Source organism: Dendrobates tinctorius, unplaced genomic scaffold (assembly GCF_039654945.1).
Source record: "Dendrobates tinctorius isolate UK_male_01 unplaced genomic scaffold, ASM3965494v1 ptg000356l, whole genome shotgun sequence".
NCBI lineage: Eukaryota > Metazoa > Chordata > Amphibia > Anura > Dendrobatidae > Dendrobates > Dendrobates tinctorius.
The window spans coordinates 488,026-560,114 of record NW_027362022.1 but is presented as its reverse complement, the minus strand read 5'-3'; the positions used below and the strand labels follow the sequence as shown (position 1 = coordinate 560,114).

The 72,089-nt window shown below is 43.9% G+C and overlaps 1 protein-coding gene across 2 annotated transcripts; it reads left to right on the top strand.

Annotated features, from left to right (window-relative positions):
* Window positions 1-29,863: 29,863 nt before the first annotated feature.
* LOC141075453 (N-acetyllactosaminide beta-1,3-N-acetylglucosaminyltransferase 2-like) lies at window positions 29,864-59,064 on the top strand. Of its 2 annotated transcripts, none has more exons than XM_073562516.1 (3): window positions 29,864-30,252; window positions 56,166-56,748; window positions 58,029-59,064. In XM_073562516.1, the coding sequence occupies exons 2-3, from the start codon at window positions 56,169-56,171 to the stop codon at window positions 58,481-58,483; spliced, it is 1,035 nt and encodes a 344-aa protein (XP_073418617.1). In that variant the 5' UTR covers window positions 29,864-30,252; window positions 56,166-56,168; the 3' UTR covers window positions 58,484-59,064. The 2 variants fall into 2 exon arrangements, with proteins under 2 accessions (XP_073418617.1, XP_073418616.1); XM_073562515.1 differs by lacking the exon at window positions 29,864-30,252 and adding an exon at window positions 31,924-32,025.
* Window positions 59,065-72,089: the final 13,025 nt, after the last annotated feature.

Below are 72,089 nucleotides of genomic sequence, written 5' to 3'. Positions count from 1 at the left end.
ATAAACAGGGAGGAAATGGTTGAGGAGGTAAAAGAGGCTGGGCCCTAGGAGGTAGCGACCATGCTATTTTAGAATTTTGGATAACTAGAGGTGGAAGACCTGTGAAGACTCAGACGTCAAGGTTAGATTTCAGAAAGGCAGATTTTAAGGGATTCAGAAAGAGAATTGGAGGGATCCAATGGCTGGATATCCTTAAAGACAAAAATGTCCAGGAAGGATGGGAAATCTTGAAAAATGAAATTCTCAAAGCACAGTTGTTAACAATTCCGAAAAGAGGGAAGAATAGGAAGCATTTAAGGAAACCAGGATGGATGAACACAGAACTTAAGCACATGCTAAAAAGGAAGAAAAAAATGTTTATAAAATGGAAAGAGGGAGGCATATCTAAAGAAGAATATAATGCTGTCTGCAGAACCTGCAGGGCACAAATCAGATTCGCTAAAGCTGAAAATGAACTGAGGCTTGCAAGAGATGTCAAAAGCAATAATAAAGGATTTTGGGGATATGTCAAAAGTAAAAGAAAAGTCAAAGATGCTATAGGATTTTTACAGGATGCAAATGATGAAATGGTAAGACAGGATGTTGAGAAGGCTGAACTTTTAAATTCCTATTTTGCATCTGTTTTCTCTCAGAAAGGAAATGCAACATCAACTGTTATTCACTGTCCTATTAAGGGAATAGAAGAATCCAGGATATCTATAAACAGAAAGACAGTGAGGAAACACTTAGCTAACCTAAATGAATTCAAGTCTCCAGGTCCAGATGAATTACACCCCAGAGTACTGAAGGAGATAGCAGAAGAAATTTTTGAACCCCTCTCCATAATCTTTGAAAATTCTTGGAGAACAGGAGAAGTGCCAGAAGACTGGAGAAGAGCAAATGTTGTTCCTATCTTCAAAAAGGGGAAGAAGGTGGACCCAGGCAACTATAGGCCGGTGAGTCTGACTTCTATACCAGGAAAGATCTTTGAACAAATTATTAAACAACATGTATGTCAATACCTGGATAAGAATGAAGTGATTAAACAGAGTCAGCATGGGTTTCTAACTAATAAGTCATGTCAGACTAACTTAATTTCCTTCTATGACGGTATCACTGATTGGGTGGATCAAGGAAATGCTGTAGATATAGTATATCTTGACTTCAGCAAAGCATTTGACAAAGTCTCTCATACAATCCTTATTGAAAAAATGACTAAGTATGGAATGGACAAGGCAACTGTTAGGTGGATTCATAACTGGCTTAGTGATCGGACCCAAAGAGTGGTCGTAAATGGCTGCACATCCAGTTGGAAGAATGTCTCAAGTGGGGTACCACAGGGCTCTGTCCTGGGCCCTGTATTGTTCAACATCTTTATCAACGATTTAGATGAAGGAATTGAGGGTAAACTGATTAAATTTGCTGATGACACAAAGCTAGGAGGGATAGCTAATACTAGAGAAGAGAGAGAGAGGATTCAAAAAGATTTAAATAAACTGGAGAAGTGGGCAGCAACTAACAGAATGGTTTTTAACAGGGAGAAATGCAAAGTACTACATCTGGGCAATAAAAATGAAAAAAGCATATATAGAATGGGAGGAATAGGGCTAAGTGACAGCACATGTGAAAAAGACTTGGGTATACTAATAGATCACAGACTGAATATGAGTCAACAGTGTGATGCAGCAGCAAAAAAGGCAAATGCAATTCTAGGATGTATTAACAGAAGCATACAGTCTAGATCACGTGAAGTCATTATTTCCCTCTACTCCTCTTTGGTCAGACCTCATCTGGAATATTGTGTCCAGTTTTGGGCACCACATTTTAAAAAAGACATCAACAAACTGGAGCAAGTTCAGAAAAGAGCGACCAGAATGGTGACCGGTCTGCAAACCCTGTCTTATGAGGAAAGGTTGCAGGATTTGGGAATGTTTAGTTTGCAAAAGAGAAGACTGAGAGGAGACTTAATAGCTGTCTACAAATATCTAAAGGGCTGTCACATTGTAGAAGGATCAACTTTATTCTCATTTGCACAAGGAAAGACTAGAAGCAATGGGATGAAACTGAATGGGAAGAGACACAGATTAGATATTAGAAAAAACTTTTTGACAGTTAGAGTGATCAATGAGTGGAACAGGCTGCCACGAGAAGTGGTGAGTTCTCCTTCAATGGAAGTCTTCAAACAGAGGCTGGACAGACATCTGACTGGGATGATTTAGCGAATCCTGCTTTGAGCAGGGGGTTGGACCAGATGGCCCAGGAGGTCCCTTCCAACTCTACGATTCTATGATTCTATAGGAGAGGTCCCTGAGCAGACAATGGCTGAATGTCATCAAGGATTCCCTCCTCCTCTTCCTCCTCATCAACATTGGCTGCAGACGCCTGCTCCTTAAGGTGCGTCAAAGTTTGCATGAGCAGACGCATAAGTGGGATGCTCATGCTTAGGATGGCGTCGTCTGCGCTTACCAGCCGTGTGCATTCCTCAAAACACTGAAGGACTTTACAAAGGTCTTTCAGCTTCGACCACTGCACGCCTGTCAACTCCATGTCTGCTCTCAAAGTGCCTGGCCGTGTATCCTCCCACAAATGCATTATGGCCTGCCTCTGCTCACACAGCCGCTCCACCATGTGCAGGGTGGAGTTCCACCTTGTTGCAATGTCGATAATGAGGCGGTGGTTGGGAAGGTGGAGCAATCGCTGCAGCTTCACGGAGTGTACAGGCGACCGGCGGATGTGCGCGCACAGTCTTCGCACCTTCTGGAGCAGGGCTGTTAACTCCGGATAATTTTTGAGGAAGCACTGCACCACCAGGTTCAAGGTGTGAGCCAAGCAAGGTATGTGGCTGAGTTTTGAAAGGGCTATGGCTGCCACAAAATTACGGTCGTTATCACTAACTACCTTGCCTGCCTCAAGATGTACACTGCCCAGCCATGACTCAGTTTGTCGCTTCAAGTACTCGGCCAGCACCTCGGCGGTGTGTCTGTCGCTCAAACACATCATCTGCAACACAGCCTGCTGACGCTTTCCACTAGCTGCTCGATAGGGGGACACATCGTGTGCTACAGTGGCAGCTGCAGATGGAGTGCTCGTACAACTGCGCTCTGTGGACGAGCTTTCGCTTCTGGAGGAGGAGGAGGAGGAGGAGGAGGGTCGAACGCCTACAGCCAACTGTTTCCTATACCGTGGGCTAGGCAGCACTGTCCCACCACCGCTGTCCCCTGTGGACCCTGCATCCACCACATTAACCCAGTGCGCAGTGATGGACACGTAACGGCCCTGGCCATGCCGACTGGACCATGCATCAGTTGTGAGGTGCACCTTTCCGCTCACTGACTGCTTGAGTGCATGGACAATGCGGTCTTTCACATGATGGTGGAGGGCTGGGATGGCTTTGCGAGAGAAGAAATGGCGACTGGGTAGGTCATAGCGTGGTACTGCATAGGCCATGAGTTCGCGGAAAGCTGTGCTTTCCACCAACCGAAAGGGCATCATCTCAAACGAGATTAGTTCGGCAATGTGGGCGTTCAAACCCAGTGTACGCGGATGAGAGACTGAGTACTTTCTTGACCTACTCATAGTGTCTGGGAGGGTGAGCTGGACTTGAGAGCTGCATATGGTGGAAGTAGCGGTGGACATGGCGGACTGAGAGAGGGTTGATGATGGTGATGGAGTTGGTGTTCTTTCTGATGGCCTAGAATCAGTCTTTCGTTGATATAACAGTGGGATTCCCTGACTGCTGTGGTCTTGCAACGACACCTCAACATTTGCTGCTGTGCTAACCGGTGGGCTTACAGTGGGGGAAACAATGTAGCGTTGCTGACTACCTTCGTTGTGATCAGTTGCACATGTGGCACTTGAGGTTTGGTGTTGTGTCCACGCTTGCAAGTGCATGCTGGTTAAATGTCTAAGCATGCAACTGGTATTCAAATTTTTCAGATTTTTCCCTCGGCTAAAGGTCTTTGCGCACTTCTTACAGATAACCTTGGCCTGATCATGAGGATTTTGTTCAAAAAAGTGCCACACTGCACTCTTCCTACTTTGGCAGACATTTTGCGGCCTAGCACGCTGTGATCTTTTGACCCTCTGGACAAGCTGTCCAGCAACTCTTTTGATGTTTGGAACCTGTCTTTGGAGTGCTCCGGGCCTGCCAGATAACAGCTGTTGCGATGTCGATGTCTGCTGTGGATGCTCCTCATCTGAGCTATTGGAAGCAGCACCCTCTTCCCCCAATGGATGCCAATCTGGGTCAACAACTGGGTCATCCATCACCTCCTCTTCTATGTCATGTGCACCTTTCTCTGTGTCACCGTGTATGGTGGTATAGTGTGCGGGAAGGGGCACCTGAGTCTCATCAGGGTCAAAATCTGGCTCTGTACACTGCGAGGACAATGTAGTGCTCTGAGTGAATGTACCAGCAGAATCATCCATCAGCGGCTGTGCATCAGTGCACTCCATGTCAGATTCATCTTGGCCTGGGTAATTCACCATTTCACTTGATAATCCAGGCATGGTATGTGAAAACAGCTCCATGGAGTAATCAGTAGTATGGCCTGCGTCATACTTCAATCTTGGTTGGGGTGAAGGACACAAGGAAAGGTGTGGTTCATGAACATGAGCCTCCAATGACGACTCAGTGCTTTTACTTTTTACAACTGAAGAAGAGGAGGCGATAGAGCTGGAGGCTGAGTCAGCAATGTAAGACAAAACTTTTTCCTGATGCTCTGCCTTTAAAAACGGTTTGCCAACTCCTAGAAAACTAAGCGTTCGAGGCCTTATGTAGCCAGACGATTGCGCAGGGTCAGCACCTCCTGCATTCGGTCCTATTTTGCTCTTGCCACTACCATCAGATCCACCACCAACACCATCATTACCAGCTGCCAACCCCCGCCCAATTCCACGGCCTCTTCCACCAGCCTTCCTCATTTTTGGTAGAAATGTAGACAAAATCCAACAAACTATAAAGTAATGTAAAACAAGGTACAAGGTGTCTATAGGACAGGGGAGATTTAGAATTTCTGCACACACTTGTGGACAGTGGACACTTTTGGATTGTGTGAGGCCCACTGATATCTGAGCGCTATGTGACAGGCTCGATGGCACAGCTGCCTGTGACCAAAGTGACGAGAGGATAATGGAGATTTTGAATCTCTGCGCACACTTTTGGACACTGGACACTTGTGGATTGTGTGAGGCCCACTGATATCTGAGCGCTATGTGACAGGCTCGATGGCACAGCTGCCTGTGACCAAAGTGACGAGAGGATAATGGAGATTTTGAATCTCTGCGCACACTTTTGGACACTGGACACTTGTGGATTGTGTGAGGCCCACTGATATCTGAGCGCTATGTGACACGCTCGATGGCACAGCTGCCTGTGACCAAAGTGACGAGAGGATAATGGAGATTTTGAATCTCTGCGCACACTTTTGGACACTGGACACTTGTGGATTGTGTGAGGCCAACTGATATCTGAGCGCTATGTGACACGCTCGATGGCACAGCTGCCTGTGACCAAAGTGACGAGAGGATAATGGAGATTTTGAATCTCTGCGCACACTTTTGGACACTGGACACTTGTGGATTGTGTGAGGCCCACTGATATCTGAGCGCTATGTGACACGCTCGATGGCACAGCTGCCTGTGACCAAAGTGACGAGAGGATAATGGAGATTTTGAATCTCTGCGCACACTTTTGGACACTGGACACTTGTGGATTGTGTGAGGCCCACTGATATCTGAGCGCTATGTGACACGCTCGATGGCACAGCTGCCTGTGACCAAAGTGACGAGAGGATAATGGAGATTTTGAATCTCTGCGCACACTTTTGGACACTGGACACTTGTGGATTGTGTGAGGCCCACTGATATCTGAGCGCTATGTGACACGCTCGAAGGCACAGCTGCCTGTGACCAAAGTGACGAGAGGATAATGGAGATTTTGAATCTCTGCGCACACTTTTGGACACTGGACACTTGTGGATTGTGTGAGGCCCACTGATATCTGAGCGCTATGTGACACGCTCGATGGCACAGCTGCCTGTGACCAAAGTGACGAGAGGATAATGGAGATTTTGAATCTCTGCGCACACTTTTGGACACTGGACACTTGTGGATTGTGTGAGGCCCACTGATATCTGAGCGCTATGTGACACGCTCGATGGCACAGCTGCCTGTGACCAAAGTGACGAGAGGATAATGGAGATTTTGAATCTCTGCGCACACTTTTGGACACTGGACACTTGTGGATTGTGTGAGGCCCACTGATATCTGAGCGCTATGTGACACGCTCGATGGCACAGCTGCCTGTGACCAAAGTGACGAGAGGATAATGGAGATTTTGAATCTCTGCGCACACTTTTGGACACTGGACACTTGTGGATTGTGTGAGGCCCACTGATATCTGAGCGCTATGTGACACGCTCGATGGCACAGCTGCCTGTGACCAAAGTGACGAGAGGATAATGGAGATTTTGAATCTCTGCGCACACTTTTGGACACTGGACACTTGTGGATTGTGTGAGGCCCACTGATATCTGAGCGCTATGTGACACGCTCGATGGCACAGCTGCCTGTGACCAAAGTGACGAGAGGATAATGGAGATTTTGAATCTCTGCGCACACTTTTGGACACTGGACACTTGTGGATTGTGTGAGGCCCACTGATATCTGAGCGCTATGTGACACGCTCGATGGCACAGCTGTGACAAAAGTGACTAGAGGATAAGGGAGATTGGATTGCTTTTAAAAAAAGCAGTTTGCGGAGCAGTGGGTAAACAGCAATGCCAGCGTGTCAGGAAGCCTTAAAAGGCAGCCCAACAACCAACACCACTGATACCCCACAATATAGCCTCCCCTTGCACTGCACACACAGTGACTTGTGTGTTGTGCAGGCCAAATCGCTAGCAGCAGAAGCAGTTTTTTTGTCTTCTTCCCTGCCTAACGCTCTCCCTACAGAATCAGCAGCAACCTCTCCCTATACTAAGATCGGCAGAAGTAAGATGGCGGTCGGCGTGCACGCCCTTTTATACCCCCTGTGACGCCCACCAAAGCAAGCCAATCACTTGCATGCCCTTCTGAAAGATGGTGGTGACCCGTGCCTAGGTCATCACGTTGCCCACAGTGTCCGTGGATCCTGATTGGCTGAAAAAGAGCGCAAAACAAACTTTTGAAACGCGACTTTGGCGCGTAAGTCGCCGACCTCGTGGCCGACCTCATCCTAGGGTCGGGTTTCGTTTCATGAAACCCGACTTTGCCAAAAGTCGGCGACTTTTGAATTTTTTCGACCCGTTTCGCTCAACTCTAATCATTAGACATCAAAAAATGGCAAAACTGTTCAAACAACAATTTTCAGGGATATTCAAGAATTTTTATAATTAGTCCATGAGGGAATCTTGGCAGGGGGTGTAGTATGCCATGGTATTGGAAGAGTGCAAGGGGCGGTTACAGTGGGGGCTTTGCATGCCTCCATCAGGTGTCCCACCTCTATCTTTCCAACCCCCTATCTCATTTGTCGCCACCCTCTTGGGTCTGGCAAGTTGCAATTTACCTTTTCTCCTCAGATCTTGCCATCTCCTCAACAGGTCACTTGTAGAGATCCCATCTATCTCCTGGAATGGAACTCCACTAGCTATCAGGTCACAAAACATCTCCGTTCTGCTCTTTCTAATTTGGGTATCCTCCTCTTTTCTCCTTTCTTGATCTACTCTCTTTACTGTACTATTTTTTGATACTTTTGCTCTCTCTAGAGCAGATAGCTGGGAGATTAGATTGCATGCTGTGTAGACAGTAGTGGAATTTCCCATAAGTGCACTGAACATAGTGAACAATGGGGCTTTGTATGACGCTGGGGCACCTTCTATGAACTTATTCTTCATCAACACTGTCAATATTGCAGCATCTGGTCCCTTCCAATCCTCAACAACAGCAAAGTGATCATTCAGATCAGGCACAGGATTGCGAGTTATGCCTCCTATACCTGCAATTTCTCTCAATCTCTGAACTCCATCTGCAAGAGTCTCCCATCGTGTCTGTGGTATTAATTCCATGGCAGAGTCATACACTTGTGCCACAGAATCCCTCACCAAATGCAACAAAGAGAAAGTCTCTGTAGTGTCCCTTGCACGTCTCATTTTTAGACGTACCATAGGATCAGTACAAATACTACAAAGTCCTATTGCCTCAAGACGGTTCAAGATTATAGTATCGGCTCCCTGATCCCATAATCTGAGAATCCATGCTAACAGAGGTTCTCCTGCTTGCTGCCTGTACCTCGTAGCTAATTCTGTTAATTCTCCAGCTGTATAATTCCTAGTTTCCTCGGTCATTGAAGCTTCCGCTCCTGTAGCTGCGTTTCCTGCATCCATCCTATCTCCACTACGCTGTGTGACTTCTCTCCTAGTTTTAGTATTCACAATCGGTCTGGCTTGCTTTTCTTCCCCATTTGTCTTGCTGTCACAGTCATCCCATTCTAGCAAATCTGACCATTTCTCACGTGCAATCATGGTGCTAATCTGTGCAGTACAAATATCTGGCACTGGCCGCTGTCTCCTCCTGCGCCTATTCTTATTCACATTTTTCATTACATAAGCTTCAAAATTCCTTTGCATATTGTCATGCTGTTTCATTTGGTGTCTCAAGGCTGATTGCAAGCTAATCATAGAATCATAGAATCGTAGAGTTGGAAGGGACCTCCTGGGCCATCTGGTCCAACCCCCTGCTCAAAGCAGGATTCGCTAAATCATCCCAGTCAGATGTCTGTCCAGCCTCTGTTTGAAGACTTCCATTGAAGGAGAACTCACCACTTCTCGTGGCAGCCTGTTCCACTCATTGATCACTCTAACTGTCAAAAAGTTTTTTCTAATATCTAATCTGTGTCTCCTCCCATTCAGTTTCATCCCATTGCTTCTAGTCTTTCCTTGTGCAAATGAGAATAAAGATGATCCTTCTACAATGTGACAGCCCTTTAGATATTTGTAGACAGCTATTAAGTCTCCTCTCAGTCTTCTCTTTTGCAAACTAAACATTCCCAAATCCTGCAACCTTTCCTCATAAGACAGGGTTTGCAGACCGGTCACCATTCTGGTCGCTGTTTTCTGAACTTGCTCCAGTTTGTTGATGTCTTTTTTAAAATGTGGCGCCCAAAACTGGACACAATATTCCAGATGAGGTCTGACCAAAGAGGAGTAGAGGGAAATAATGACTTCACGTGATCTAGACTGTATGCTTCTGTTAATACATCCTAGAATTGCATTTGCCTTTTTTGCTGCTGCATCACACTGTTGACTCATATTCAGTCTGTGATCTATTAGTATACCCAAGTCTTTTTCACATGTGCTGTCACTTAGCCCTATACCTCCCATTCTATATATGCTTTTTTCATTTTTATTGCCCAGATGTAGTACTTTGCATTTCTCCCTGTTAAAAACCATTCTGTTAGTTGCTGCCCACTTCTCCAGTTTATTTAAATCTTTTTGAATCCTCTCTCTCTCTTCTCTAGTATTAGCTATCCCTCCTAGCTTTGTGTCATCAGCAAATTTAATCAGTTTACCCTCAATTCCTTCATCTAAATCGTTGATAAAGATGTTGAACAATACAGGGCCCAGGACAGAGCCCTGTGGTACCCCACTTGAGACATTCTTCCAACTGGATGTGCAGCCATTTACGACCACTCTTTGGGTCCGATCACTAAGCCAGTTATGAATCCACCTAACAGTTGCCTTGTCCATTCCATACTTAGTCATTTTTTCAATAAGGATTGTATGAGAGACTTTGTCAAATGCTTTGCTGAAGTCAAGATATACTATATCTACAGCATTTCCTTGATCCACCCAATCAGTAATACCGTCATAGAAGGAAATTAAGTTAGTCTGACATGACTTATTAGCTACAAACCCATGCTGACTCTGTTTAATCACTTCATTCTTATCCAGGTACTGACATACATGTTGTTTAATAATTTGTTCAAAGATCTTTCCTGGTATAGAAGTCAGACTCACCGGCCTATAGTTGCCTGGGTCCACCTTCTTCCCCTTTTTGAAGATAGGAACAACATTTGCTCTTCTCCAGTCTTCTGGCACTTCTCCTGTTCTCCAAGAATTTTCAAAGATTATGGAGAGGGGTTCAAAAATTTCTTCTGCTATCTCCTTCAGTACTCTGGGGTGTAATTCATCTGGACCTGGAGACTTGAATTCATTTAGGTTAGCTAAGTGTTTCCTCACTGTCTTTCTGTTTATAGATATTCTGGATTCTTCTATTCCCTTAATAGGACAGTGAATAACAGTTGATGTTACATTTCCTTTCTGAGAGAAAACAGATGCAAAATAGGAATTTAAAAGTTCAGCCTTCTCTACATCCTGTCTTACCATTTCATCATTTTCATCCTGTAAAAATCCTATAGCATCTTTGACTTTTCTTTTACATTTGACATATCCCCAAAATCCTTTATTATTGCTTTTGACATCTCTTGCAAGCCTCAATTCATTTTCAGCTTCAGCTAATCTGATTTGTGCCCTGCAGGTTCTGCAGACAGCATTATATTCTTCTTTAGATATGCCTCCCTCTTTCCATTTTATAAACATTTTTTTCTTCCTTTTTAGCATGTGCTTAAGTTCTGTGTTCATCCATCCTGGTTTCCTTAAATGCTTCCTATTCTTCCCTCTTTTTGGAATTGTTAACAACTGTGCTTTGAGAATTTCATTTTTCAAGATTTCCCATCCTTCCTGGACATTTTTGTCTTTAAGGATATCCAGCCATTGGATCCCTCCAATTCTCTTTCTGAATCCCTTAAAATCTGCCTTTCTGAAATCTAACCTTGACGTCTGAGTCTTCACAGGTCTTCCGCCTCTAGTTATCCAAAATTCTAAAATAGCATGGTCGCTACCTCCTAGGGTCCCAGCCACTTTTACCTCCTCAACCATTTCCTCCCTGTTTATAAGGATTAGATCCAAGGTAGCAGTTCCCCTTGTTTTCTCCCCTACCTTTTGGAAGATAAAGTTGTCAGCAAGAGAGGATAAGAATTTCCTTGACCTGTTAGTTTTGCCTGAGAGAGATTCCCAACAAATGTCTGGATAGTTGAAATCTCCCATGACAACTATGTCATATTTTTGGAGAACTTGGCCATTTGATGCATAAAGAGTTCATCCATATCTTCAGCTTGCACAGGCGGCCTGTAGTAAATGCCTACAATGGTGTCCTTTCCATTGTTCTTTCCTTGTATTCTTACCCAAACAGTTTCCACAGAACTCCCAGTCTCTGAAGCTTCAATCTCTGTGCAGATATACGCGTTTCTAACATACAATGCGACACCCCCTCCTCGTTTATCAAGTCTGTTTCTTGCAAATAAGTTGTAGCCTTCTAGTCTTGTATTCCAATCATGTGTATTGTCCCACCAAGTTTCAGTGATTCCAATGACATCATATTTCTTTTCCTGTGTTAGTAGTTCATAGAATCACAGAATCATAGAATCATAGAATCGTAGAGTTGGAAGGGACCTCCTGGGCCATCTGGTCCAACCCCCTGCTCAAAGCAGGATTCGCTAAATCATCCCAGTCAGATGTCTGTCCAGCCTCTGTTTGAAGACTTCCATTGAAGGAGAACTCACCACTTCTCGTGGCAGCCTGTTCCACTCATTGATCACTCTAACTGTCAAAAAGTTTTTTCTAATATCTAATCTGTGTCTATTCCCATTCAGTTTCATCCCATTGCTTCTAGTCTTTCCTTGTGCAAATGAGAATAAAGTTGATCCTTCTACAATGTGACAGCCCTTTAGATATTTGTAGACAGCTATTAAGTCTCCTCTCAGTCTTCTCTTTTGCAAACTAAACATTCCCAAATCCTGCAACCTTTCCTCATAAGACAGGGTTTGCAGACCGGTCACCATTCTGGTCGCTCTTTTCTGAACTTGCTCCAGTTTGTTGATGTCTTTTTTAAAATGTGGTGCCCAAAACTGGACACAATATTCCAGATGAGGTCTGACCAAAGAGGAGTAGAGGGAAATAATGACTTCACGTGATCTAGACTGTATGCTTCTGTTAATACATCCTAGAATTGCATTTGCCTTTTTTGCTGCTGCATCACACTGTTGACTCATATTCAGTCTGTGATCTATTAGTATACCCAAGTCTTTTTCACATGTGCTGTCACTTAGCCCTATTCCTCCCATTCTATATATGCTTTTTTCATTTTTATTGCCCAGATGTAGTACTTTGCATTTCTCCCTGTTAAAAACCATTCTGTTAGTTGCTGCCCACTTCTCCAGTTTATTTAAATCTTTTTGAATCCTCTCTCTCTCTTCTCTAGTATTAGCTATCCCTCCTAGCTTTGTGTCATCAGCAAATTTAATCAGTTTACCCTCAATTCCTTCATCTAAATCGTTGATAAAGATGTTGAACAATACAGGGCCCAGGACAGAGCCCTGTGGTACCCCACTTGAGACATTCTTCCAACTGGATGTGCAGCCATTTACGACCACTCTTTGGGTCCGATCACTAAGCCAGTTATGAATCCACCTAACAGTTGCCTTGTCCATTTCATACTTAGTCATTTTTTCAATAAGGATTGTATGAGAGACTTTGTCAAATGCTTTGCTGAAGTTAAGATATACTATATCTACAGCATTTCCATGATCCACCCAATCAGTGATACCGTCATAGAAGGAAATTAAGTTAGTCTGACATGACTTATTAGTTAGAAACCCATGCTGACTCTGTTTAATCACTTCATTCTTATCCAGGTATTGACATACATGTTGTTTAATAATTTGTTCAAAGATCTTTCCTGGTATAGAAGTCAGACTCACCGGCCTATAGTTGCCTGGGTCCACCTTCTTCCCCTTTTTGAAGATAGGAACAACATTTGCTCTTCTCCAGTCTTCTGGCACTTCTCCTGTTCTCCAAGAATTTTCAAAGATTATGGAGAGGGGTTCAAAAATTTCTTCTGCTATCTCCTTCAGTACTCTGGGGTGTAATTCATCTGGACCTGGAGACTTGAATTCATTTAGGGTAGCTAAGTGTTTCCTCACTATCTTTCTGTTTATAGATATCCTGGATTCTTCTATTCCCTTAATAGGACAGTGAATAACAGTTGATGTTGCATTTCCTTTCTGAGAGAAAACAGATGCAAAATAGGAATTTAAAAGTTCAGCCTTCTCAACATCCTGTCTTACCATTTCATCATTTTCATCCTGTAAAAATCCTATAATATCTTTGACTTTTCTTTTACTTTTGACATATCCCCAAAATCCTTTATTATTGCTTTTGACATCTCTTGCAAGCCTCAGTTCATTTTCAGCTTTAGCTAATCTGATTTGTGCCCTGCAGGTTCTGCAGACAGCATTATATTCTTCTTTAGATATGCCTCCCTCTTTCCATTTTATAAACATCCTTTGCTCTATAATTTGCTCTATAAACAATCCTTTATAACAATCCTTTGCTCTATAGCTGTATGCAGCTCTAAACGCAAACTGTCTATCTCCTCCTGTAATCTTTGGGACACTTGCACAAAAATCCATCCAACGGCTGCTGCAGCTTTCTGCTCTTTTGCATCATACCTTGAGAGATCAAATTTTGCAGCCACTTCCTGGGGATTTGATAACCGCTGTCCCTCCATATACTTGTTACATTCCTGTGCCATTGGGGTCCACTTTTCTGGTAACACCCATTCTGGCAAAGATCTGACACTACTCTCAACTGCTTTCCTACTCTTAACAAACTTATTCAATTTTGCAAACATTTTTATTCAAAACAATCCCGCTTCTGACACCAATTTGTATTGTAAGGGTTCCAATGGATTGTGATGAATAAGGAAATGCTCACACAAGAATTGAATTTACTAAATTGATTTACTATATAAAGTGATAAGATCAAATAATAAACAATATAAAACTATAAATACAAATGCATTGATCAGAAACAAGCATTATTCATACGTTACATTATTCAGATAGTCTCATGTCCTCGTGTCCTCTCTGGTCTGTCCCATCTCTTTCTCTGTGTCTCTCTCTCCCTCTCTGCTAATCAGTACCCTCCTTTTATATGTAAAAACTTCTCTCAAGCCTTTGATGTCCCAAAGTAAATGTGAGACTTAAACAGTATCTATCCTTGGATGCCAGTGAGACGACCCCCTGAGGCCAAATAGATGAGAGTTCACCAGTTGACAATCCATGGGGAAAGTTAACACACCCAATCTAATTATGGCAACGAAGGTCCTTTGTTGGTAGATAAGTGTAAGCCAGTTATTTGTTCTGCTTGGACAATTTGACCATCTGGTTGAAACAAGTTTCAAAGACCTTCTAGGAAGGTTCAAAGAGCTGAATATAGTATAACTGATTGAAACTATATCAATAGTTGGTATTAATTAATTGGAGTGTTGAAACCATTAAAAATAAATCATAGTATACAGGTGGCCAATAAGAGTTTTAAATAACTAGGTACGGAAGCTCACATGAATCACGAATACCCATTTGTCAAGATTGTTCACTAGAAGACAATCCCCTCTGGAAGCTCTTTGTGTACGCAATAAAATAAAAAATGCCTTCTCACCACTTGCACCGGTGACACTCCTCCATTCTGAGCGCTGTGTCCCCCAGCATTCTCATGACATTGTTTACATGACACAAACGCTGCAGACAATCAGAGGACGTTGATGATCTGCAGCCTTCGTATTATGGTTTGATGATAACAGGCTGCTCTTGTGCCATAAACAATGTCCTGACAACCACTTTATGGTGAACCTGTCACATCCCAATCGCTATTAACCCTACAAATATTGGGTTAATTTGAGCTTTATTGGTCCCAGCTTTCAGTCACATAGAGAGCGGCCAGTGTGGCTTCAGTCACCATTCAGTACATAGCCCCCAGCACTGATTACCGGCTCAGCAGTGCATCAGTACAGAGCCGGCTGTCAGTCAGTGATGGTGCACGGTTAGAGCTGCTGATCACTATGTACTGAGCTGGCTGTCAGTCAGTGCCAGAGCATGGTTACAGCTGCTGCTCACTATGTACTGTACCAGCTGTCAGTCAGTGCCGGAGCATGGTTACAGCTGCTGCTCACTATGCACTGTGCCGGCTGTCAGTCAGTGCCAGAGCATGGTTACAGCTGCTGCTCACTATGTACTGTGCCAGCTGTCAGTCAGTGCCGGAGCATGGTTACAGCTGCTGCTCATTATGTACAGAACTGGCTGTCAGTCAGTGCCAGAGCATGGTTACAGCTGCTGCTCATTATGTACTGTGCCAGCTGTCAGTCAGCGCCGGAGCATGGTTACAGCTGCTGCTCATTATGTACAGAACTGGCTGTAAGTCAGTGCTGGAGCATGGTTACAGCTGCTGCTCATTATGTACTGTGCCAGCTGTCAGTCAGTGCCGGAGCATGGTTACAGCTGCTGCTCACTATGTACTGTGCCAGCTGTAAGTCAGTTCCGGAGCATGGTTACAGCTGCTGCTCACTATGTACTGTGCCAGCTGTCAGTCAGTGCCGGAGCATGGTTACAGCTGCTGCTCACTATGTACTGTGCCGGCTGTCAGTCAGTGCCAGAGCATGGTTACAGCTGCTGCGCACTATGTACTGTGCCAGCTGTCAGTAAGTGCCAGAGCATGGTTACAGCTGCTGCTCATTATGTACTGTGCCAGCTGTCAGTCAGTGCCAGAGCATGGTTACAGCTGCTGCTCATTATGTACTGTGCCAGCTGTCAGTCAGTGACGGAGCATGGTTAAAGCTGCTGCTCATTATGTACTGTGCCAGCTGTCAGTCAGTGCCGGAGCATGGTTACAGCTGCTGCTCATTATGTACTGTGCCAGCTGTCAGTCACGGCCGGAGCATGGTTACAGCTGCTGCTCATTATGTACTGTGCCAGCTGTCAGTCAGTGCCGGAGCATGGTTACAGCTGCTGCTCATTATCTTCATATATTTTACATTACAAATGGGAACTGTTAATGTGTGAATGGTAAGGATGTGGTGAAGGAGTAGAGTTTTTCCAAGAGTGGGCGATGGGACTATGGAAGGTTTGAGAGGTGGAGACAGAACTGTGGTGGAGGTGGATTTGAGGTGGAGCCTGGGCTGAGCCTCAAGGGGGCCTGAAAATTTTGCCAGTGTGGGCCCTGAAATTACTGGTGGCAGCACTGGAGGTGTAAGGGGGTGGTGCTGTTATGGACAGTAAGAAACATGCTGCAACTTTTAGAGACAGCACCCTCTTGTCTGGTGTGATGGAATGATCTGCTCCCCATGTAAAGGACTGTGTTAATGAACTGCCTGAGGCAGAGGAGGGGAGGAGTTGAGCCTGTTTGCTGGAAGCTGCTGCATAGAGCTGCTTTGCATGGAGCTGTGTAAAAAGGTCACACAGCCTGAGACTTAGTGGACTTGTGAAATTGAACAGACTCTTCGGGTGTAGCAAAGGTGGCTGTCCTGTGCTATTTTGAGAAGCCACGAAGAGACTGAGAAAGGGATTTGACAGTTTCCAGGAGCACCTCCAGGACCCCGAAGCAAGGAGAAGACCATGTTTCACGGATCTGCCAGGCAGTCGAGCGCACCACCGTTCAAGACTGTTGGGGGACCCCGGGACTGGACCTAAGTCCGAAAACATTACCGTGAGTTTGTTCTCGTTTGTGCACATGTTAGGGCCTAGTGTAGGCTTCAATAGACAGAACACGACAGCCATGTGGCCTGTTTAGTGGAGGCCAGGGAGGTTATACGTAGAGTTGCATCATTATGTGTTCATTGTTTGGATTTGCCTGTGTGAAATATATTGATCCTGTAATAGTTGGAGCACTGTGCTATTTGACGGCCCAGATAAAAAATACAAGCTCTTGTAAATTATCTTTTGCCACTGCATACCCGTTTGCACCTTCCTAATCCACTTCATTCCTTGCCTTCCAATAAATTCACCCTTTGTTGTTTGCAACTTATCTTGTGTACTGTAATCTCCCTGCACCGTGGTGGTTCCCCGGCCATCTCTTCAGAGGCGGAGCCAACTGCAGTTTATATTAAAACGTGAAAGTCAGACAGCCTCCTCCCCGTCCTGGCTCCCGAGTGCCGCAGCTCTTCTCTATCGTCTTCTCACACAGTGACTCACACTGACAAATAGAATTGCCAGATCCATGTTATCTGACTGCAGGGTGGCTGCCGCCATCTGTCTCCCTGCCGTCTGAGGCCAAATACTCATCTGGCCTCATTATAGGTGTCCATAGTGCGGTGACAGTGTAGACCCCATAGTGTGGTGATAGTGTAGACCCCATAATGTGGTGACAGTGTAGACCCCGTAGTGTGGTGACAGTGTAGACCCCATAGTGTAGTGATAGTGTAGACTCCATAGTGCGGTGATAGTGTAGACTCCATAGTGTAGTGATAGTGTAGACCCCATAATGTGGTGACAGTGTAGACCCCGTAGTGTAGTGATAGTGGAACCCCAGTGTGGTGACAGTGTAGACCCCATAGTGTAGTGATAGAGTAGACCCCATAGGGTGGTGACAGTGTAGACCCCATAGTGTAGTGATAGTGTAGACCCCATAATGTGGTGACAGTGTAGACCCCGTAGTGTAGTGATAGTGGAACCCCAGTGTGGTGACAGTGTAGACCCCATAGTGTAGTGATAGAATAGACCCCATAGGGTGGTGACAGTGTAGACCCCATAGTGTGGTGATAGTGTAGACTCCATAGTGTAGTGATAGTGTAGACCCCCATAGTGTGGTGATAGTGTAGACCCCATAGTGCAGTGATAGTGGAGACCCCATAGTGTGGTGATAGTGGAGACACCAGAGTCTGGTGATAGTGGAGACCCTATAGTGTAGTGTGGGTGGAGACCCCATAGTGTGGTGATAGTGGAGACCCCATAGTGTGGTGATAGTGGAGACCCCATAGTGTGGTGATAGTGGAGACCCCATAGTGTGGTAATAGTAGAGACCCCATAGGGTGGTGATAGTGGAGATCCCATAGTGCGGTGATAGTATAGACCCCACATGTGCAGGTTGGGCGGGGGGCTGTGATGGGGATACGGCTGTGGGATCTTTCCTCTCCTGCTGGAGGATCCTAATGCTTACACAGAAGCAGGGCAGGTGTGATCCCATCAGGAGGAGTCTTTAGCTCCCAGGCTGAGCACTTCCCACCATGTGACATCAGATTCTCTCTCCGGCCCCCAGGGATTTCCTGCATGTAAATCCAGACCAGATCATGCGACTCCTCAGAGATCATCGGCAGTGGAGAGAACAGGTACGACCTCCATCATCCTAATATAATCCGGGGGAATGAATCCATGTAATGGGGGGCATTGTACTGAGGAAAGGAGTGACGGCAGCAGTCTCAGGGTCTGGGGATTCTCTGCTCGTTAGACACTAGAACTTTTTGTATTTCCATCTTTTTATGTTACATTTTGTTTTCTTGCCTCATCTATGAGACGTCGTTCACACTCTGCGTCTTTTCTGACTCGTTCATTATTTCTATTGGTGGAATTATCTGTATTTCTAGTTCTAGAAGATTTTCCTTACAAACTCTTCGGAGGATATTTTGGAGCTCGGCTGTTGTGATCTCGCAGTGGGGACCTTCATCTACGTTCTATGCTTTGGGGTTTTAGCTTTTACTTTCCCCAGGTGTCGGACATTTCCTTTCTCCCACCTCGTACAGACGGTGACCTGAGGTGAGGTGGCCGGAGAACAAGGGCGGCCGGGGAGCAGGTGATGGAAATCCCGACCTGTACAATCCTCCACAATTCACAGATAAGACAATGTCCGATCCTTTTCTATTACACTTATAACATGACTTTATTAGGACTTTCACAATGTAATTTCTTTCATTAACGCCTCTGATTGGGGACGAGCGGAAGAATCATCATAGAAGAATAACACTGCAGCGAAAGCCAAAGATAAACAAGAAGAAAAACCAATATATTAAAGAGAGAAGCGCAGAGACCCCGAGATGGCAGCACAGGTCTGTTCTTACTGACCGGACACTGACTGCAGACCGACAAGAAACCCCCAAAATGGGAACAGTGACCCCGAATAATGAGCAAAGTGTGAGAACGACAGCGAGCACAGCGACAGAATAAAGCTGCACAAAACAACAACCCGTCACCACCCGAACTGTGACATATCTGCAAGCACAAGAGCGACGGAGCATGACCCAGAACGCGAATATCACTGCAGCACAATAACAAGGATTATAGCAGTTATATTCTTGTACATAGGAGCAGTATTATAGCAGTTATATTCTTGTACATAGGAGCAGTATTATAGTAGTTATATTCTTGTACATAGGGGCAGTATTATAGTAGTTATATTCTTGTACATAGGAGCAGTATTATAGTAGTTATATTCTTGAACATAGGAGCAGTATTATAGTAGTTATATTCTTGTACATAGGGGGCAGTATTATAGTAGTTATATTCTTGTTCATGGTGCAGTATTATAGTAGTTATATTCTTGTACATAGGGGGCAGTATTATAGCAGTTATATTCTTGTACATAGGAGCAGTATTATAGTAGTTATATTCTTGTACATAGGGGCAGTATTATAGTAGTTATATTCTTGTACATAGGGGGCAGTATTATAGTAGTTATATTCTTGTACATAGGGGCAGTATTATAGTAGTTATATTCTTGTACATAGGGGGCAGTATTATAGCAGTTATATTCTTGTACATAGGAGCAGTATTATAGTAGTTATATTCTTGTACATAGGAGCAGTATTATAGTAGTTATATTCTTGTACATAGGAGCAGTATTGTAGTAGTTATATTCTTGTACACAGGGGGCAGTATTATAGTAGTTATATTCTTGTACATAGGAGCAGTATTGTAGTAGTTATATTCTTGTACACAGGGGGCAGTATTATAGTAGTTATATTCTTGTACATAGGAGCAGTATTATAGTAGTTATAGTCTTGTACATAGGAGCAGTATTATAGTAGTTATATTCTTGTACATAGGGGCAGTATTATAGTAGTTATATTCTTGTTCATGGTGCAGTATTATAGTAGTTATATTCTTGTACATAGGAGCAGTATTATAGTAGTTATATTCTTGTACATAGGAGCAGTATTATAGTAGTTATATTCTTGTACATAGGAGGCAGTATTATAGTAGTTATATTCTTGTACATAGGAGCAGTATTATAGTAGTTATATTCTTGTACATAGGAGCAGTATTATAGCAGTTATATTCTTGTACATAGGGGCAGTATTATAGTAGTTATATTCTTGTACATAGGGGCAGTATTATAGTAGTTATATTCTTGTACATAGGAGCAGTATTATAGTAGTTATATTCTTGTACATAGGAACAGTATTATAGCAGTTATATTCTTGTACATAGGAGCAGTATTATAGTAGTTATATTCTTGTACATAGGGGCAGTATTATAGTAGTTATATTCTTGTACATAGGAGCAGTATTATAGTAGTTATATTCTTGTACATAGGAACAGTATTATAGCAGTTATATTCTTGTACATAGGAGCAGTATTATAGTAGTTATATTCTTGTACATAGGGGCAGTATTATAGTAGTTATATTCTTGTACATAGGAGCAGTATTATAGTAGTTATATTCTTGAACATAGGAGCAGTATTATAGTAGTTATATTCTTGTTCATGGTGCAGTATTATAGTAGTTATATTCTTGTACATAGGGGGCAGTATTATAGCAGTTATATTCTTGTACATAGGAGCAGTATTATAGTAGTTATATTCTTGTATATAGGAGCAGTATTATAGCAGTTATATTCTTGTACATAGCGGCAGTATTATAGTAGTTATATTCTTGTACATAGGGGCAGTATTATAGTAGTTATATTCTTGTACATAGGGACAGTATTATAGTAGTTATATTCTTGTACATAGGAGCAGTATTATAGCAGTTATATTCTTGTACATAGGAGGCAGTATTATAGTAGTTATATTCTTGTACATAGGAGCAGTATTATAGTAGTTATATTCTTGTACATAGGAGCAGTATTATAGCAGTTATATTCTTGTACATAGGGGCAGTATTATAGTAGTTATATTCTTGTACATAGGGGCAGTATTATAGTAGTTATAGTCTTGTACATAGGGGCAGTATTATAGTAGTTATAGTCTTGTACATAGGAGCAGTATTATAGTAGTTATATTCTTGTACATAGGAGGCAGTATTATAGTAGTTATATTCTTGTACATAGGAGCAGTATTATAGTAGTTATATTCTTGTACATAGGAGCAGTATTATAGCAGTTATATTCTTGTACATAGGGGCAGTATTATAGTAGTTATATTCTTGTACATAGGGGCAGTATTATAGTAGTTATATTCTTGTACATAGGGGACAGTATTATAGTAGTTATATTCTTGTACATAGGAACAGTATTATAGCAGTTATATTCTTGTACATAGGGGCAGTATTATAGTAGTTATATTCTTGTACATAGGGGCAGTATTATAGTAGTTATATTCTTGTACATAGGGGACAGTATTATAGTAGTTATATTCTTGTACATAGGATCAGTATTATAGTAGTTATATTCTTGAACATAGGAGCAGTATTATAGTAGTTATATTCTTGTTCATGGTGCAGTATTATAGTAGTTATATTCTTGTACATAGGGGGCAGTATTATAGCAGTTATATTCTTGTACATAGGAGCAGTATTATAGTAGTTATATTCTTGTACATAGGGGCAGTATTATAGTAGTTATATTCTTGTACATAGGAGCAGTATTATAGTAGTTATATTCTTGTACACAGGGGGCAGTATTATAGTAGTTATATTCTTGTACATAGGAGCAGTATTATAGTAGTCATATTCTTGTACATAGGAGGCAGTATTATAGTAGTTATATTCTTGTACATAGGAGGCAGTATTATAGTAGTTATATTCTTGTACACAGGGGGCAGTATTATAGTAGTTATATTCTTGTACATAGGAGCAGTATTATAGTAGTCATATTCTTGTACATAGGAGGCAGTATTATAGTAGTTATATTCTTGTACATAGGAGGCAGTATTATAGTAGTTATATTCTTGTACATAGGAGCAGTATTATAGTAGTTATATTCTTGTACATAGGGGCAGTATTATAGTAGTTATATTCTTGTACATAGGGGACAGTATTATAGTAGTTATATTCTTGTACATAGGAGCAGTATTATAGTAGTTATATTCTTGTACATAGGGGCAGTATTATAGTAGTTATATTCTTGTACATAGGGGCAGTATTATAGTAGTTATATTCTTGTACATAGGGGACAGTATTATAGTAGTTATATTCTTGTACATAGGAGCAGTATTATAGTAGTTATATTCTTGTACATAGGGGCAGTATTATAGTAGTTATATTCTTGTACACAGGGGGCAGTATTATAGTAGTTATATTCTTGTACATAGGAGCAGTATTATAGTAGTTATATTCTTGTACATAGGAACAGTATTATAGCAGTTATATTCTTGTACATAGGAGCAGTATTATAGTAGTTATATTCTTGTACATAGGGGCAGTATTATAGTAGTTATATTCTTGTACATAGGGGACAGTATTATAGTAGTTATATTCTTGTACATAGGAGCAGTATTATAGCAGTTATATTCCTGTACATAGGGGACAGTATTATAGTAGTTATATTCTTGTACATAGGAGCAGTATTATAGTAGTTATATTCTTGTACATAGGGGCAGTATTATAGTAGTTATATTCCTGTACATAGGGGACAGTATTATAGTAGTTATATTCTTGTACATAGGAGCAGTATTATAGTAGTTATTCTTGTACATAAGGACAGTATTATAGTAGTTGTATTCTTGTACATAGGGGCAGTATTATAGTAGTTATATTCTTGTATATAGGAGCAGTATTATAGTAGTTATATTCTTGTACATAGGAGCAGTATTATAGTAGTCATATTCTTGTACATAGGGGCCGTAATATAGCAGTTATATTCTTGTACATAGGGGCAGTATTATAGTAGTTATATTCTTGTATATAGGAGCAGTATTATAGCAGTTATATTCTTGTACATAGGAGCAGTATTATAGCAGTTATATTCTTGTACATAGGGGCAGTATTATAGTAGTTATATTCTTGTACATGGGGCAATATTATAGTAGTTATATTCTTGTACATAGGGGGCAGTATTATAGTAGTTATATTCTTGTACATAGGGGGCAGTATTATAGTAGTTATATTCTTGTACATAGGGGGCAGTATTATAGTAGTTATATTCTTGTACATAGGGGGCAGTATTATAGTAGTTATATTCTTGTACATAGGGGGCAGTATTATAGTAGTCATATTCTTGTATATAGGGGCAGTATTATAGTAGTTATATTCTTGTATATAGGGGCAGTATTATAGTAGTTATATTCTTGTACATAGGGGGCAGTATTATAGTAGTTATATTCTTGTACATAGGAGCAGTATTATAGTAGTTATATTCTTGTACATAGGATCAGTACTATAGTAGTTATATTCTTGTACATAGGGGCAGTATTATAGTAGTCATATTCTTGTATATAGGGGCAGTATTATAGTAGTTATATTCTTGTACATAGGGGGCAGTATTATAGTAGTTATATTCTTGTACATAGTGGCAGTATTATAGTAGTTATATTCTTGTACATAGGAGCAGTATTATAGTAGTTATATTCTTGTACATAGTGGCAGTATTATAGTAGTTATATTCTTGTACATAGGAGCAGTATTATAGTAGTCATATTCTTGTACATAGGGGCAGTATTATAGTAGTTATATTCTTGTACATAGGAGCAATATTATAGTAGTTATATTCTTGTACATAGGAGCAGTATTATAGTAGTTATATTCTTGTACATAGGGGCAGTATTATAGTAGTTATATTCTTGTGTAGAGGGGCAAGATTATAGTAGTTATAATCTTGTACATAGGGGGCAGTATTATAGTAGTTATACTCTTGTACATAGGGGCAGTGTTACAGTAGTTATATTCTTGTACATTGGGGCAGTATTATAGTAGTCAGATTCTTGTACATAGGAGCAGTATTATAGTAGTCATATTCTTGTACATAGGAGCAGTATTATAGTAGTTATATTCTTGTATATAGGAGCAGTATTATTGTAGTTATATTCTTGTACATAGGGAACAGTATTATAGTAGTTATATTCTTGTACATAGGGGCAGTATTATAGTAGTTATATTCTTGAACATAGGCGGCAGTATTATAGTAGTTATATTCTTGTACATAGGAGCAGTATTATAGTAGTTATATTCTTGTACATAGGAGCAGTATTATAGTAGTTATATTCTTGTACATAGGAGCAGTATTATAGTAGTCATATTCTTGTACATAGCGGCAGTATTATAGTAGTTATATTCTTGTACATAGGGGCAGTATTATAGTAGTTATATTCTTGTACATAGGAGCAGTATTATAGTAGTTATATTCTTGTACATAGGAGCAGTATTATAGTACTTATATTCTTGTACATAGGGGGCAGTATTATATTAGTTATATTCTTGTACATAGGAGCAGTATTATAGTAGTTATTTTCTTGTACATAGGAGCAGTATTATAGTAGTTATATTCTTGTACATAGGGGGCAGTATTATAGTAGTTATATTCTTGTACATAGGAGCAGTATTATAGTAGTTATATTATTGTACATAGGAGCAGTATTATAGTAGTTATATTCTTATACATAGGGGCAGTATTATAGTAGATATATTCTTGCACATAGGGACAGTATTATAGTAGTTACATTCTTGTACATAGAGGCAGTATTATAGTAGTTATATTCTTGTATATAGGAGCAGTATTATAGTAGTTGTATTCTTGTACATAGGGGGCAGTATTATAATAGTTATATTCTTGTACATAGGGGGCAATATTATAGTAGTTATATTCTTGTACATAGGAGCAGTATTATAGTAGTTATATTCTTGTACATAAGGGGCAGTATTATAGTAGTTGTATTCTTGTACATAGGAGCAGTATTATAGTAGTTATATTCTTGTACATAAGGGGCAGTATTATAGTAGTTGTATTCTTGTACATAGGGGGCAGTATTATAGTAGTTGTATTCTTGTACATAGGAGCAGTATTATAGTAGTTATATTCTTGTACATAGGGGGCAGTATTATAGTAGTTATATTCTTGTACATAGGAGCAGTATTATAGTAGTTATATTATTGTACATAGGAGCAGTATTATAGTAGTTATATTCTTATACATAGGGGCAGTATTATAGTAGTTATATTCTTATACATAGGGGCAGTATTATAGAAGATATATTGTTGCTCATAGGGACAGTATTATAGTAGTTATATTCTTGTACATAGAGGCAGTATTATAGTAGTTATATTCTTGTATATAGGAGCAGTATTATAGTAGTTGTATTCTTGTACATAGGGGGCAGTATTATAGTAGTTATATTCTTGTACATAGGGGGCAATATTATAGTAGTTATATTCTTGTACATAGGAGCAGTATTATAGTAGTTATATTCTTGTACATAAGGGGCAGTATTATAGTAGTTGTATTCTTGTACATAGGAGCAGTATTATAGTAGTTATATTCTTGTACATAAGGGGCAGTATTATAGTAGTTATATTCTTGTACATAAGGGGCAGTATTATAGTAGTTGTATTCTTGTACATAGGGGGCAGTATTATAGTAGTTGTATTCTTGTACATAGGAGCAGTATTATAGTAGTTATATTCTTGTACATAGGGGGCAGTATTAGAGTAGTTATATTCTTGTACATAGGGGGCTGTATTATAGTAGTTATATTCTTGTACATAGGAGCAGTATTATAGTAGTTATATTCTTGTACATAGGGGCAGTAATATAGTAGTTATATTCTTGTACATAGGAGCAGTATTATAGTAGTTATAGTCTTGGACATAGGAGCAGTATTATAGTAGTTATATTCTTATACATAGGGGCAATTTTTATTATAAAACCCAAACATAAATACAATTATAATAAAACAAAAATCATCCAGTATTACAAAACACAAACCACTTAGGTAATATATACACAGCACTAATAATCAGATCATATTCATCAATAAATTAAAGTGTCCACACCTGGGGATGGAAAAAGAAAGTTAGAGGGAAAAAAAACAAAAAAAAAACAAAAAAAAAAAACATTATCATATTTTCTAACTGAATTTTACGTTTCTCCATAACGTTATGTTTCTTGGACTCCTTCCAACTTCTAGTGATTTTATCCACCGGAGTTCTGACATAACCTGATTGGCGGCAGCGGTGTGATCGAACGGCTCATTGTGCAATGACACCCGGGTTCTCATGTGCCAGTGATAGTATTTGATGACACTGATTATAATGTACATTGTCTCTCTGTTGATGTTACTAACAGTGGAGGGGACACCATAGATTATGTCAGGATACTTTAGAGTCCGCAGTCTGGGGATTTTTAGATTATCTGACACTTCCTCCCAGATCTTCCTCCCTCCCCAGCAATCACATATAAAGTGCTCCATAGTTTCCTCCTGCTGACAACCAAGGGGACAATTCCGATCAGAGACACACAGATGTTTCAGGTTCCCTCTGACAAAGAGCCGACTATGCAGTGAAAGCCAAGTGACATCAAACAGTTTAGGAGGAAGCCGTTTCCCGTTTAGGAACCTAAGGCTTTCCTGCAGGGTGGTGGTGACACAATCTCTCAGGGCTAGTGGAGAGTAGAAGAAAGTCCTACATACACGAGCATACAGGTCTCTTCTCGTACTGCTCTCCATGTAAGACCTCTCCAGTCCCCACCTCCTAACACACTTCAGACCATAGTCCAGATACTGGGGGAGGTGGTCACCTGTCCATCTCCTCCTCTTGAGACTGCCGCCTCGCACCCAAGATTCTGCAAAAGGCAATATCCAGTACCTGATACTATTTACCCACAGGGAGCTACTGTTTGAGTCCATGTTCCCAAAATTCACCTTTAGAAACAAGGAGTCAAAGAAAACCCTTGGATTCAACATATCCAGCCCACCCTCTCTCCGCCGTAGGTATGTTATTCCCCTCTTTATCAGGTTCATCCTATTCCCCCACAAGAGCTGGAAGAACAGGCTGAAGAGCCTCGCTGAGAAAGATTCTGGTAAAGGGAAAATGACAGAGACATACAAGAAAACGGGGACCAGGTAAGTCTTCAACATTGTGACCCTTTCTCTGTAGGTCAGCCTCCAGTTCTTCCATCGCTGAACCTTTGCATTTCCGGTTTCCAATTTCTCCTCCCAATTTAGCGTGGCATTATCATCCCTCCCAAATTTAACCCCTAGGATCTTAATATGGGTGGAGGCTTTGGAAAACTGCGGCAGATCAAAGCTGGGCTCAGTATCTAATGTCCACAGAGCTTGACTCTTTTCAAGGTTGACCAGAGACCCGGAGGCCTCTGAGTAGCTTCTGATGGACGCAGATAACATCTGCACCTCACGAGGATTGGAGATCACCAGCGTCACATCGTCCGCATAGGCAACAACATTCAGAGGCGGGCAGTGGGGGACCGGCACCCCCTGAAAATCGCACTCCTGCAGTGACCTCAGAAACGGGTCTAGGGCAAAAACATACAGGAGCGGACTCATTGGGCAACCCTGTCTCACCCCCGCCCCAACTCCAAAAGTGTCACCCTGCCAACCATTAATCAGAGGAAAGCTCACCGCCTCTCTGTACAACGTCTTCACCCAATTCACAAATTGTCCCGGAATACCGTACTTTGACAAAGTGGCCCACAGATAGTCATGATCAACCCTGTCAAAGGCTTTAGCCTGGTCCAGACTAACAACATATCTCCCACACCGCAGAGCTTTACATCTCTCAAACATCTCTCGTATCGAGATGACTGCTCCAGAGATGTTCCGCCCTTTTACCGTGCCAAACTGAGAGCCTGCCAACAGTGCCGGGGACAAACAGACTAATCTAGAAAATAGGATCTTTGCTAGAATCTTCCTGTCCACATTCAAGAGGGCAATCGGCCTCCAGTTCTTGATGTCACTCGGCTCTTTACCTTTAGACAGCAGAATTAACGAGGACACTCTCATGGATGGAGGCATCAGGTGATTTTCTAGACAATTTCTATACACATCCACGAGAATTGGAGCCAGGAGGTCTCTGAATTTCTTATAAAATTCTGCTGTTATACCATCTGGACCTGGTGCCTTCTTCAGATATAACTTATCAATAGCCTCCTTAACTTCTTCCACCGTTAATTCTGCTGTCAAAGGAGAAAAGTCCAGATCATTAGTATCAGGCGCTGGAGTTGCCTCCAAGAATTGAGCCATCTTATCTTTATCCAAAACTTTCCTCTGAAACAAGTCAGCATAGTAAGATCTCACCACCTCCAGGATACCCTCCCGTGAATCCTGCAATACACCCTGGGAGTCAATGAGACCCGTGACCATTTTTTTGGCCACCCTCTCCCTGCAATTCTCAAAGGGATCAGGGGCCCCTAAGGACCCATAATCCCGTTCAAGAACCAGGGAGGTATACCTGCTATACTGATACTGCTTTATCTCAGATTTCAGCCGGTCGATCTTCACTTTGTCATCCCCGCCCGCCGAATACAGTGACTCCAATTCTTTGCGCAGCTTTAGGTACTGGCTGTACTTATTCCTCCCTTTATTAACTGACAGTCTCTTTAAGAGGGATCTGATATCCTCCTTGACGTCCTCCCACCAGTCGGTCATGTTGTCATAGAAGTCAACCCTGTCTAGATGAAGCTGGATAAGGGAGTGAACATGGCTCTGAACATAGGCATCATCCAGGAGACTGGAATTAAGCTTCCACAACCCTCTACCAATGTCCGGACGGTTAGAGGAACCCAAAGAGAAGCACAAGGCGAGGTGATCAGAGTAAGGGACGACCTTCTCACTCAGGGCGCCGACAGCCTCAGTAGGACTGACAAAAGCAAAATCTATCCTACTGCTCCTGTTGGAACATGAATACGTGAATTTTGGCTGTCGCCCACCCTGTGTGAAAAGTCGGTCAGTCCTGCCTGCATTATAACGTTATGTAGGACCTTACCGTCCCTGGTCACTGCCCTGCCCGAGGAGCTGTCACCTGATGTCATTATGGCATTAAAGTCCCCCGCCATCACCACTGGAAGAGAAGTGAAGAGGTAAGGCTTGACGTCATTAAACAGCTGGATCCTGTCCGTCACTGTCTGTGGCCCATAGATGTTAATAAGCCGGAGTCGCCTCCCATGGACAGTGACTTCCAGGACCAGACATCTTCCCATGACCACCTCCGTCATCCTATGCACAGTCACATCATTGGTGTTAAACAGGACAGCGACCCCGGCGCAAGGCTCCACAGCCAGTGACCAGAAAGAAGGACCGGACCGCCATTCCCTCTCAGCCTCTCTCATAAGCCCCAGAGATGTCAGTCGTGTCTCCTGCAGGAAGATGACATCTGTGTCCAGATATTTGAGATGTTCATACACCGTGTGTCTAGTTCTCCTCAGCTTAATGCTATTCACATTGCTCGAGGTCACTGTCAATGAGAACCCCGCCATCACAACACAATATAGAAAGAGCAGAGTAATAGCCATCATCATGAGTCAGAGATGTTCTGTCCACCACTGGTGTCCATGTCAGACTCTACCTGAGGGTCTACAGATAAGGGCTTCCGCTTTGGTGGGGGATGGTCCTCTATGTCCCTGTCACACTCAGCATCAACTTTCCTCAACTCTTCCTCATAATCGTCACCATTGGAGTCAGATAAAACTCCATACTTGTTGGACACGACCATCACTCCTGCAGAATTCTGAACCTTCTTACTAGCAGTCTGACCAGTGTCATATTCTGCCTCAGGTTTACGGGAGGATGTGTTCTTTTTCTTCCTTTTATTATTATTAATGCTCCAGTCATCAGATACAGACAGTGATACTGAAGGGGGGGTATCTGAGGCTGCTGGGCCTGATGGACGACCTCCATGTTCCCCTCTGCACTCTGCTTCTCTGGTGCTGCCTGAGTGGACTCCTGGTGGGCATCTGAGCTGGTCAGCATCTCTCCTGACATTAAACACTCCTCCTCATGTGTCCCTGCCACCACATCCTCATCCTCCTGAGCCTCTGCCCCTGCCATCACTAACTCATCAGGGAAGACTCTGCAGATGTTGTGCCAGGCGTCTGGACAGTCCCTGTGAGGGTGGCCCATCCTACCACAGAGGTTGCACCTGACGTCCCGGCAGTCTGCAGCGACATGGCCGATTGCCCCACACAGACTGCACTTCACCACAGTACAGGCGTTAGCCAGATGACCTTTCCCACCACATTTGAAGCACTTTCTGGGTTGCCCGGGATAATAACACCTTCCCTTCTCCCTCCCAATGAAGAAGGAGTTGGGTAAGTGGGCAGTGATGTTATCACATTGCCGAAATTTTACCAAGACCCGCCACCCCATTGTCCAGATACCATCCTCATCTCTGACCTTGGTGAGTCCAGAGACGAGGTCACAGTGTCTCCGGAGCCACACCTCGATGTCCTGTGGAGGAACGGCCTCATTCCAGAAGGTGATATTCACTGTGACAGTGTCCGGCCTGGAGATAGGAACCAACACAAACTTATTCCAGCCCTCAGCATCTCTGAACTTGGGGTAATTGGCCCAGAATCTGTCCAGGTCAGACATGAGCTTGAAGCTGACCTCGTAGCCCTGCCTGTCCTGAAGATTAGACACCGCCAGTATCTCATTTGCCACAAACCCCATCTCGCCGCAGAGCAGCTCTCTCACCACATACCTGCGTTGTGGCAGATCCTCCTTGGCACCTATGTATTTAAACCGCACCACATTAATGCGCTTGAATGTCTGGCCGGTATACCTGGCGCTGGAAGTGAAGGATGGGGCGCCGCGGCTCCAGGCATTCCTGGGGGGCACCTGCCGGGTCACACTGGGCTGACTGACAGGGAGAGGGCCTGCAGCAGGGGGGGCTGTCACACCTTGTGGACTAGATGGCAAAGGGGGATAATCACACATATCCTGCACATTATCATAAGCAGCATCATTATCAGACAGTGCGACGTCCAATACAGAGTGTGAAACCCCTCCAACCCCCGACCCCATGGGCACAGCATCCCCAGCCACAGTCTGTGCTTCAGCCTCAGCCTCATCAGCACAAACAGTCTCACATACACTGTCCTGCTCCTGTGTGGGGCATTCTGGGACCTGTGGTGCCTCCTCTGCAGTCTGAAGTGTATGCTCCTGTTCACACTGAGCTGCCTCGGCCTCATCAACACAAACAGTCTCACATACACTGTCCTGCTCCTGTGTGGGGCACTCTGGGACCTGTGGTGCCTCTGCTGCAGTCTGAAGTGTATGCTCCTGTTCACACTGAGCTGCCTGCTGCTGCAGCTGTTTTCCCTCCTGGAAGCAGAAGCGGGCAGCCTGTAACACTGGCCGTGTCCGCTGCTGGGGGGTCCCGTCGTGAACATCAGGGGTCCTGGCCTCTACAGCACAGTCCTGCTTATAGGAGGCGAACCGCTCGCGGTTCCTGTAGGTCTCTGCCAGGGGCCCCATGCTCTCCAGCACAGATTCAGTGTCCTGCACAACACTCGCCAGCTGTACACCCAGTGTGTTCAGTCTCAGGTCATAGGCCTCATTACTGGCAGGATTAGCGGTCTTTAGACTATAGATGAAGTCTACCTCAATTTGCAGCGCTTTTTTTTGCTGCTGTAACTCACCCAGTTTTCGGACACGTCCCGGTATCTCATCCGCTAGCTGCAGCTCGGGTGCACGCACCGGCCCCACAGGTTTAGTCTTGACCACGGGTACAGGGGTTTTGAAGACAGTCTTGTGCGGGTCCACCACGGATGGTTTTGTGGCCCCTTGGCTGGATGCAGGCTCCGCAGCAGGTTTATCGCTGCCACCTGACTGTGACCGTGTGCGTCCTGACCGCGCCATACTGCCATGCTGCTGTAGGTTCTCCTGCATTGTCTGCCTTTCCAAAGACGTCCGTCTCTGCCTGGAAGCAGCAGAGATGATCTGCACAGCTGGGGCCGATCTCACCTGTGCACCTGGCAGGAGCTGCTTACTGACTGGGGAGCTACAAGACTTCATGTTCTGCTGGTTTCCATCACTCACCAACACTTTACCTTCTTGCTTCTTTGCTGGAACTGGAGAAGGTTTTCCTCCCAAAACTTTACTCACAACTGTTTCCTCCTTCATAGAACTGCTGCAGCTTTGACTCGCTGCATTCACTGGTCTCTGGACACTGGAAGAAATTTTTGAACCCCTCTCTATAATCTTTGAAAATTCTTGGAGAACAGGAGAAATGCCAGAAGACTGGAGAAGAGCAAATGTTGTTCCTATCTTCAAAAAGGGGAAGAAGGTGGACCCAGGCAACTATAGGCCGGTGAGTCTGACTTCTATACCAGGAAAGATCTTTGAACAAATTATTAAACAACATGTATGTCAGTACCTGGATAAGAATGAAGTGATCAAACAGAGTCAGCATGGGTTTGTAACTAATAAGTCATGTCAGACTAACTTAATTTCCTTCTATGACGGAATCACTGATTGGGTGGATCAAGGAAATGCTGTAGATATAGTATATCTTGACTTCAGCAAAGCATTTGACAAAGTCTCTCATACAATCCTTATTGAAAAAATGATTAAGTATGGAATGGACAAGGCAACTGTTAGGTGGATTCATAACTGGCTTAGTGATCGGACCCAAAGAGTGGTCGTAAATGGCTGCACATCCAGTTGGAAGAATGTCTCAAGTGGGGTACCACAGGGCTCTGTCCTGGGCCCTGTATTGTTCAACATCTTTATCAACGATTTAGATGAAGGAATTGAGGGTAAACTGATTAAATTTGCTGATGACACAAAGCTAGGAGGGATAGCTAATACTAGAGAAGAGAGAGAGAGGATTCAAAAAGATTTAAATAAACTGGAGAAGTGGGCAGCAACAAACAGAATGGTTTTTAACAGGGAGAAATGCAAAGTACTACATCTGGGCAATAAAAATGGAAAAAGCATATATAGAATGGGAGGAATAGGGCTAAGTGACAGCACATGTGAAAAAGACTTGGGTATACTAATAGATCACAGACTGAATATGAGTCAACAGTGTGATGCAGCAGCAAAAAAGGCAAATGCAATTCTAGGATGTATTAACAGAAGCATACAGTCTAGATCACGTGAAGTCATTATTTCCCTCTACTCCTCTTTGGTCAGACCTCATCTGGAATATTGTGTCCAGTTTTGGGCACCACATTTTAAAAAAGACATCAACAAACTGGAGCAAGTTCAGAAAAGAGCGACCAGAATGGTGACCGGTCTGCAAACCCTGTCTTATGAGGAAAGGTTGCAGGATTTGGGAATGTTTAGTTTGCAAAAGAGAAGACTGAGAGGAGACTTAATAGCTGTCTACAAATATCTAAAGGGCTGTCACATTGTAGAAGGATCAACTTTATTCTCATTTGCACAAGGAAAGACTAGAAGCAATGGGATGAAACTGAATGGGAGGAGACACAGATTAGATATTAGAAAAAACTTTTTGACAGTTAGAGTGATCAATGAGTGGAACAGGCTGCCACGAGAAGTGGTGAGTTCTCCTTCAATGGAAGTCTTCAAACAGAGGCTGGATAGACATCTGACTGGGATGATTTAGCGAATCCTGCTTTGAGCAGGGGGTTGGACCAGATGGCCCAGGAGGTCCCTTCCAACTCTACGATTCTATGATTCTATGATTCTATGACTCACAGTGGCTTTGGGATTAACATTCCCATTGGTAGAAGCCTGGGAGGCTAGTCCCAGTGTAGGACGGGAAGCCTGGGCCTTGCCTGGGGAGCTTCCCCGCCCAGGGTGGCCCCTCCCTGGGCTTGCTCCAGACATCAGGAGAACCACTGACACACAACCTCACAGCTAGGAGGCAGTATTATAGTAGTTATATTCTTGAACATAGGAGCAGTATTATAGTAGTTATATTCTTGTATATAGGGGCAGTATCATAGTAGTTATATTCTTGTATATAGGGGACAGTATTATAGTAGTTGTATTCTTGTACATAGGGGCAGTATTATAGTAGTTATATTCTTGTACATAGGAGCAGTATTATAGTAGTTATATTCTTGTACATAGGGGGCAGTATTATAGTAGTTACATTCTTGTACATAGGGGGCAGTATTATAGTAGTTATATTCTTGTACATAGGAGCAGTATTATAGTAGTTATATTCTTGTACATAGGGGGCAGTATTATAGTAGTTATATTCTTGTACATAGTGGCAGTATTATAGTAGTTACATTCTTGTACATAGGGGGCAGTATTATAGTAGTTATATTCTTGTACATAGGGGGCAGTATTATAGTAGTTACATTCTTGTACATAGGGGGCAGTATTATAGTAGTTATATTCTTGTACATAGGGGGCAGTATTATAGTAGTTACATTCTTGTATATAGGGGGCAGTATTATAGTAGTTATATTCTTGTACATAGTGGCAGTATTATAGTAGTTACATTCTTGTACATAGGGGGCAGTATTATAGTAGTTATATTCTTGTACATAGGGGGCAGTATTATAGTAGTTACATTCTTGTACATAGGGGGCAGTATTATAGTAGTTATATTCTTGTACATAGGGGGCAGTATTATAGTAGTTACATTCTTGTATATAGGGGGCAGTATTATAGTAGTTATATTCTTGTACATAGGAGCAGTATTATAGTAGTTATATTCTTGTACATAGGGGGCAGTATTATAGTAGTTATATTCTTGTACATAGTGGCAGTATTATAGTAGTTACATTCTTGTACATAGGGGGCAGTATTATAGTAGTTATATTCTTGTACATAGGGGGCAGTATTATAGTAGTTACATTCTTGTACATAGGGGGCAGTATTATAGTAGTTATATTCTTGTACATAGGGGGCAGTATTATAGTAGTTACATTCTTGTACATAGGGGGCAGTATTATAGTAGTTATATTCTTGTACATAGGAGCAGTATTATAGTAGTTATATTCTTGTACATAGGGGGCAGTATTATAGTAGTTATATTCTTGTACATAGTGGCAGTATTATAGTAGTTACATTCTTGTACATAGGGGGCAGTATTATAGTAGTTATATTCTTGTACATAGGGGGCAGTATTATAGTAGTTACATTCTTGTACATAGGGGGCAGTATTATAGTAGTTATATTCTTGTACATAGGGGCAGTATTATAGTAGTTATATTCTTATACATAGGGGCAGTATTATAGTAGTTATATTCTTGTACATAGGTGCAGTATTATAGTAGTTATATTCTTGTATATAGGGGGCAGTATTATAATAGTTATATTCTTATACATAGGGGCAGTATTATAGTAGTTATATTCTTGTACATAGGTGCAGTATTATAGTAGTTATATTCTTGTACATAGGTGCAGTATTATAGTAGTTATATTCTTATACATAGGGGGCAGTATTATAGTAGTTATATTCTTGTATATAGGGGGCAGTATTATAGTAGTTATATTCTTGTACATAGGGAGCAGTATTATAGTAGTTATATTCTTGTACATAGGTGCAGTATTATAGTAGTTATATTCTTATACATAGGGGCAGTATTATAGTAGTTATATTCTTGTATATAGGGGGCAGTATTATAGTAGTTATATTCTTGTACATAGGGAGCAGTATTATAGTAGTTATATTCTTGTACTTAGGAGCAGTATTATAGTAGTTATATTCTTGTACATAGGAGCAGTATTATAGTAGTTATATTCTTGTAAATAGGAGCAGTATTATAGTAGATATGTTCTTGTACATAGGGGCAGTATTATAGTAGTTATATTCTTGTACATAGGAGCAGTATTATAGTAGATATGTTCTTGTATATAGGAGCAGTATTATAGTAGTTATATTCTTGTAAATAGGAGCAGTATTATAGTAGTTATATTCTTGTACATAGGGGCAGTATTAGGCTGTGTGCACACGCTGCGGATTCCGCTGCGGACACGCAGCGGTTTTGGCCGCTGCGGACACTCAGCAGTTTTAGCTGCGGTGTACAGTACCATTCATTTGAATGGCAAAAAAAAAACGCTGTGCCGACGCTGCGGAAAAAACCGCGCGGATTTGCTGCGGTTTTGAATCCGCAGAAAGAATTGCATGTCAATTCTTTCTGCGGAAACCGCTGCGGGTTCCTATCTCCACCATTGTGGAGATAGTGAATCCGCAGGACCAAACCGCAGGCAAAACCGCAGATAATCCGCAGGTCTTTGGACCTGCGGATTATCTGCGGTTTTTGCAAAATCCGTGCGGATTAATCCGCAGCGGAATCCGCAGCGTGTGCACGTACCCTAATAGTAGTTATATTCTTGTATATAGGGGCAGTATTATAGTAGTTATATTCTTGTACATAGGGGCAGTATTATAGTAGTTATATTCTTGAACATAGGAGCAGTATTATAGTAGTTATATTCTTGTACATAGGGGCAGTATTATAGTAGTTATATTCTTGTATATAGGGGCAGTATTATAGTAGTTATATTCTTGTACATAGGGGCAGTATTATAGTAGTTATATTCTTGAACATAGGAGCAGTATTATAGTAGTTATATTCTTGTATATAGGGGCAGTATTATAGTAGTTATATTCTTGTATATAGGGGACAGTATTATAGTAGTTGTATTCTTGTACATAGGGGCAGTATTATAGTAGTTATATTCTTGTACATAGGGAGCAGTATTATAGTAGTTATATTCTTGTACATAGTGGCAGTATTATAGTAGTTATATTCTTGTACATAGGAGCAGTATTATAGTAGTTATATTCTTGTACATAGGGGCAGTATTATAGTAGTTATATTCTTGTATATAGGGGCAGTATTATAGTAGTTATATTCTTGTACATAGGTGCAGTATTATAGTAGTTATATTCTTATACATAGGGGCAGTATTATAGTAGTTATATTCTTGTACATAGGTGCAGTATTATAGTAGTTATATTCTTGTATATAGGGGGCAGTATTATAGTAGTTATATTCTTGTACATAGGAGCAGTATTATAGTAGTTATATTCTTATACATAGGGGCAGTATTATAGTAGTTATATTCTTGTACATAGGTGCAGTATTATAGTAGTTATATTCTTGTATATAGGGGGCAGTATTATAATAGTTATATTCTTATACATAGGGGCAGTATTATAGTAGTTATATTCTTGTACATAGGTGCAGTATTATAGTAGTTATATTCTTGTACATAGGTGCAGTATTATAGTAGTTATATTCTTATACATAGGGGGCAGTATTATAGTAGTTATATTCTTGTATATAGGGGGCAGTATTATAGTAGTTATATTCTTGTACATAGGAGCAGTATTATAGTAGTTATATTCTTGTATATAGGTGCAGTATTATAGTAGTTATATTCTTAAACATAGGGGGCAGTATTATAGTAGTTATATACTTGTATATAGGGGGCAGTATTATAGTAGTTATATTCTTGTACATAGGGAGCAGTATTATAGTAGTTATATTCTTGTACTTAGGAGCAGTATTATAGTAGTTATATTCTTGTACATAGGGGCAGTATTATAGTAGTTATATTCTTGCATATAGGAGCAGTATTATAGTAGTTATATTCTTGTACATAGGAGCAGTATTATAGTAGTTATATTCTTGTACATAGGGAGCAGTATTATAGTAGTTATAATCTTGTACATAGGAGCAGTATTATAGTAGTTATATTCTTGTACATAGGAGCAGTATTATAGTAGTTATATTCTTGTACATAGGAGCAGTATTATAGTGGTTATATTCTTGTATATAGGAGCAGTATTATAGTAGTTATATTCTTGTACATAGGGGCAGTATTATAGTAGTTATATTCTTGCATATAGGAGCAGTATTATAGTAGTTATATTCTTGTACATAGGAGCAGTATTATAGTAGTTATATTCTTGTAAATAGGAGCAGTATTATAGTAGATATGTTCTTGTACATAGGGGCAGTATTATAGTAGTTATATTCTTGTACATAGGAGCAGTATTATAGTAGATATGTTCTTGTATGTAGGAGCAGTATTATAGTAGTCATATTCTTGTACATAGGAGCAGTATTATAGTAGTTATAGTCTTGTAAATAGGAGCAGTATTATAGTAGTTATATTCTTGTACATAGGGGCAGTATTATAGTAGTTATATTCTTGTATATAGGGGCAGTATTATAGTAGTTATATTCTTGTACATAGGGGCAGTATTATAGTAGTTATATTCTTGTACATAGGAGCAGTATTATAGTAGTTATATTCTTGTACATAGGGGCAGTATTATAGTAGTTATATTCTTGTATATAGGGGCAGTATTATAGTAGTTATATTCTTGTACATAGGGGCAGTATTATAGTAGTTATATTCTTGTACATAGGAGGCAGTATTATAGTAGTTATATTCTTGTACATAGGAGGCAGTATTATAGTAGTTATATTCTTGCACATAGGGGGCAGTATTATAGTAGTTATATTCTTGTACATAGGAGGCAGTATTATAGTAGTTATATTCTTGTACATAGGAGCAGTATTATAGTAGTTATATTCTTGTACATAGGGGGCAGTATTATAGTAGTTATATTCTTGTACATAGTGGTAGTATTATAGTAGTTATATTCTTGTACATAGGAGCAGTATTATAGTAGTTATACTCTTGTACATAGGGGCAATTTTTATTGTATAAAACCCACAAATACAATTAAAATAAACAGAATTCTTCCTTAATACAAAACATAAATTCTCATGAATGCATCAGACAATAATTATAGAACTAAATTAATACATTAGGAATAAAGGTAACTTAGAGTTCACTCCTGTTGAAGGAAGAATATGAAATAAACACTTTTAGTAACATGATCATGTTATTATCCCACAGACACATTCCTCCACAGTTTCTCATTACTATGACTTTTCTTTATCTCTATCGCTCTTATCCATCTGAGCTCGGACAGTATCTTTGTGGCTGCGGTGACGGGATGGAAGGGCTCGCTGTGGAGGGACACTCGGGTTCTCAAGTGCCAGTGGTAATACTTAATGGTGGTAATGATCAGGTACATTGTCCCATAGTCGATGGTACCGTCAGTGGATGGGACTCCATAGATAATGTCAGGGTAATTCAGGGACAGCAGTCTGGGGATTTTCAGCTTGGTCGATACTTCCGTCCATATTTCCCTACCTCCCCAGCAATCACAAATGAAATGCTCCATGGTTTCCTCCTGCTGACAACCAAGGGGACAGTTCCGATCCGAAACACTTAAATATTTTAAGTTCCCCCTCACAAAGAGCTTCACATGTAGCGACAGCCAAGCAATGTCAAAAAACTTTGCTGGAAGTCGCCTTCCGTTGAGGAATCGGAGACTGTCCTGAAGGGTACTAGTGGCACAATCTCTTAGGGCCAGTGGAGAGTGGAAGAAAGTCCTACATATAAGAGCACACAGATCTTTCCTCGTATTACTCTCAACGTAAGACTTCTCCAGTCCCCACTTCCTGACACACTTCAGACCATATTCCAGATACTGGGGGAGGTGGTCACCTGTCCATCTCCTCCTCTTGAGACTGCCGCCTCGCACCCAAGATTCCGCAAAAGGCAATATCCAATACCTGATACTATTCGCCCACAGGGAGCTACTGTTTGAATCCATGCTCCCAAAATATACTTTCAGAAACAAGGAGTCAAAAAAAACCCTTGGATTTAACGTATCCAGCCCGCCCTCACTCTGCTGTAGGTACGTCATTCCCCTCTTTATCAGGTTCATCCTGTTCCCCCACAAGAGCTGGAAGAACAGGCTGAGGATTCATAGAATCATAGAATCATAGAATCGTAGAGTTGGAAGGGACCTCCTGGGCCATCTGGTCCAACCCCCTGCTCAAAGCAGGATTCGCTAAATCATCCCAGTCAGATGTCTGTCCAGCCTCTGTTTGAAGACTTCCATTGAAGGAGAACTCACCACTTCTCGTGGCAGCCTGTTCCACTCATTGATCACTCTAACTGTCAAAAAGTTTTTTCTAATATCTAATCTGTGTCTCTTCCCATTCAGTTTCATCCCATTGCTTCTAGTCTTTCCTTGTGCAAATGAGAATAAAGTTGATCCTTCTACAATGTGACAGCCCTTTAGATATTTGTAGACAGCTATTAAGTCTCCTCTCAGTCTTCTCTTTTGCAAACTAAACATTCCCAAATCCTGCAACCTTTCCTCATAAGACAGGGTTTGCAGACCGGTCACCATTCTGGTCGCTCTTTTCTGAACTTGCTCCAGTTTGTTGATGTCTTTTTTAAAATGTGGTGCCCAAAACTGGACACAATATTCCAGATGAGGTCTGACCAAAGAGGAGTAGAGGGAAATAATGACTTCACGTGATCTAGACTGTATGCTTCTGTTAATACATCCTAGAATTGCATTTGCCTTTTTTGCTGCTGCATCACACTGTTGACTCATATTCAGTCTGTGATCTATTAGTATACTCAAGTCTTTTTCACATGTGCTGTCACTTAGCCCTATTCCTCCCATTCTGTATATGCTTTTTTCATTTTTATTGCCCAGATGTAGTACTTTGCATTTCTCCCTGTTAAAAACCATTCTGTTAGTTGCTGCCCACTTCTCCAGTTTATTTAAATCTTTTTGAATCCTCTCTCTCTCTTCTCTAGTATTAGCTATCCCTCCTAGCTTTGTGTCATCAGCAAATTTAATCAGTTTACCCTCAATTCCTTCATCTAAATCGTTGATAAAGATGTTGAACAATACAGGGCCCAGGACAGAGCCCTGTGGTACCCCACTTGAGACATTCTTCCAACTGGATGTGCAGCCATTTACGACCACTCTTTGGGTCCGATCACTAAGCCAGTTATGAATCCACCTAACAGTTGCCTTGTCCATTCCATACTTAGTCATTTTTTCAATAAGGATTGTATGAGAGACTTTGTCAAATGCTTTGCTGAAGTCAAGATATACTATATCTACAGCATTTCCTTGATCCACCCAATCAGTGATACCGTCATAGAAGGAAATTAAGTTAGTCTGACATGACTTATTAGTTAGAAACCCATGCTGACTCTGTTTAATCACTTCATTCTTATCCAGGTATTGACATACATGTTGTTTAATAATTTGTTCAAAGATCTTTCCTGGTATAGAAGTCAGACTCACCGGCCTATAGTTGCCTGGGTCCACCTTCTTCCCCTTTTTGAAGATAGGAACAACATTTGCTCTTCTCCAGTCTTCTGGCACTTCTCCTGTTCTCCAAGAATTTTCAAAGATTATGGAGAGGGGTTCAAAAATTTCTTCTGCTATCTCCTTCAGTACTCTGGGGTGTAATTCATCTGGACCTGGAGACTTGAATTCATTTAGGTTAGCTAAGTGTTTCCTCACTATCTTTCTGTTTATAGATATCCTGGATTCTTCTATTCCCTTAATAGGACAGTGAATAACAGTTGATGTTGCATTTCCTTTCTGAGAGAAAACAGATGCAAAATAGGAATTTAAAAGTTCAGCCTTCTCAACATCCTGTCTTACCATTTCATCATTTTCATCCTGTAAAAATCCTATAGCATCTTTGACTTTTCTTTTACTTTTGACATATCCCCAAAATCCTTTATTATTGCTTTTGACATCTCTTGCAAGCCTCAGTTCATTTTCAGCTTTAGATAATCTGATTTGTGCCCTGCAGGTTCTGCAGACAGCATTATATTCTTCTTTAGATATGCCTCCCTCTTTCCATTTTATAAACATTTTTTTCTTCCTTTTTAGCATGTGCTTAAGTTCTGTGTTCATCCATCCTGGTTTCCTTAAATGCTTCCTATTCTTCCCTCTTTTCGGAATTGTTAACAACTGTGCTTTGAGAATTTCATTTTTCAAAATTTCCCATCCTTCCTGGACATTTTTGTCTTTAAGGATATCCAGCCATTGGATCCCTCCAATTCTCTTTCTGAATCCCTTAAAATCTGCCTTTCTGAAATCTAACCTTGACGTCTGAGTCTTCACAGGTCTTCCACCTCTAGTAATCCAAAATTCTAAAATAGCATGGTCGCTACCTCCTAGGGTCCCAGCCACTTTTACCTCCTCAACCATTTCCTCCCTGTTTATAAGGATTAGATCCAAGGTAGCAGTTCCCCTTGTTTTCTCCCTTACCTTTTGGAAGATAAAGTTGTCAGCAAGAGAGGATAAGAATTTCCTTGACCGGTTAGTTTTGCCTGAGAGAGATTCCCAACAAATGTCTGGATAGTTGAAATCTCTCATGACAACTATGTCATATTTTTTGGAGAACTTGGCCATCTGATGCATAAAGAGTTCATCTATATCTTCAGCTTGCACAGGCGGCCTGTAGTAAATGCCTACAATGGTGTCCTTTCCATTGTTCTGTCCTTGTATTCTTACCCAAACAGTTTCCACAGAACTCCCAGTCTCTGAAGCTTCAATCTCTGTGCAGATATACGCGTTTCGAACATACAATGCGACACCCCCTCCTCGTTTATCAAGTCTGTTTCTTGCAAATAAGTTGTATCCTTCTAGTCTTGTATTCCAATCATGTGTATTGTCCCACCAAGTTTCAGTGATTCCAATGACATCATATTTCTTTTCCTGTGTTAGTAGTTCCAATTCTCCTTGTTTGTTGCCCATGCTTTGTGCATTAGTATAGAAACATTTTAGTTTGTGATTGGTTTCTCTTTCTCCAATATTTTTATTAATTAGATTCTTTCGTCTTTGTTCTTCCTTTCCACTTCTAATAGCAGAGTTCTCAATAGCATTTGTCAGGTGTATGGCTTTTTCTGGTCTTTTGCTTCCCTTCCCATGTTGTTCTAGTTTAAAGCTCTCCTTACAAGTGTAGCAAGGCGACTTCCAAATACATGCTTTCCAGTCTTCGTAAGGTGCACCCCATCTCTAGCAAGTAGTCCATCGTATAAGTAGTTCACTCCGTGATCCAGAAATCCAAATCGTTGCTGACGGCACCATCGACGTAGCCAGTTGTTCACCTGCAGAATCTTATTCCACCTCCTTGTTCCATGGCCATCCACTGGGAGGATGGAAGAGAAGACCACCTGCGCTCCCAGTTCTTTCACTTTCTTGCCTAAGTCTTCAAAGTCTCTGCAGATGATTTCCAGGTCGTTTCTTGCGGTGTCATTTGTCCCCACATGTAGTAGCAGGAATGGGTAGTCATCTGTAGGTCTGAAGAGTCCTGATATCCTGTCAGACACATCTTTAATTTTTGCACCTGGAAGACAGCACATTTCTCTTGTAGTTATATCCGGTCTGCAGATAGCGGCCTCTGTTCCTCTCAGCAGGGAATCCCCCATGACCACCACTCTCCGTTTCTTCTTCACAACATTTTTCTTTCTCCACCCAGGAGGACTCTGAAGGCGTACAAGGTTGCTGTTTGTTGGCAAAGTCTTATCCTGATGTATTTCTTCATCGTTTTCCTGCGTGAGAGCCTGGTACTGGTTTCTGAGCAGTATGGGTGCTGACTGCCTCCTGATCCTCCTGCTTCTCTGGGTCACATGTCTCCATTCCTCTGTTTCTTCAGGTGCACTTCGAATTTCTTCTCTTTCTGTAACATGAAGAGATAATTCTGCTCTGTCCAAGAACTCGTCACCTTCCTTAATGATCTTCAACGTAGCCAACCTCTCTTCGAGATTTTGCAACTTTTCCTCCAACAGGGACACAAGCTTGCATTTGTGGCATGTGAAGTTTGGCTTTTCCACTGGTAAGTCTGTGAACATGTAGCAAGAAATGCAGCTCACCAAATGGCTCCTGGCCTCTTCCATATTGAGATTTCTTAAAAGTGATGAAAGATGAGCCAAAATTCGCGCACCTATCGGCACGCGGTTTTTCCAATTTCCTCTTTTCAGCTGCAACGGCCAAAACCCAGTGATCGTTGAGCTCGCGGAGACTCTTCACTTATCCCAGAAGGCACTGGGAATATGCAAATGATCTCCTCAAGACTCTTCCCCTGGTTTTCCGATTTCCTCTTCTCAGCTGCAACCGCCAAAACCCAGTGATCGTTGAGCTCGCGGAGACTCTTCACTTATCCCAGAAGGCACTGGGAATATGCAAATGATCTCCTCAAGACTCTTCCCCTCGCCGAGAAGGATTCTGGCAAAGGAAAAACGACAGAGACATACAAGAAGATTGGGATGAGGTACGTCTTCAACATAGCAACCCTTTCTGTGTAAGTCAGCCTCCAGTTCTTCCATCGCTGAACCTTTGCATTTCCGGTCTCCAATTTTTCCTCCCAATTTAGGCTGGCATTATCTTCCCTCCCGAATTTAACCCCTAAGATCTTAATATGGGTTGAGGCCTTAACAAACTGCGGCAGATCAAAGTCTGGGTCAGATTGCAATGTCCACAGAGCTTGACTCTTCTCAAGGTTGACCAGAGACCCGGAGGCCCCTGAGTAACTTATGGCCGCGGACAACATCCGCACCTCATCAGGATTAGATATCACCAGCGTCACATCATCCGCGTAGGCAACCACTTTCAGAGGCAAGCAGTGGGGGACCGGCACCCCCCCAAAAGTTACACTCCTGCAGTGACCTCAAAAACGGGTCTATGGCAAAAACATACAGGAGTGGACTCAGCGGGCAGCCCTGTCTCACCCCCGCCTCAACTCCAAAAGTGCCACCCTGCCAACCATTAATCAGAGGAAAGCTCACCGCCTCTCTGTACAAAGTCTTCAGCCAATCCACAAATTGTCCCGGAATACCGTACTTTGACAAAGTGGCCTACAGATAATCATGATCAACTCTATCAAAGGCTTTAGCCTGGTCCAGACTGACAACATATCTCCCACACCGCAGAGCTTTACATCTCTCAAACATCTCTCGTATCGAGATGACCGCTCCAGAGATGTTCCGCCCTTTTACCATGTCAAACTGAGATCCTACCAACAGTGCCGGGGACAAACAGACTAACCTAAAAAACACGATCTTTGCCGGAATCTTCCTGTCAACATTCAAGAGGGCAATCATCCTCCAGTTCTTGATGTCGCTCGGCTCCTTACCTTTAGACAGCAGAATTAATGAGGACACTCTCATGGATGGAGGAATCAGGTGATTTTCTAGACAATTTTTGTAAACATCCACAAGAATTGGAGCCAGGAGGTCTCTGAATTTCTTATAAAATTCTGCTGTTATAACATCCGGACCTGGTGCCTTCTTCAGATGTAACTTATCAATGGCCTCCTTAACCTCCTCCACCGTTAATTCTGCTGTCAAAGGAGAAAAGTCCAGATCATTAGTATCAGCTGTTGGAGTTGCCTCCAAGAATTGAGTCATTTTATGTTTATCCAAAGCCTTCCTCTGAAACAAGTCAGTATAATAAGATTTCACAACCCCCAGGATACCCTCCCGAGATTCCTGCAATACACCCTAGGAGTCAATGAGACCTGTGACCGATTTATTGGCCACCCGCTCCCGGCAATTCTCAAAGGGATCAGGAGCCCCTAGGACCCCATAATCCCATTCGAGAACCAAGGAGGTATACCTGCTGTACTGATACTGCCTGTCACGGGGTCCTTCTCTGGTATCACACAATCAACAGAGCGAGCGAAGAGTGAACAATTCCAAGACCTTTATTCAGGCAAAAATACGAAAAGGTCCATATTCAGTCCACCACACAAAGGAAAAGATAGTCCAGAATAAGAATGCAGTCCAGTATCAGGATAAAATGTCCAGGGAAACGAGATTCCAAAACACTCTAGCACCAGAAGATAATAATGCATCCTTCTCTCTGAAATGCAGCCTTTTCACCATCTTGTCTCTACCAGAACTGACCTGTCCAGCTGCCGTTCTTCCCCCCACCCCCTTCCTTGTCCAGGGGTAGTCAAACAAGTTGCCTCCCAGAGGAGAACAAAAGGCCTTAGGGATTAATGCACTACAGGGGGTCATCAAGAGACAGATACAGTGAGGCTGTAGACTTACAATGTAATAAGAAAAACACTATGAAAATAACAGGAATTGTTAAAAATAGTAATATACAAAAAATGACATCCACATAACATATCAAACCATCACACTGCCTTATCTCTGATTTCAGCCGGTCGATCTTCTCTTGGTTACCCCCGCCCTCCAAATAGAGTGACTCCAATTCTTTGCACAGCCTTAGGCACTGGCTATACTTACTCCTGCCTTTCTTAACTGACAGTCTCTTCAAGAGGTATCTGATATCATCCTTGATGTCCTCCCACCAGTTGGCCATGTTGTCATAGAAGTCCACTCTCTGTAGATGACCCTGCAAAAGGGAGTGGACACAACTCTGGACAGAGAGATCATGGAGGACGCTGGAATTGAGTCTCCATAACCCCTTACCAACATCAGCTCGCTTAGCGGCCCCCAGGCAGAAATATAGGGCAAGATGGTCTGAGTATGGGATGACTCTCTCACTCATGGCACCAATGACTTCCATGGGACTTACAAAAGCCAGATCTATTCTACAGCCTCTATTGGAGCAGGAATAGGATAATTTTGGCTTTCGACCTCCCCGTTTAAAGATGTCACCTAATACGGCCTGCAGGACTATGTTATTCAAGATCCTACCATCCCTCGTCACGGTTCTACCTGAGGAGCTGTCCCCTGATGTCAGTATGGCATTAAAGTCCCCCGCCATTATCACTGGAAGAGAGGTGAACAGATAAGGCTTGACATCATTAAATAACTGTATCCTGTCAGTCACCGCCTGTGGCCCATAGATGTTAATAAGCCGGAGTCGCCTTCCATAGACAGTGACTTCCAGGACCAGACACCTTCCCATAACCACCTCCGTCATCCTATGTACTGTCACATCCCAGAATGGTGACCCCGGCGTACGGCTCCACAGCCAGTGACCAAAAAGAGGGACCAGACCGCCATTCCCTCTCAGCCTCCCTCATGAGCCCCTGAGTCGTCAGCCGCGTCTCCTGCAGAAAGATGACATCTGCGTCCAGGTATCGGAGATGGTCATAGACAGCGTGCCTCGTCCTCCTCACCTTAATGCTGTTCACATTACTGGATGTTATTTTTAATGAGAAATCCGCCATCACAATGCCACAACAGAGGAGCAGAGATGTAAAAGCCGCCATCATAAGTCTGGGTCACAGATGTTCTGACTACCACCGGTCTCCATGTCAGACTGTATCTCAGTGTCAGCAAGTACGGGCTTCCGTTTTGTAGGGGGATGGTCCGCTACGTCCCTGTCATACTCAGTCTCTATTCTTTTTATCTCTTCCTCCAAGTCCCCATCAGACTCAGACAAAACATCAAACTTATTGGACACGACCATCACACCTGCCGAACTCTGGACTGTTTTCCTGCCACCCTGGCTAGTGACATACTCCTCCTCAGGTTTACGGGAGGCCTTGTCCTTTTTTTTCCTTTTTACCTTTTTACAGCCACTTTCTTCAGCTAGAGATGGTGATACTGAAGTGGTGGCTACATGTGGCTGCTGGACCTGAGGGACGACCTCCATGCTCCCCTCTGTACCCTCTGTGCAAAGCTGCTCTGATGTTACCTGAGCGGACCCCTGGTGGACCTCTGACCTGGTCAGTATTGTCCCTGACATTAAAGCCTCCTCCTCCTCAGCCTCTGTCCCTGTCACTAACTCCTCATCAGGAAGGAGCTTGCATATATTGTGCCAGGCATCTGGACAGTCCCTGTGAGGGTGGCCGATCTCCCCACAGAGGTTGCACTTGATGTTCTGGCAATCTGCCGCTAAGTGGCCGACTTCCCCGCACAGGCTGCACTTTACCACGGTACAGGTGTTTGCCAGGTGACCCACTTTACCACACTTAAACCACTTTCGTGGCTGCCCAGGGTAGAAGCAAACCCCCTTCTCCTTCCCGATAAAGAAAGAGTTGGGTAAGTGAGCCGTGATATTGTTGTGCTGGCGCAGTTTCACCAGCACCTTCCATCCACCGGTCCATATACCATCCTCATCCCTGTTTTTGGTGAGGTCGGAGACAATGTCACAATGCCTCCGGAGCCACACCACAATGTCCTGCGGGGGAACAGCCTCATTCCAAAAGATGATGTTAACCGTGGCGGTATCCGGCTTAGATATTGAAATGAATCTGAACTTATTCCAGCCATCAGCGTCCCTGAACTTGGGGAAATTGGCCCAGAATCTGTCCAGATCAGACATAAGCTTAAAACTGATGTCATAGCCCTGTCTGTCTGGCATATTGATGACCGCCAAGATATTAACCGGCGCAAACCCCATCTGGCGGCACAGGAGCTCCCTGACCACCAGCCTCCTATCCGGAAGGTCCTCCTTGGCACCTCTGTGCCTGAACCGCACCACATTCCTCCTTTTGAAAGCCTGCCCGATGTAATTGGCACCGGAGGTAAAGGACGGAGCGCCGCGGCTCCAAACATTACTGGGAGGGACCTGTGGGGCCGCACTGGGCTGACTGACAGGGCGAGGGTCTGCAGCGGAGGAGCCTGCTGCACATTGTGTGTTGGAAACCAAAGGGGGGAAAATCACAGACATTTTGCACATTATTATCATCATCATCATCATCATAATCAACCTCAATAGCGTCATCAGGATGCGCAACGTCCACCACAGACTCTGTACCCCCTTCAGCCCCCAACCCCACATGAACAGTATCAATATCCCCAGAATTAGTGCTCTCCTGGACACCAACAGTAGATGCAGTCTCATGTCCACTGTCTTGTTGTTGTGCTGGGTATGCTGGGACTTGCGGTACCGCTGGGATCTGAGCCTCTTGCTCCTGCTTGGGGTCTGCAGCAGTAAGTTGCGGCTGCTGGTGCAGCATCTGACCCTCCTTGAAACAGAAGCTAGCGGGCTGCAGCACCGGCCGTACCTGCTGCCGGGTCCCACCTGGGACAATGTCTGTGCGGGAACCAGCAGAGTCCTGCGTGTAGGACCTAAACCGCTCCTGGTTCCTATATGTCTCTGCCAGGGGCCCCATCCTCGCCAGCACACAGTCCATGTCCTGCACCACAGTCGCCAGCTCTACTCCCAGTGCATTCAGTCTCTGGTCATATACAGAGTGATCCCCAGGATTAGCAGCCTTCACCTTGTAAATGCAGTCAATTTCTATTTGCAGAAGATTCCTCTGCTGCTGCAACTCACCCATTCTCCTGACCAGTCCTGGTATCTCCTCTGCCAGCTGTAGCTCCGGGGCTCGCGGCGGCTCCTTCTGGGGTCTTGCTTTAGGGGTTGACACGTTGGTTTTTAATGTCGCTGGTTTTGTGGCTCCAGCTTCCGCAACACTTTTACCGCTGCCACCAGCCTGCAATCTCGTGCGTCCAGAGCTCGCCATGCTGGTCATCACATGTCTCAGCTGAAAGTTCTCCTGCTGGAGTGTTTGCTTCTCCAGAGATGTCCGTCTCTGTCTGCCTGGAGTGAGCTGCACACCTGAAGCTGGTGATGGACTCTGCCTCACCTTCTGTGCAGCCACCTGCCCTCCAGCACTCAGGTTCTCAGCAGAAGATGCCTTCTGGGATTTCCTTCCAGGCTCTGGACACTGTTTGCCTTGACCGGCCGACTGTTTAACTGCAACATCCTTGCACACAAATAAAGCTTTCTCCTGTTTGTTTCCTGTGCTGAACTTCAACACATGATCTTTCTCCATGCTGCTGGGACTTCCATTCTGAGGTTTATTTTACCCAGAGGCAACTCTAGGATTTCCATCCACATGAGAAGGTTGGGAGTCTCCTCCCAGTGTAGGCCTGGAAGACAGGGCCTTGCTTGGGGAGCTTCCCCGCCCAGGGTGGCCCCTCCCTGGGCTTGCTCCAGACATGAGGAGAACCACAGACACACAACCTCACAGCTAGGAGGCAGTATTATAGTAGCTATATTCCTGTATATATGAGCAGTATTATAGTAGCTATATTCTTGTACATAGGGGGCAGTATTATAGTACTTATATTCTTGTAGATAGGGGGCAGTATTATAGTAGTTATATTCTTGTACATAGGAGGCAGTATTTTAGTAGTTATATTCTTGTACATAGGAGCAGTATTATAGTAGTTATATTCTTGTACATAGAGGGCAGTATTATAGTAGTTATATTCTTGTACATAGAGGGCAGTATTATAGTAGTTATATTCTTGTACATAGGAGCAGTATTATAGTAGGTCTATTCTTGTACATAGGGGCAGAATTATAGTAGTTATTTTCTTGTACATAGGGGCAGTATTATAGTAGTTATATTCTTATACATAGGGGCAGTATTATAGTAGTTATATTCTTGTACATAGGGGCAGTATTATAGTAGTTATATTCTTGTACATAGGGGCAGTATTATAGTAGTTATATTCTTGTACATAGGGGCAGTATTATAGTAGTTATATTCTTGTACATAGGGGCAGTATTATAGTAGTTATATTCTTGTACATAGGGGGCAGTATTACAGTAGTTATATTCTTGTATATAGGAGCAGTATTATAGCAGTTATACTCTTGTACATATGAGCAGTATTATAGTAACATAGTTTTGAAGGCTGAAGGAAGACCTTATGTCCATCTAGTTCAACCTATTTTTAGTGCAGCTGTTCTGCATTGTTGATCCTGGGGAAGGCAAAAAACCCACAGAGTAGAAGCCAATTTTCTCCATAGGGAAAAAAATTCCTTCCCCTAAGCTGGGTCAACCATCTACCTATAATATTCTGTTATTCGTAACCTTCTATACTGTTACTCACAAGAAAAGCCTCCATTCCTTTCTTACATTCAGTGAGTTGGCCATCACCACTTCCTCAGGAAGAGAATTCCACAGCCTCACTCCTCTTACCGTAAAGAACCCTCTTCTATGCTGGTGCAGAAATTGTCTTTCCTCCAAACGAAGAGAGTGCCCCCTTGTTCTTGTCACAGTCCTTGGTACAAACAGTTCATTGGAGAGATCTCTGTATTGCCCTCTGATATACTTGTACAAATATATTAGGTCTCCCCTAAGTCTTCTCTTTTCTAGAGTAAATAGACCTAATTTTGATAACCTTTCTGGGTATTGTAGTGAACCAACTCCATTTATCATTTTAGTTATATTCTTATACATAGGGGGTGTCACGGGGTCCTTCTCTGGTATCACACAATCAACAGAGCAAGCGAAGATTGAACAATTCCAAGACCTTTATTCAGGCAAAAATACGAAAAGGTCCATATTCAGTCCACCACACAAAGGATAAGATAGTCCAGAATAAGAATGCTGTCCAGTAACAGGATAAAATGTCCAGGGAAACGAGATTCCCAAACTCTAGCACCAGAGGATAAAATGGGTCCTTCTCTCTGAAATGCAGTCTTTACACGATCCTGTCCACTCCGGAACTGACTTGCCCAGCTCCTGTTCTCCCCTGACCCCCTTCCTTGTCCAGGGAAAGTCAAACAAGTTGGGGGCAGTTTCCAGGCCTCCCAGAGGAGAACAAAGGGCCTTAGGGATTAATGCACTACAGGGGGGTCATCAAGAGACAGATACAGTGAGGCTGTAGACTTACAATGTAATAAGAAAAACACTCTGAAAATAACTGAAATAGAAAAATAGGAATATACAAAAAAAATGACATCCACATAGCATATCACACCATCACAACCTCTCCCCACCCCATAATAAGTGAGCACGCCATGAGGTCTACACAGACCTCTGGCCTGCTCACTTTAGTCCACATTGCTCAGTCATTTATAGTTCCCTGTACAGTGGCAGGGGTAGGTCGGCCTGGGGAGCCTATGGTTCTTCTTGTCGAGACAGTCCATCGGCGTTCTGGTGTTGGCTTCCCCGCTTGTATTGGATGGATAAGCTGTAGGGTTGTAAGGACAAGTTCCACCACAGCAATCTTCCATTGTCCCCTGATACGCGGTTCAGCCATGTGAGGGGGTTGTGGTCTGTAACAATTGTAAAGTCTCTGTCATACAAGTATGGCTGCAATTTTTTTAGCGCCCATACGATGGCAAGGCACTCCTTTTCAATAGTGGCATAGGCAACTTCCCAATCCAGTAATTTCCGACTGGCAAAAGCAACAGGATGTTCTTCTCCGGCGGCGTTCACTTGGCTAAGTACTGCCCCAATCCCAAAGGTGGATGCATCTGTCTGAACGAGGAACCTGCGTTTATAATCCGGGGCAGCCAAGACAGGAGCAGTGACGAGGGCAGTCTTTAACGCTGAAAAGGCATCTTCGCATGCCGTCGTCCACGTCACATTCCTAGGCATGTTCTTGCGGGTCAGGTCGGTTAGGGGCTTCGCCAAGGTGCTGAAGTTAGAAACAAATTTGCGATAGTAACCAGCAGTTCCTAAAAATGCAAGTACCTGCTTTTATGTCTTGGGTCTACACCAGTTGCTAATGGCTTCCACCTTGGCAGGCTCAGGCCTTAGTGTCCCACCCCCTACTCTATGCCCGAGGTACTGCACCTCAGCCATCCCTATTTGGCACTTATCAGGGCGAATGGTCAGTACTGCAGTAAGGATACAGTCCAGCACTATGCCCAAGTGTTTAAGATGTTCCTCCGAGGTTGTGCTAAAAATGGCCATGTCGTCTAAGTAAGCACAGGCAAAGTCCTGACATTGTTGTAACAGTCGATCCACCAGTCTCTGGAAAGTAGCGGGGGCAGTTTTCATCCCAAAGGGCATTCCCAGGAACTCATAAACCACAAATGGAGTAATGAAGGCTGAGCGCTCCCGAGCGTCCTCCGTTAGGGGTATCTGCCAGTACCCCTTGCTCAAGTCTAACGTGGTCACAAATTGGGCACTGGCCAGACGATCCAATAGATCATCAATCCTGGGCATGGGATAAGCATCACTCTTGGTGGCATCATTTAGTCGTCTGTAATCAACGCAGAATCGTGTTGTACCATCCTTCTTGGGGACCAGGACGACAGGAGAGGCCCAAGAACTGTGAGATGGCTGAATAACTCCCAGTTGTTTCATCTCCTCCAGTTCGTTTTTTATCATGCCTTGAACAGCCTCTGGAACCCAGTAGGCAGGCTGCTGGATGGGGCGTTGTCCGGGGGTTTCCACATGGTGACTGGTGAGAGTAGTCTTCCCCGGCTTTGAGGAGAAAGCAGCAGCCCTCGGCCTTAGTACGGCGACAATATCGTCCTTTTGTATATCCGATAAATGGGAGCCCAGGGGCACTTGTTACAGTGATCCTCCCACTTGGGAAACCTGGAGGAGATCTGGGAGATACTCGTCGGCGGCGGTATCACTAGGGGGGTGGCAGACAGCTAGAACAGGCAGAGATCGGTCGTGGTAGTCTTTCAGCATGTTAATGTGGACAGTTTTCTATCGTCGACCACTAGAGTCCAGGGCAATAACATAGTTAGTGTCATTATTTTTCTTGACAACCTGATAAGGGCCTTCCCACACTGCTTGAAGCTTGTTGGCAGGGCAAGCAGTAATCATGAGCACTTGCTGTCCTTCCATAAATTCCCGGTTCCTGGCATTATGGTCATACCAGGTTTTTGTCTGGACTGGGCCATTCGCTGATGTTCTTTAGCGAAGGTAACTAGCTGGGCGAGACAGTCTCTGAGCTCTAGAACATAGGGAACGACGGGCATTCCGGTATCTGAGATGTCTCCCTCCAAATGTTCTTTCAGAAGAGTGAGAGGCCCACGGACCTTCCGGCTAAACAGTAGTTCGAAGGGAGAGAACCCTGTGGACTCTTGGGGAACCCCCCGATAGGCGAAGAGGAGATGTGGCAGGTACTTTTCCCAGTCTTTCTCAACGTCAACAAAAGCCCTCAGCATATTTTTTAGGGTTCCATTAAAGCGTTCACATAGTCCGTTGGTCTGCGGGTGGTATGGGGTGGTGCGAATGGCTCGAACACCACAGGTATGCCATAAGGACTGGACCAGATCTGACATGAACTGAGTGCCTTGATCCGACAATATTTCACAAGGAAACCCTACCCGGGTAAAGATGGTAACAAGGGCCTCGGCTACCTTTACTGCTGTAATACTGGACAGGGCCACAGCTTCAGGATACCTAGTGGCATAGTCCACCACGGTCAGGATATATTTTTTCCCTGACCTGCTGGGGTGGGCCAGAGGACCTATGATGTCGACGGCTACCCGTTGAAATGGTTCCTCAATTATGGGCAGGGATTGCAGGAGTACCTTATGTCGAGCTCCTGGATGCCGCATTCGCTGGCACACATCACAGGTGCGGCAATAATGGGCTACCGACTGCGAGACGCCCGGCCAGTAAAAACTTTGGGTGAGTCTCTTTTCAGTCCTTTTTCTCCCTTGATGCCCAGCCAAGGGGATGTCATGGGCCAGTTGAAGTAGCTGTGCCCTGTACTTCTGAGGGACAATGAGTTGCCTGGTCGTTGCGTCAGGGTTGCCCTGGTCACTGCCCTTTGTTACACGATAATACAGTCCGTTTTCTCGAGTGAAGACATCCCCATTATCTCCCAAGTGCCCAGTTTCTGCCTTTCGCCTAAGGGATGCTAAGGTTGTGTCCCCCTCTATTTCTCTCCTAAACTCCTCTCTGTCCCAAGACTCTCCCAATGTAGTAGCAGCGAACGTATTGCTTACCGACTCTGATGCGGTTCGTGGTGGTTGCTCCCCGGTGGGGTCCGGATGACGTAGTGCTTGAAGGGCCTGTAGTCGGGTGACTGCTCCCACAAATTGGCACTGTAACTCCCCAATGTCGTTCCCAAGGAGGATATCTGCAGGAAGTCCTCCCATAACTCCAATCCAACACAGTTTTTCTCCACAACCACAATCCAAACGCACAGAAGCTCGCTGTATATATTTGTGGGCACCCCCCGCCAGGACAATGGGAATTCCCAGACTCTGGTAAATTGCCTCGGGTTGAACCACACGGGGGTCAGCAATAGTCAAGAATGCCCCCGTGTCTCTAAATCCTGACACTTTGTATCCATCAATAAAGACATCCTGCAGGTGGCGTTGCCGTTGCTCTGAGTAGCTAAAGGACAGAGGCCGGAGTCCGTACACTCCAGGAGGGGTATCTATGGTGCCGTGGTCGGTGGTCCACTCTGGTGGGGGTGGTGGTAGCTCTTCCTCAGGTATGGTGGAGTGTACAAGATGCACTGGATGAGATGGGGCTGCGTGGGGCTCCCTCCGAATCCAGGAGGGACAGCCAGACTGCAAATGTCCAGGTTGCCCACACCCATAACACCTCCTCTCTGTGATACCCCCAGGTCTTGGTCGGAACTGTTGGGGCCTAGGATTGTGAGGCGTGATTGTCATCGGCTTGCGACTAGGTGGAAGGGCAGATATAATTGGAGGGGGACGGGGCGTGGGAGCAGGCCGTGGTTCATTGTCCAGAAGCCTCCTCCATTGCGGCCGGATAGTAAGGGCTTCATCGGCCAGGGCTGCAGCTCTATCCACGGTACACGGCGTGCGCTCCCGGACCCATTCCCGTACCTCTGCAGGGCACTTGGCAAGAAATTGTTCTATAAGGAACGCCTGTATAACATCTTCCACAGTAAAGGCGTTTTCTGCTTCCAGCCATCTCCGACATGCCTTGGACGTCTTATGTGCATACATCCTAAACGATCCCCCCGTGGTGCATGGGAGGTCTCGGAACTTGGCCCTATATGAGTCTGGGGTGATAGCATGGTAATCCAGGATAGTCCACTTTACAATGTTATAATCCTGATTCCGCAGTGCATCAATGGTTCGGTAAGCCTCCGCCATGTTTCCGCTCAGGAGCCCCACTAACAAACGCATCCAGCTAGAGTGGGGCACCTCCACCACATCCCACTGCTGCCACCAGTTGTCACGGGGTCCTTCTCTGGTATCACACAATCAACAGAGCAAGCGAAGAGTGAACAATTCCAAGACCTTTATTCAGGCAAAAATACGAAAAGGTCCATATTCAGTCCACCACACAAAGGATAAGATAGTCCAGAATAAGAATGCAGTCCAGTAACAGGATAAAATGTCCAGGGAAACGAGATTCCAAAACTCTAGCACCAGAGGATAAAATGGGTCCTTCTCTCTGAAATGCAGTCTTTACACGATCCTGTCCACTCCGGAATTGACTTGCCCAGCTCCTGTTCTCCCCTGACCCCCTTCCTTGTCCAGGAAAAGTAAAACAAGTTGGGGGTGGTTTCCAGGCCTCCTAGAGGAGAACAAAGGGCCTTAGGGATTAATGCACTACAGGGGGGTCATCAAGAGACAGATACAGTGAGGCTGTAGACTTACAATGTAATAAGAAAAAACACTATGAAAATAACTGAAATAGAAAAATAGGAATATACAAAAAATTGACATCCACATAGCATATCACATCATCACAGTAGGCAGTAGTATAGTAGTTATATTGTTGTACATAGTGTGCAGTGTTTGCTTAATTATATTTTTCTTTGTGTTTAACCTTGTCTCTCTTGCTCTTTCTTATTAGGCCATGAAAAACAGAATCTATTTAGTCCACTCCTGCCTCATTTCTATTACTATCTTCCTGATTTTTAAATGGATTGGTCCATCAGACCCCTCCATGTCTAGAGTTCTTCTTGAGTGGCCTCAAGTGACCCCCATGAAACTTGTGATGAGACAATCAGAGACCCTCAGTGATGGGAAATATGATTATCACTTGAACTTCTCCAGTTTTCAGCTGGAGTTCCCGTACTTGCAGTCGTACCAATGTTCAGTGATTCTCGGTCCGGCTGTGGGACCATATGATACCAGCGACTTACCGCTTCTCATTATGGCTGTAAAATCACATCCAGGGGCTGGAAGTAGGAGAAATGCTTTACGACAAACCTGGGCCAGGGAACAAGAACTGAAGGGCTACAAAGTAAGGCGACTCTTTCTGCTGGGGAGGACGGAGTCATCAGGGCAAAAGGAGATTGTAAAACTGGAGAGTGACACCTATGGGGACATCCTTCAGTGGGACATGATCGAAGGACATCACAACCTCTCTCTAAAGGAACGATGCTTCCTGGAGTGGATGCTCCACATCACTGAAGTGGATTACATATTCAAGGGTAGGTAGCCATCACTGACCCTGCAGCGTATAGAAATTCCGTGTGTGACATTATTATCATTACTAACCATATAACTTATAGGATCATGTGTGACACTATTGTGATGCTGAGTCACATCTGACGGACAAGCCGTGAGTTGGGATAGTGGAGAAGTACAAAGTCATTAGCCAGGAGAGTAAGTCATGAACAGAGGAAAGAGACAAAGTCATAGTTAGGTAACGGACCAAGGTCAAAACACCAGGAGGATAGCGGATCTGAGCAAAGGGGTTAAACAGATGGATGGTCAGAACGAGGTCCAAGGTCAGGCAGCGATAGATCAATGAGCAAAATTCAAGGCACAGAGTAAACCAACCCCACTTAGCTGAAGATATGGCTGACAGCTATCCGGACTGCTAGCTCAGTTACAGTGCCTTGCGAAAGTATTCGACCCCCTGGAACTATTCAACCTTTTCCCACATATCATGCTTCAAACATAAAGATACCAAATGTAAATTTTTGGTGAAGAACCAACAACAAGTGGGACACAATTGTGAAGCTGAACAAAATTTATTGGTTATTTAAAATTTTTGTGGAAATTCAAAAACTGAAAAGTGGGGCGTGCAATATTATTTGGCCCCTGTAACTTAATACTTTGTTGTGCCTCCTTTTGCTGCGATTACAGCTGCAGTCGCTTGGGGTATGACTCTATCAGTTTTGTACATCGAGAGACTGAAATTCTCGCCCATTCTTCCTTGGCAAACAGCTCGAGCTCAGTGAGGTTGGATGGAGATCGTTTGTGAACAGCAGTTTTCAGCTCTTTCCACAGATTCTCGATTGGATTCAGGTCTGGACTGTGACTTGACCATTCTAACTTTTCAGTTTTTGAATTCCACAAAAATTTAAAATAACCAATAAATTTCGTTCAACTTCACAATTGTGTCCCACTTGTTGTTGATTCTTCACCAAAAATTTACATTTGGTATCTTTATGTTTGATGCATGATATGTGGGAAAAGGTTGAAAAGTTCCAGGGGGCCGAATTCTTTCGCAAGGCACTGTAAGTGCTTGTAGCTGAGAAATTATGGGAACTAAATGCACCTGACGAGAGCTCAGCACCTTTCGCTCTCAGATAGGATGGTCAAGCTGTCAATCAAAACATATACAGATCAGCACGTCCCTGTACTAGACTGGACAACTGAGCTGTCAATCAGTGCACAGACAGATCAGCACTGAGTGGTGGATTTATTACAACTATTATCACTGACCTTATGTAACATGGACGGTCTTGTGTTTCCCCGGCAGGTGACGATGACGTGTTTGTGAACGTACATCTGGTGTTAGATCTTATTAGAGATTTTGGATCTCCAGATTTGGTCCATGGATACCATCAGCATCGCCCACCAGTCATGCGAAAAACCAAATACAGAATCACTGAGTCTCTGTACCCCTCGCAAACCTATCCCGGCTTTGTGTCAGGTGGAGGCTTCATCTTCTCAGGAGCCTCAGTGCCTCGTTTATATGAAGCCTCTTCTAAGATACCGGTTTTCCCATTGGATGATGTATATTTTGGTTTCTTGGCTTTGGCAGCAAATTTGACCTACAGACATGACGATCGTTTCCAGGTCAGAGGCCTGAAATATAATGTGTGCCTCTACAAGGAGATGCTAGTTGTGCATGGAATCAGTCCAGACAGATTGCTGCAGATATGGAAAGATGTGAACGAAAAAAACTGTGAGAAGAAAAAAAAAAATACTTAAAAGGAGGATGAGGTCAAAGAGCTGAAAGGGTGCGAAGCATTCGATAAAAGGAGCATAATTCAGGGAAGAGGTCACCGTGCAAGTATAACACATGCCAGAAGAATATTTATGTAATGTAATAATAAAGATGATGTTTTTGTAATACCCAGGAAATCTATACTTGCTCATTTCAGGTAGAAGCCTCGTGTGTCCTCCCCTTCCTAGTATATCGTCGTCCTCCTGTGTTCTCCTCCTTTCAAGTGTATTATCCTTCTCTAGTGTTTTCCTCTTTCTAGTGTATCATCCTTCTCCTGTGTTCTACTCTCTCTACTATATCATCCTTCTTTTGTGTTCTCCTCCTCTCTAGTGTATCATCTTTCTCCTGTGATCTCCCCTCGCTAGTGTATCGTCCTTCTCCTATGTCCTCTACTCTCTAGTGTATCGTCCTTCTCCTGTGCTTTCCCCTCTCTAGTGTATCATCCTTCTCCTGTGTTCTCTACTCTCTAGTGTATCGTCCTTCTCCTGTGTTCTCCCCTGTCTAGTGTATCGTCCATCTCTTGTGTTCTCCTCCTCTCTAGTTTATCATCCTTCTCCCATCTTCTCCCCTCTCTAGTGTATCATCCTTCTCCTGTGTTCTCCCCTCTCAAGTGTATCATCTTTATCCTGTGATCTCCCCTCTCTAGTGTATCGTCCTTCTGCTGTGTTTTCACTTGTCTAGTGTATCATCCTTCTCTTGTGTTCTCCTCCTCTCTAGTTTATCATCCTTCTCCTGTGTTCTCCCCTCTCTAGTGTATCATCTTTCTCCTGTGATCTGCCCTCTCTAGTGTATCATCCTTCTCCTGTGTTCTCCCCTCTCTAGTGTATCATCCTTCTCTTGTGTTCTCCCCTCTCTAGTGTATCATCTTTCTCCTGTGTTCTCCCCTGTCTAGTGTATTATCTTTCTCCTGTGTTCTCCTCTCTAGTGTATCATCATTCTCCTGTGTTCTCCACTCTAGTGTATCATCCTCCTGTGTTCTCCTGTTGTGAGTTCATTTTCCCCTTCACTACTGAGGCCCGAGGAACTCCCTCTTCTGGTAAAGAAAGGTAGTGAGCCTGATTATCAAACACCTGGGCCTGATGATGATGACTGGCTGAGTGGAGTTACTGACTGGATATAAGGCTGCCGACGCCCTTCTGCCCTGCGGGTGATTTCTCTGTGGGATCCTTGGAGACCAGTCTGAATTCCTGCTCTTCTAAAGCTAAGTTTTCTGCTCGGCTTTTTGCATTCGTGCTTTGACTTTGTTTTGCCTTGTTTTTCTGGATTTCTGCCATTCCCTTCTGGGGTGTGCTGAATTCCTTTAGCTCTGTCTTCTGAAAATACCTGAGTGCTGATTTAGATTTTGAAGCCTAGCTGCTTCAGGGTCTTTTTTCATATCAGCTTGTTGGCTTATGTCTTTGATAGGGTTTTGGCAGATTGCAGACAGCAACCTTCCTTTCCTGTTCTGTGTAGTTAGCTTGGGCCCCATCGTTTGCTCAGCCTATCTTTCTATCTGTTTGAGTGTTTTTTCATCTTGCTTCACCGTCATTATATGTTGGGGGCTGCCTTTGACTTTGGGGTCTGCTCTGGGGCAGTTTAGACTTCCTTTTCTGTCTTTAGGCTATTTATCTCTCCGGCTGTGATCGAGGGGTCTAGGGCATCGTAGGAACCCCCCACGGCTACTGCTAGTTGTGTTGATAGGTTCAGGGGTCTGCAATCTGATAGTTGCCAACTTCTCTGGTTTTCTGGACGTAGCTTCTATTTTTGTGTCTGCCTCCTACGGTGACTCAATCATAACATTCTCCCCTCTCTAGTGTATCATCCTTCTCCAGTGTTCTCCTCTGTCTAGTGTATCGTCCTTCTCCTGTGTTCTCCTCTCTCTAGTGTATCGTCCTTCTCCAGTGTTCTCCTCTGTCTAGTGTATCGTCCTTCTGTGTTCTCCTCTCTCTAGTGTATCGTCCTTCTCCTGTGTTCTCTCTCTAGTGTATCGTCCTTCTCCTGTGTTCTCCTCTCTCTAGTGTATCATTATTCTCCTGTGTTCTCCTCTCTAGTGTATCATCCTCCTGTGTTCTCCCCTCTCTAGTGTATCATCCTTCTCCAGTGTTCTCCTCTGTCTAGTGTATCGTCTTTCTCCTGTGTTCTCCTCTCTCTAGTGTATCGTCCTTCTCCTGTGTTCTCCTCTCTTTAGCGTATCATCCTTCTCCTGTGTTCTCCCCTCTCTAGTGTATCATCCTTCTCCTGTGTTCTCCTCTCTCTAGTGTATCATCCTTCTCTTGTGTTCTCTACTCTCTAGCGTATCATCCTTCTCCTGTGTTCTCCCCTCTCTAGTGTATCATCTTTCTCCTGTGATCTGCCCTCTCTAGTGTATCATCCTTCCCCTGTGTTCTCCCCTCTATAGTGCATCATCCTTCTCTTGTGTTCTCCCATCTCTAGTGTATCATCCTTCTCCTGTGTTCTCATCTCTCTAGTGTATCATTCTTCTCCTGTGTTCTCCTCTCTCTAGTGTATCATCCTTCTCCTGTGTTCTCCTCTCTAGTGTATCATCCTTCTCCTGTGTTCTCCCCTCTCTAGTGTATCATCCTTCTCCAGTGTTCTCCTCTCTCTACTATATCATCCTTCTCCTGTGTTCTCCTCTCTAGTGTATCATCCTTCTCCAGTGTTCTCCCCTCTCTATTGTATCATCCTTCTCCAGTGTTCTCCCCTGTTTAGTGTATCATCTTTCTCCTGTGTTCTCCTCTCTAGTGTATCATCCTTCTCCTGTTTTCTCCCCTCTCTAGTGTATCATCCTTCTCCTGTGTTCTCCCCTGTCTAGTGTATCATCTTTCTCCTGTGTTCTCCTCTCTAGTGTATCATCTTTCTCCTGTGTTGTCCTCTCTAGTGTATCATCCTTCTCCAGTGTTCTCCCCTGTCTAGTGTATCATCCTTCTCCTGTGTTCTCCTCTCTCTAGTGTATCATTCTCCTGTGTTCTCCTCTCTCTAGTGTATCATCCTTCTCCCGTGTTCTCCTCTCTAGTGTATCATCCTTCTCCTGTGTTCTCCCCTGTCTAGTGTATCATCTTTCTCCTGTGCTCTCTTCTCTAGTGTATCATCCTTCTCCTGTGTTCTCCCCTCTCTAGTGTATCATCCTTCTCCTGTGTTCTCCCCTCTCTAGTGTATCATCCTTCTCTTGTGTTCTCCCCTCTCTACTGTATCATCCTTCTCCTGTGCTCTCCCCTGTCTAGTGTATTATCTTTCTCCCGTGTTCTCCTCTCTAGTGTATCATCCTTCTCCTGTGTTCTCCTCTCTAGTGTATCATCCTTCTCCTGTGTTCTCCCCTCTCTAGTGTATCATCTTTCTCCTGTGATCTGCCCTCTCTAGTGTATCATCCTTCTCCTGTGTTCTCCCCTCTCTAGTGTATCATCCTTCTCTTGTGTTCTCCCCTCTCTAGTGTATCATCCTTCTCCTGTGTTCTCCCCTGTCTAGTGTATTATCTTTCTCCTGTGTTCTCCCCTCTCTAGTGTATCATCCTTCTCCAGTGTTCTCCCCTGTCTAGTGTATCATCCTTCTCCTGTGTTCTCCTCTCTCTAGTGTATCATTCTCCTGTGTTCTCCTCTCTCTAGTGTATCATCCTTCTCCTGTGTTCTCCTCTCTAGTGTATCATCCTTCTCCTGTGTTCTCCCCTGTCTAGTGTATCATCTTTCTCCTGTGCTCTCTTCTCTAGTGTATCATCCTTCTCCTGTGTTCTCCCCTCTCTAGTGTATCGTCCTTCTCCTGTGTTCTCCTCTCTCTAGTGTATCGTCCTTCTCCTGTGTTCTCCTCTCTCTAGTGTATCATTCTTCTCCTGTGTTCTCCCCTGTCTAGTGTATCGTCCTTCTCTTGTGTTCTCCTCCTCTCTAGTGTATCATCTTTCTCCTGTGTTCTCCCCGTCTAGTGTATCATCTTTCTCCTGTGTTCTCTCCTCTCTAGTGTATCATCCTTCTCCTGTGTTCTCCCCTCTCTAGTGTATCATCCTTCTCCAGTGTTCTCCCCTGTCTAGTGTATCATCCTTCTCCTGTGTTCTCCTCTCTCTAGTGTATCATTCTTCTCCTGTGTTCTCCTTTCTCTAGTGTATCATCCTTCTCCTGTGTTCTCCTCTCTAGTGTATCATCCTTCTCCTGTGTTCTCCCCTCTCTAGTGTATCATCCTTCTCCAGTGTTCTCCCCTGTCTAGTGTATCATCCTTCTCCTGTGTTCTCCTCTCTCTAGTGTATCATCCTTCTCTTGTGTTCTCCCCTCTCTAGTGTATCATCCTTCTCTTGTGTTCTCACCTCTCTAGTGTATCATCCTTCTCTTGTGTTCTCCCCTCTCTAGTGTATCATCCTTCTCTTGTGTTCTCCCCTCTCTAGTGTATCATCCTTCTCTTGTGTTCTCCCCCTCTAGTGTATCATCCTTCTCTTGTGTTCTCCCCTCTCTAGTGTATCATCCTTCTCTTGTGTTCTCCCCTCTCTAGTGTATCATCCTTCTCTTGTGTTCTCCCCTCTCTAGTGTATCATCCTTCTCCTGTGTTCTCACCTCTAGTGTATTAAATTTCTCCTGTGCTCTTCTACTCTTTAGTGTATCATACTTCTCCAGTGTTTGCCACCCTCTATAGTATTATCCTTTGAATATGCTCTCCCCTCTCTAGTGTATCATCCTTCTCCTGTGTTCTCCCCTCTCTAGCGTATCATCCTTCTCCTGTGTTCTCCCCTCTCTAGTGTATCATCCTTCTCCTGTGTTCTCCTCTCTCTAGTGTATCATCCTTCTCCTTGGTTCTCCCCATTTCATGTATCGTTTTTCTCCTTGGTTCTCCTCTAGTGTATCTTCCCTCTTCTTTTGTATCCCCTCTCTAGTGTATCATCCTTCTCTTGTGTTCTCCCCTCTCTAGTGTATTAAATTTCTCCTGTGTTCTCCTCTCTCTAGTGTATCATCCTTCTCCTGGTTTCTCCCCTCTCTAGTGTATCATCCTTCTCCTGTGTTCTCCCCTCTCTAGCGTATCATCCTTCTCCTGTGTTCTCCCCCCTCTAGGGCATCATCCTCCCGTGTTTTCCCCCCTCTGGGCTGGGTGTATCATCCTTCTCCTGTGTAATCCTCCTCTCTATTGTATCGTCCTCCTGTGCTCTCCCCTCTCTAGTATATCATTCTACTCCACTGTTCTCCCTCCTCTGGGTGTATCATCCTTCTCCCGTGTAATCCTCCTATCTAGCTTATCGTACACCCCTGTTTTCTCCTCACTAGTTTATCACTCTCCTTCTGTGTTCTCCCCTCTCTAGTGCATTGTCCTTCTCCTGTGTTGTCCCCTCTCTAGCGTATCATCCTTCTCCTGTGTTCTCCCCTCTCTAGCGTATCATCCTTCTCCTGTGTTCTCCCCCCTCTAGGGCATCGTCCTCCCGTGTTTTCCCCCCTCTGGGCTGGGTGTATCATCCTTCTCCGGTGTAATCCTCCTCTCTATTGTATCGTCCTCCTGTGCTCTCCCCTCTCTAGTATATCATTCTTCTCCACTGTTCTCCCTCCTCTGGGTGAATCATCCTTCTCCCGTATAATCCTCCTATCTAGCTTATCGTCCTCCTGTTTTCTCCTCACTTATTTATCACTCTTCTTCTGTGTTCTCCCCTCTCTAGTGAATTGTCCTACTCCTGGGTCCTCCTCTTCCAGGGCCGCAGCTATAATGAGGCAAGTTGAGCCAGCTGCTGAAGTGGCAGGGGGCGGCATTATGCACTCCTCTACCCGCAGCACCTACAATTTAGCCTCTGCACGCTGGTGCTGAGGTCGTGCAAGAGGCCTGTAATTGAAGCGGTCACAGGAGGGACCTGATCATGTGACCCCTGACTCCTCCCCTCCTGTGACCTCATCACAGGTCTTGTGCGCATCAGCCCTTGTTTTATGCAGGACTCTGCAGTGCTGGTTGTCATCGTCCTGGTTGAGGGAAGTTTATTTGGGGGCTTTACAGGGTGGATGTAGCAGAGCCAGATGTGTATGGAGCTGAGCTGTATGTGTACAAGGTGTACGGAGCAGAGCCACGAGTGTGTGAGGTGTACGGAGTGGAGCCGTGTGTGTACGAGGTGTACGGAGCAGAGCCGTGTGTGTACGAGGTGTAAGGAGCAGAGCCGCATGTGTACGAGGTGTGAGGAGCAGAGCCGTGTGTGTACGAGGTGTACAGAATGGAGCCGTGCGTGTACGAGGTGTACGGAGCGGAGCTGCATGTGTATGAGGTGTACGGAGCAGAGCCGTGAGTGTATGAGGTGAATGGAGCAGAGCCGCGTGTGTACGAGGTGTAAGGAGCGGCGTCGCGTGTGTACGAGGTGTACGAAACGGAGCCACGTGTGTACGAGGTGTAAGGAGCGGAGCCGCGTGTGTACGAGGTGTAAGGAGCGGAGCCGTGTGTGTACGAGGTGTAAGGAGCGGAGCCGTGTGTGTACGAGGTGTACGGAGCGGAGCTGTGTGTGTACGAGGTGTACGGAGCGGAGCCATGTGTGTACGAGGTGTACGGAGCGGAGCCGTGTGTGTACGAGGTGTACGGAACGGAGCTGTGTGTGTACGAGGTGTAAGGAGCGGAGCCGTGTGTACGGAGTGGAGCCGTGTGTGTGTATGAGGTGTACGGAGCGGAGCCGTGTGTGTGTACGTGGTGCACGGAGTGGAGCCGCGCGTGTGCGAGGTGCATGGAGCGGATCCACACGTGTACGAGGTGTACGGAGCAGAGATGTGTATGGTGCGGAGCTGCGTGTGTGCGAGGTGTACAGAGTGGAGCAGTGCAAGTGCGAGATGTACAGGGCGGAGCAGCGCATGTGCGAGGAGTTCGGAGCAGAGCCGCACGTGTACGAGGTGTACGGAGCAGAGTCGCACGTGTGTGTATGGAGCGGAGCTGCGTGTGTGCGAGGTGTATGGAGCGGAACCATGTGTGTACAAGGTGTATGGAGCAAAGCCGCATGTGTACAAGGTTTACGGAGTGGAGCCATTTGTGTACAGGGTTTACAGAGCATGGCCACGTGTGTACAAGGTGTACGGAGCAGAGCCGCATGTGTACGAGGTTTACGGAGTGGAGCCATGTGTGTACGAGGTGTACAGAACGGAGCCGTGTGTGTATGAGGCATAAAAAGCTGAACCGTGTGTGTATGATGTATGCGGAGCCATACGTGTACAAGGTGTATGGTGGGGAGCATTCATACTTCCCAGCGGGACAGTCCCGATTTTGAGAGAGATTCTGCCCCACTGCCCCGGCTGGGAGCTTACTTTTCCCACGGACACAGGAGTACACGGCGGAGACCCGAGGAGCACTTTAAAATTCGCACATGACATTCCACCGGAAGCAACGTGCTAGAAGCTGACCGGAAATGAGGTAATTTCGGGAGGAGATTGTGACGGAACCATGGAGGCACTTCAAGGAATGCTTCAGATCCATCACCGCGTCCACCTCCAACAGCGCGGACAGCAGATTGCCTTGAACTCGGGAATGCCGGCCATGTGAGTGGATCATGATAGGTCCTGCATCGGGAGGCTCAGGTGGGCACTACAGTGGGAGCCGGGCTGCTATAGTATCTTTATACAATCTTTCTTTCTCTCTCTGTTTCTTTATCTCTCTAATCTTTCTTTTTTTTCTTTCTCTCTCTCTGTTCTTTCTTTCTCTCTCTGTTTCTTTCCTTCTTTCTTTCTCTGTTCCTTCTTTCTTTCCCCTCTATCTTCTTTCTTTCTTTCTCTCTGTTTTCTTTTTTCTCTCTGTTCTTTCTTTTCCTCAGGACCAGTCAGTGTGCCCACAGTACCAGTCGAATAAGAGGGGTAGGAAAATAGGTGGCACTGGTCACATTGAGCCTCTCATACTTTTTACTGGTGTATAATCATATGCCCTCAGCACCCCCATAAAGAGGGCCAGCCCCAGACAACAGGGTACAAAGAAATCACTATTACTATCAGTCCAAGTGGACAATTATATAGGTAAAGTTAATGATGTCCCTGTGCCAAGCACTGCGGGGGATCAGACTACACTGAGGAGCCCAGAACAGCGGGGTTTGGGTAGAAGAATTATATGGGGTCCATTACACTGTATGAAGTAATATATGGTGCCCATTATACTGTATGAAGTAATATATGGGGCCCATTATACTGTATGAAGTAATATATGGGGCCCATTATACTGCATGAAGAAATATATGGGGCCCATTATACTGTATGGAGCAATATATGGGGCCCATTATGCTGTATGAAATAATATTTGGAGCCCATTATACTGTATACAGTAATATATGGTGCTCATTATACTGTATGAAGTAATATATGGGGCCCAATATACTGTATGAAGTAATATATGGTGCCCATTATACAGTATGAAGTAATATATGGGGCCTATTATACTGTACTAGCTGAAGAGCCCGGCGTTGCCTGGGCATAGTAACCAACTGCGGTTAGTTATAACAAATTATAATGATTATATTGCACATAAAAACATTTCACATTGTGAAGGGTTAAAACTAAAATCAGAGCTGAAGTTTCATTTTCTCCATTCTCTGAAGGTTTCGTTTCTCCATTTTTGTTGCTGTAAGATAAATTTTTGTAATTAGGATGAAAAAGTTCAGGCTGTCATGAAACCAGACTGTTCCCATCAGGTGCAAGATAAAGGAACCGGGGGTGTAGAATTCTGAAGAATATGCCATTATACTACTTTCTATGCTGTTTGGATACGGACATATATGCAGTTTCCGGTTTTCTTGCAATATTATTGGCTTCTAAAGTGAAATGATGCTATTGGTCGTTTAGAACTTTGCATAATTAAGCAAAATATTATAAAAGAAGTGACTAAAATAAAGGGGACTAGTGATCTGTCTTGATCCTCCTGTACAGAGACCCCTGTCTCCGTGTGGTCATTCCCAGTTGCTAGCAACATCCTGTGGATTAATTTGGAAAACACAGGATCAACCGTGAAGGGTTAATTTAGCCCTCCCTAAATAGCTACGCCGACAGCTGGCTGCCCAACATGGGGACCCCCGAATAGGGACGCCTCTGCCCCCGTAGGACAACAAGACAAAGGACCTTCGGAGCGGACACAGGTGCTGGAAAATTGGGACTGATCATCCCCCACGACAACCACGGTAAGTTGGCAGTTATATTGTTCAGACTGACCGTTGGTGTGGTTTTCCTGTGCTTGTTGCTGCAAAGAGGATCTGAGGTTTGTCATTGATGGTGGGGTGATTCATGGGTGGAATCATATAGAGGTGTAGTCCCGTTGGGGGCCCAGTGCTCGAACCGTACCTCATAAGGGAGGGACACCCTGGATTGACCAGTGATTGTGACTCTTTATAGTCAAAATATCCTGAAATCCTGATCACTGTTAGTATCGGACATGGTGAGGTGATCAAAGATTGGGTAGGATACGTAACTTGGGTATATATAGATATATATAACCAGAGGTGTCCAGAGGGATAGTCTGAGATGCCCTCCTCCTTTCACTGAGTACCGCGTTGAATTTTGGGCTTCCCAGAGGGGGATTATTGACCCTGTGGAACAGAGACTGAAACAGCCGCCAGTACTGTGCACAACTGAAATAAGGATATTTAGCTCTAAATGAGAGAATCCGTGGAAGGAAAAGAAGAATTTTGTGGCTTGGCACATGAATTGTGTGACGAAGGTGTTAGGAAGAACAGAGAAAGTGAATTCTGATTGTTTCTGTTACTGCTATGTTGTAGAAGGAAAATTGTCTATTATTATGGCAAGGACGGGATGTTTTGTGGTTCAAGAAAGTGACTGTTGTGTGAGAATTAAGGAAGTGATTAAAGAAGAAAGAGATATCGAGACTAATGTGTCAGGCAGACAAATAGTTAAGAATGATTTGAAAGAAGAGGTCTCCCTGCTAGATGACAATTATACAAGGAGACCGGGAGACACTGACGGTACCTATTATCATCCGCCGCCAGCCTCAGTCCCCGCTATGTCTAATATTGCTAGTGGTTATGAGTATCCACCCCCTTTACCCCATCCCAAATGGACACCCTTTGCAATCAATTACCCAATCCAGAGACTTCCCCCATGGCTTTCTGCCGGCAAATGGCAGCAAATCGAGAGATTTATTCCACTCCCCGAAGAGATCTATTACACATACTTCGAGTAAAAGTTGGGATGGGGTATTTTCCAATTATTGAGGGTGGCATAATATATAATATGAATCTGAATGGGGAAACCTATGAGAGTGGTGTTGACTTCTGCAATGCTTTAAAGGTTTGGGTACAAGATAGATTAGCGGACCAAGCTACCTCTCTCACAGATGTCACCCAGGCCAAGGGGGAGACTGCCGAGAAGTTCTATGGGCGTCTTATGGTAGTATTTAGAGATCTGGGATTCTCACTGTATAATGAAGCCCATACACATCTTTTTGTGGCAGCTTTGATGTCTGGCCTTAAACCCGAATTGCAAGAGGTGATAATGTCTGTTAGACCTGATGTCGAGAATTCCACTCCGGATTATGCATTGAAAGTAATAAAAAGTTTTCAGAAGAATTTAACCCGCTCTGCAGCAGCAAGGAAACAGAAAAATAAATCAACAGCAGCAGCTGTGACAGCCCCTGCTTTAGCAGCAGCCCCCACCATCGCGCCCAGCGCGGCTGCGAGCACACAGCAAACTCTGGCCCCCCCCCAGACTTCAGCTCCCTACTCTCCTAATCCTATGACTAGGAACCTTACTTCCCAGATCCGCCGTGCCAATTCTTGTCTGCAATGCTGGCGCTGTGGCCGACTCGGTCACTTTCAGAGAGACTGTCACACTCCCACTGATAGATGCTACCCTCAAGTTCCCTCTTCTAATCGTAATCTAAATACTCCCAATTAACATACTTTTACAAACCCCATCTCTGTGGGACCCTTCGCCGAGGTTACTGCTCAGTTTGTAATCTCTCCCACATGTCCAGTAAATTTACTAGGGGTAGATTTATTATCACTAGGGGTAGATTTATTATCACAGTTCCGCGGAATACAATTCCAAGATGATGGTCAGATGGTTATTACGTTATATAATCCCTGTGTAGATGAAGACAGTGAGGAAATCTGTATTTTTCATGCTTTTCCCACAGATGCCACAAGGGGCCCAAAACAGTCCCAACCAGTTTGCAAAAAAAAAATGAGCAGGTGTCTTTTGCCATTGCTGCCACTGTTAGCCTCCTCAAGCATCTGGCAGCACTGAACTGTCGGGTTTCGGCTTCAGGACTTCAGTTCTGCCTTGGTCAAGTGATATTCTTGGGTCACTGTCAGACACCTCACAGAAGAAAGAAAAATAGCTGTCAGCTCCCTTCCTTTCCCAAAAGATGAAACTGAACTCCAGCGTTTTCTTATGCACTTATCTTTGTCAGTGGATACCGGATGCATCCCGCATAATGCAACCTCTTTACAACGCCTTCAAAGATGGTATAATGAATTATAAGGAAAGATGGCAGTGATGAGGATTACCTCAAGCATGATTGTTCCCAACTTCTGACTGAAGAAACAGCTACTCCACCAAATGTCAGTGAGAACCCACTCCCAAATCCCGATCTGGTGTTATACACGGATGTTTCAAGATATGCTGACAAGTTTGGTAGATTCCACACGGGATACGCTGTTACCACAGAGGACACTGTAGTGCGCGCAGCTGCGCTCCCGCCCTCACAGTCAGCACAAGAAGCAGAACTCCAGGCTCTGTCTACTGCATGTACTTTGGCCAAGAACAGACGGGCTAATATATACACGGACTCACGGTATGCATTTGGTATTGCTCACGATTTTGGGGCTCTATGGGCCAATCGAGGGTTTATTACTACTGCCGGAACTCCAGTGAAAAATGCTGAAGCTGTTAAAACCCTCCTGGGCTCGATCAAATTACCTACTCAGGTGGCCATTATCAAAGTTAAGGCGCACGGTCCTAGGACCAGACCACAGACTGTTGTCAACACATTTGTGGATATGCAAGCGAAAGCCGCCGCTCTCTTACCCGTTGAACCAACCATACCAACTATGGTGACTACACGCTCTCAGCGTAAACAGTTACAAGAAGCACTGACCCTACAAGAACCTGGTGATCTACAACAGACTGAAGTTTTCTGTCAGACCCCGCGAGACCGCTTAATGACGACGCAGAGAATGTCTCCAAAGGAAGAGGTGAAGCAATGGAAGACTGATGGGGCACATATGGATAATGGTCTCTGGAAAAAGGACCAACTTGTGTGTCTCCCTAAGCGGATGTACCCTGCTATTGCCACATGGGCACATGGACCTACACATCAAGGAAAGAATAAGGCCCTCGCACTGATGCAAAAATTCTACTGGGCCCCGGTTCTCCAGTTGGCAGGAAGCATTCCCTGTTACCAACATGACTGCAAAGACCACAGCGAAGAAACTGGTGATGGAAGTTATATGCAGATATAGGGTTCCAGAAGTTGTTGAAAGTGATCAAGGTCCGGCCTTTTCTTCTCATATGTACCAAAAAGGTTCTGACAATGCTTGGATCCACTGTAGCCCTCCATACTCCGTACCACCCACAATCCAGTGGGGAAATTGAGAGGCTGAACGGCACACTGAAGGGACAATTGACCAAAACGATGCAGGAGATGGTAGAAGTTAAAAGTTAAAGTTAGAAGATATTCAAAGACTCAGAGACCAATACGATAAAGACAATGATCATAATAAGGACAGTTGGTGGTCAGACACCTTCTCCTTTCTCAATCCATCCAATTGGTTTAAGGGAATTGGGGGCTGGATAGCTGGAATCTTACAGAGCTTGTTATACATTGCTGCCTGTATCCTTGTATATGTGATACTAAAACTTGTTTTTTGGTGAATTTCTGTATGTATTAGGAAATTCTGCACTAAGACAGCTAATGATGATACCAAAGGCGTCGTTGCCCCTGCTCTTCTCTGCACCGATCTCAAAAGGCTACATGATGAAGATGTTGAAGCCAAGCACATGGCTACCTTCAAAAGATCTCCACCACTGTCATCAAAAATTGTTATTCGTGAATTGCAGTATACAAGGGGGACGGGTGCGCCGCGACAGTCATGACTGGTAACACGGCATCAGTCATGTGAAGACCAGTGCCCCTCAAGCTGTTAGCTTGGGATAACACCTCTGATGCTGCATATGTGTTAAAAAAAATATCTAGGTGGATTTTGAAGGGTTAAAACTAAAATCAGAGCTGAAGTTTCATTTTCTCCATTCTCTGAAGGTTTCGTTTCTCAATTTTTGTTGCTTTAAGATACATTTTTTGTAATTGGGATGAAAAGTTCAGGCTGTCAAGAAACCAGACTGTTCATCATCAGGTGCAAGATAAGGGACCCGGGGGTGTATTACTCTGAAGAATATGCCTTTATACTAGTTTCTATGATGGACATACTTTATATGTAGTTTCCGGTTTTCTTGCAATATTATTGGCTTATAAAGTGAAATGATGCTATTGGAAGTTGAGAACTTTGCATAATTAAGCAAAATATTATAAAAGAAGTGACTAAAATAAAGAGGACTAGTGACCTGTCTTGATCCTCCCATACAGAGACTTCCGTCTCTGTGTGGTCATTCCCAGTTGCTAGCAACGCCCTGTGGATTAATTTGGAAATCACTTGGTCAACTGTGAAGGGTTAATTAAGCCCTCCCTCAATAGCTCCCTCGACAT

What these genes read in the sequence shown, in the direction of transcription:
- LOC141075453 (XM_073562516.1), top strand. Translation starts at nt 56,169, where the DNA reads ATGAAAAACAGAATCTATTTAGTCCACTCCTGCCTCATTTCTATTACT. An exon ending in AGTGGATTACATATTCAAGG is followed by an intron (nt 56,749 to 58,028) that starts GTAGGTAGCCAT and finishes TTTCCCCGGCAG; the next exon opens with GTGACGATGACGTGTTTGTG.